Source organism: Callospermophilus lateralis, chromosome X (genome assembly GCF_048772815.1).
Source record: "Callospermophilus lateralis isolate mCalLat2 chromosome X, mCalLat2.hap1, whole genome shotgun sequence".
NCBI lineage: Eukaryota > Metazoa > Chordata > Mammalia > Rodentia > Sciuridae > Callospermophilus > Callospermophilus lateralis.
In genome coordinates, this window is record NC_135325.1 from 97,280,439 (window position 1) to 97,352,527 (window position 72,089).

Genomic DNA, 72,089 nt, shown 5'->3' on the forward strand with positions numbered 1-72,089 from the left:
TAAGGAAGCCAAGGGCCACACCCACTGCAACAGGAATAAGAAAGTTGAGGTCAGAATCAGCAGAACATTCTTCAGCTGTTAGAAAAGAACAGACAGCAAGGAGAGGAAATTAGTAAAGAATGTAATTAAGCAAAGCAAGCAAACAAGAAATAAGCATTCTGATAATAGGTTAGTCTTTTATAGCATTATCCTTATTTCTTAAGATCAATCCAAATATTTCATAGCAACTGATCACCCTATATCTCTTATTATAATCATCTAAAATCACACCAAATTCTTCAATACAAAAAAACAGAAGTTAAAGGAAAAATGGGAAAAGGTCCAAAATACAGAATTATGCTTGCCCTATATAAGAAGATTTTAGGTTTAATTGTCTAATGGCACTAGGGAAAAGAGTAATCATCTACACTTAAAAAAAGAGACCACCAGGAAGGCAGTGGGTGAAATTTGAATTTCAAGCTCTGAATTTAGGCAGAACTGAATTTGAATCCTGACTCCTTCAAGTACTTGCTGAAGGACTTTGCCAAGTTATTTAAACTAGGCCTCATTTTCCTCACCTATAAAAGGAAAATAGTAATTGCGGTATTATAAGATATCAAGGATTCATTCTAATTGTATTTTAAAGTATCTGATATACTTCATGCAGTCAACAAGTGTTCATTCCTTTCTCTTTTCTTCTCATGTTTGTGATCCCATCCAAAGATGTTTAGGGTTTGACATAATAACAAGCAGAGATCATAATAGGAGTGTCTTAGTACAGGACTATTGAAAAGGCCAATATTCAATGCTTTAAAAATACTTAAGCAAAATGATACAGCAGCAGCTCAAATCGCCCAACTGTGATCTCATTATTTCAAGTTTAAACCAGCATTTGTTTCACTATTAAATAATTAGGTTTCATTGGGGCAGTTTTTATCAAAATGCAATGGTTTTGTTGCCTGCTAGATATGTAACCTCAGTGAAGTCACTCCCCTTTCAGAAAATTATGTTGTTAGAGTAAATAATCTTTAAGATACTTTCCAGCATAATTCTAATTCTAATGTGATATTTGGTGTGATTTATTATTGTGCAATACCTTGCATTTTTCCTCTAATTTTAACTTTACCTCCTCTTACAGTTTTGCCATTCATAAAAAAAAGTTTGGAAAGGTTTGGAAAACATAAGGTGAATTTCAGTAATCACATTAGCCTTTGTTGAAAAGATTTACTGTATTTTACTTCAAGCCCTCAGTTGGGGATTGAAAGCTGGGTACCAAGATACACTATATATATATAAACTTTTATATATATATATATATATATATAAACTTTTATATATATATAAACTTTCAATGTGAAAACTTCTCATCTATTAAGCTTCCTTCTTAGTTATATATACATTCAATATCTGTGCCCCACTTATACCATAAAATGTTTCAATAAGGGCTGATTATTTAGCTCATTTTAATGCCAACAGCCTCTCTATACCCTCATCTATGTTCTGCCCCATGGGGGCTGTCTTGAAGAAGCAAGAGCCTAGTTGCTATGCTTCACTGCCTCCCTTCTGAGATTGCTGTTAGCTTACATTTCATAAGTACCAGTCTGATGACAACACTAAATAGATTTTAATGCTCTAGAGATCAACAAGATGAGGTAGAAAAACACAACACAATCTGTCCTAATTAGTTCATAGAATATTTCTATCTTTCAATGCTAATCAGGTATCCCAAAGAGAAGCAAAATACAAGGAATAAAAGGCAAGTAGTTAAATATACTTGAATATTTTCAGTCTATATTGCTGAAAAATAAGTATTAAAAAAACTCTAATTCTGGAGCCAGGTTAAGTTCTGTGGTAGCCTCTTGGATCTGTTTTTTACCTAGGGGAAAAAAATCACAAACCTGAGATACTGATTTCATTTTTTTTTAATTTTGAGACAGGGTCTCTTTAATTTGCTGAGGCTGACCTTGCAATCCCCTTGCCTCAGTCTCCCAAGCTGCTGGAATTACAGGTGTATACTACCGCCCAGCACTGATTTAATTCTTTACTGGAACTCAAAAAAAAAATCAGTAAAAGTTGCATAACCTTAAAAATGTGGATGGCCCTAAGAACAGTGTTTGCTTCATTCCACTGAAAATCGAGTTCAAGCATACGTGATGGGCATTTACGCCACATCAACATTTACTTAATGAACTATATGCAAAGGCACAGTGATGAGTTTAAATCAGGATCATTCTCATACATTGAAACAGAACACCAGTAGTGAAACAATATTTATTAATTCCACTAAAACACACTACATATTTTGTTTTTATAATGGCCATGTTAATAAGTTTCAGGCATCTTAGGTTAGGATCAAAATTTAGGCAAAGCTTCTTAAAACATTGCACACCAATGTTCTTTTTAACAAATTTGTCCTCAGAACCAGTAAATAAAACATTTTTTTAAATTTTAAGCTAATCAGAGAGAGAGAGCAGTTTTATTAATAAAGGCTGATCTTAAAATACCGGGAATGATTTAGGAATTAAGGTTTCAATATATCATTTTTTAAGAAGAAAAGTGTTTCATATACCAAGAGGCAACAAATCCTTATTATTTGCATGTATTTTTATATAATCAATCAGTTTGCAGGTTCTAAAATTGCTCATATCCAGCATGATGACGCTTGAGACCAATAAAATAAGCCAGCAACACTAGAATAAGTACTCCTGCCAAGGCTGCTCCCACCGCTATGGGCACAAGGAAGTTGTCGTCATCTGCACTGCAGTCTTGAGCTAGATGTGGAGAAAGGACAATTGAGAACAGAAACAATGACAAAATTTCAAATCTGTCCATTTTAAGTTAAAATGACAGTACTTCCCAACACACACATTTTGTTTTTCACATTAAGATAACAAGTCACTGGAATTATATTATTAGCAAATGAGATGTTCCACAGAAGTGACTTCCCAAATAACCAAATCATACACTTTTACATAACAAAAAATGTAGTCATTTTGGGTAAAATGTATACAGAATGATCACATTTTTCTCAGATTTCTTAAACAGAAGATAGTGAATAAATATAATTAATCTTTCCTTGATGATCAGGCTGTGAGCTTCAGATACAAAATGTTATGATGTTAAAGAAGCACAGTGCTTGAAATACTGTATATTATTAAGTATTAACTAATGACAACTATACAAAAGAGACACAGAACTCAATGCATGGAAATCTGAAGTCATTAAATAAGGAGGAAAGATAAAAACTGGCCCTAATGGCATACTTGTTGGCTTCAAGAAGCTCAGTCTAGTATGAGACTCAGGCAAGGAAGTAAGTGGTTATAATTTCAAAATATGCTGTGGTTGGGGAAAGCAATACACAAAGTTTCAATGGAAGTGTTTCAGAGGCACACTCAATTCAGCCTTGTTACACAAGATACACTTTTTAAAAGGTGACAATTGAGCTGAGTTTTTAAGAATGAATATGAATTACCCATATAGGTAATGAGATAAAGATATAAAGATATTCCAGGCATAAGAATCAGCACAGACAAAAATATGGAGGACAAGAACACTTGGCACTTCAGGGGCAACAAGCAAGCTGACAGCTAGAACAATGGATCAACTGGACAGGAGGCAGAAAAATGTATCAGATTCAACTTATAAGATCACTGTATACTCCTAGATAGTTTGGCCTTATCCTGATAGAAAAAAAATATATATCAGCATCAAGATTTTAAGCAGGATATTTTTGTTTCAGAAGATATGGCAGAAGGAAGCCTAGAGGTAGTTAAGTTAGGCAGCACCTCTATTACTAGAGTCTAAGTGACCAATATTATGTCCCTGAACTAGGTTAATGAAGTGAAGATGCAGAAAGGACAGACTGGAGATTCAATTAGAAGGCAGAATTGACCAAATGGATGTAGAGGGTGTAGTAGGAGGTGCTAATAGGATAGTTTCCAATTCCACACTTAAGTGATTATGTTCATGCTGGTGCCATTCATCATGGTAATAATTCAAGAACATATGCCTTTCAGTATTGTTTATTTGTAGTTACTTGATGGGGGAGGGTTGGGAGAGGATAAGCTAGAGAGTCACTCCATTTTGGATTTATGCCTGTGTTCAAACCAAGTAGTTATATGACAAGTGGTAGTTAAAACCATGTACAACAAAATTTCTCAGTGAGAGCAAGTCAAATAAAAAGAGGTCCAGAGACAAAACCCTTGGGAACACTCATATTTGAGAGATAGACCAGAGTAGGAAAAAGAAGTAGAAAATACAGGTAGAAAATAGTGCCACTGAAGTGAAGGAAAGGGAGAGTTTCAATTAGCATAGGAGAATAGCAAAGTCTTAAGAGAAGTCTGAAAAATGTCTATTGAATCTAGGAATATAGACTGTCGAAGGGTATGAGTCAAATTGCCAAAGATTTACAAGTAAACGTGAAGTGATTGGTTAGGAAATCGAGAACATGGGATAAGGAGCATATGCTCATTTCAAGGAGTTTAAAATGATTTAAGAAAAGAGAAGCAATATAGAGGTAGTTAGAAGGGGGACACAAAGACAAGAAAAGATGGCAGGTGAGGGGAAGAGACTTACATGTTTATAGGATGTTTAAAGAGCTATTAGCAAATGATAGGTTGAAGATGCTGACTGGTATAAGGTCTCCTAGGAGGCAGGAGGAATGGTATTTCAGAAGTATTAATCAAGAAAACCTACAGTGACACTAGAGAGAGAGGAAGGAATAGTACAAATGGACATACACTTGGAAAGGGAAGAAGAGAGCTCACATGTTAAACTGCCACTTCTATTTCCCATTTCCTTGCCTCTTACTGCCCTAGTTCTCTTCCTAGCTTGCAATCTACCAGGGATTGATAAATCAGGCAATTAAGTTTATTTGAATTGGGTCAAAAATAAGAATGAATAGGCTGAAGGCAATTCTGAGTTTGCCTGCATTCAAGAAATGTGCCAGGCTTTTTTTTTCTTTTTCTTTTCCTGTAACCCTCTGGGACAGTAACTGGGAACAAGATGCAACCTCGGAGTTTATGGACTTTTTGACATTGACTTTGGCTGCCAGCTCAATGATGTTTTTTAACTTGGTTCTGTTAAGAATCCAGATAGCGGAGGTTGCCAGATGTGAGTTGTGAATAGATGATGTTAAGAGTCCTCAGTGAGTGCCACCCCTTCAATTTCCCAAATTACCATTCAGCCTATAAACTATTAGGTGACACGTATCATAAAATATTATGCTTTGAATTTAATATCTCTTGGATTTTAAAAAATTCATTAGTAGATTAATTTCTTATTCTGGCAACAGACTCACAGTCCTCTCTTTCCCAAATTGGGTATTTGACCTAGTACTGAAACGACTTTCATAAATACTGCCAATAAGGCTTTCATGTAAGACAAATATTCCCAGAGTAGATCAAAAAGGCAATTCCGCTAATACAAAGATCTTTCCAGATGCTGTCACTTACTTAAAATGCTCTCAATTAGTGTGTGAAATATTAATTTATAATAACTATTGATTTTATGAATTCAATCTTTAAAAATTCTTTAGGTAATGGAATAAAATTTTGGGAAAACAGTAATTTAATAGGATTGTATCCTGAAAAAAGAAAACTCTCATTCCAAAAGTTATTTCAACCTGACCTATTTGCCTAATGTACACTTAATACCATATTGAAAATATTTCTGGGGAAAGGAAAAGTACATCTGTGGAGGAGTTTAATAGCCAGAAGCAATGAATATTTTTTAAGACTAAAAAAGTTTCATGACCAATGAAATTTCAATGAAAACTTTCATTGAAACAGTAGATTATAAACAGTTAATCTTCAATGTTCTGTTCAGAAAATTTTCAAATAAAATTTTCAGCATAAGAATTGGAAAGCTGAGATATACATTTATGACAAAATGTAAAACTCCCTTAAAAAGCAGTTGAGGGGCTGGGGATATAGCTCAGTTAGTAGAGTGTTTGCCTTGCATGCACCAAGGCCAAGGGTTCAATCCCTAGCACCACACACTAAGAATCTACTCTAAGACTCACATTCTTATGCGACATATATTTGTTATATACCTTTTAGATCAATAGTCAAACCAAAGTAAATCACATAAAGCTGAAAGGATACTTAAAGCTTCTACCACTTATGCATGTCTATACTTTTCAAAGACAACATATAACAGTTATTGATGCAGAAAATTAGCTACCAAGGTAAGACATGGTAGCTAAAAGGAGATGAGTAAGACAGACGAATGCAAGAAAATTTGACATTATTTAACCTTAAAAATCAGGTGAAATGATATTAATCTTAAAAACCTAACTCTTGTGTGGCTAAGTTAAAATGATCACAAGTTTGAGGCCAACCTTAGTAACTTGGCAAGTCTCTAAGCATCTTAGACGTTGTCTCAAAATAAAAAATAAAAAGGGCTGGGGGATGTATATCAGTGGTAAAGTGCCCCTGAGTTCAATTCCCAGTACCAAAAGAAAGAAAAACAAATCTAAATCTTATAAGAATTCCTCCTGGAAAAAAATTCAGGAAATAAGATAGGTGCACTATACACTGAGGGGTTAATACTTTATTGAATGTAGAGTATGATCTTGATACATAACAAGTCACTTCTTATCAGATTCCTTCTAAAAATACTCAAATGTATATTTATCTTCTTTGAAATGGAAATTATCACTCAAAGAAATAAGAGTAGCAGGATTTTAAAGCCCCAATCCCTAAATGAAGAAAACTGAGATCCCAGGAGCAAAGCAACCTGGCCAAAATCACATGGTAGCTAAATAGCAGTATTGGGAGCCATGACTAACAGCATTCATATGGCTTAACTGGGTAACCCAGAGAAAAATTACCAGCTTAGTTTTCTTGTGTGATTACTACAGTGCCCAGGAAACTATCTGGAAATTGGAAGATTGAAGTATTTTAAGATGAGTTAAGAGATGGATTGCACACAATCCTACTTTGGTTCAGATCAATAGCTCACTTTGGATAGCTGCTATGAAAAGCTGCTATGTACAGATATGAAATATTGGTCTCACTTTAGGAATTGAGAAGTGTAGGAAGAGATACTCTGAAGCTTTTACTATGAAATAAATATTCTAGATTTCTGGGTCCCTCTCTGACTATGCATCAGATTCAGCAGGAAAATGTGCACGCGCGCGCGCGCGCGCACACACACACACACACACACACACACACACAAACACACACACCCCTCATCCCAGATCTGCTAAGTGACATACTCTAGGGTTGGAGCCTGAGAAAACCTGGGAAGTGTATTTGTAATAAAGTATGTGTTTTTACTAAAAACACAATTCCCAGGTAATTCTTATTCTGTAGCCAGTTTAGCATCTGTCAAGGCCTGTGTATGCCCCTTCTTCCAGAGAATACTACACAGAATATTTCTACTTTTCATTTACAAATATTTTTCTTTTGAAAGAAATTGCGATTGTGTAGTATACAAAATCTTGACTTTAACCAACGGGAAAAAATGTGAGCAAATTTCCTTAAGAAATAAAAGAATCTTTATTGTTTTAGAAGCAATGTTGAGCAAACAGGCAAATATCTAAAGAGAGATACCATACAATAACTAGTGGTTTAAACATTGAGGAAAAAAACATGGAAAGTATTTACATGGACCAGTTTCTTTATACAAATGCTTTAACATGAAAAACACCCCAAACCAAATAGAATTTTAGCATCAAGGTGCAAACCCAGTTAAACAAAACAACAACACTACAAAAAATACAGAGAACATGTGGCTATAGGAAATCATAGTGTAAATAGCAGAATATAAACTGGCCCATGTAGAATACAAAAATATTCACTTAAGTCAGATTTTCTATAAAACAGTGCTTATTAGAGGTATTTTAATATGATTCAGATATATAATCTAAAGGTAGAAACTTTTAGAAACATTAACAGCATTAAGCCAATGCCACCCACTTGTGCTTCTAAGTTTTTGTTTATGCTTTTGTTTTTAAAACTGCTGTTTTGACTCATGAAAAATCTCTTAAGGCCCACATTCTTAAAAGTATTATCCACTCTTATAAGATTAACAATTTTATACTAAAACATATCTCAAATAAAAAAATAACTTTTAAAAATCAGATTTAGTCTTTAGGAAGCAATTTAAGCTGGCAATTCAGCTCAAAGTAGCTCTAGGAGAGGGGTTAAGTCAATCAGGAATCTGATTCTGAGCCAGTAAGATTTTCAGGCTAAACAGATAGCAAATTTAAGTGGGAGAAATTATTTATCATTCTAATGACAGTTACAGACATAAACATGCTAACATGCAATTATCTATATATGCGTACATGTATGTACTGATGTATTCAACATCAAAATTTTGGAACCCAGATAGTTCCTCATTTTTTTGTTTGTTTTTGTCTTTGCAGTACTGTGTGTAGAACCCAGGGCCCTGTGCATGCAGGCAGGCACTCCAACATTGAATAGTATCCCCAGTACTAGTTCTTCATTTCCTACTGATGGGGAGGCATATAATCTGCCCTCCCCAAATAACCACAGGAACCTTGCACATGTGGCTGCACATTGATATTTTTAAAAATAATTTGCTCAGCCATACCAATGTGTGTGTGTGTGTGAGCGTGCTCACGCACGTGCGTGCAGAATCTGCAAGGAATACTTGATGTGTTAACTATATATGCTGAAAAAGTTTGCTTTCTTACATAAGCATTAGGTGGTGCACAGTAAATAGACAATTGGTACATCTCTCCCATCACAAAACTGAATACAAAGTATATGAATTAATAATGATTCTACCATAATGAACAATAACAATGTAAGTTTTGATTAGCACAGAACCATTTAAATGTAAAAGCCAAATTACTAAATGTTGTAGCAATCAATGCAAACTGGAAATGAATAATTTTTTAATAGACTGAGGGAAGACCAAGACTTTTGGGTTGAGTACAAGTTATTTTCTAAGTGTAAGTGCACTTGATCTAGGTTCTAGGACATACTGGCATTTCTTCTTTGAGAAAAAGAAAAGAATAAAATACATTACCACCAACAAGGAAGACTGGAAGGTTAGAGAGAAATCTACATTAATTTTAATACTACATGTAGAGGCCAATTTACCGGTACAAAAGACTAATGCCCTCAATTGGCACTGCCTAGCAATTATCTTTAAAGCACCTAAAAAATAGATTGAAATGCCCAGTTGGAATAGTCTTGCATATCGCAATTTAGAAGATTGAAACGTCCAGTTTTTTGAAAAAAAAAAAAGCATTAAACAATAAGATTAACACCTATTCTAAAATTGAAAAGGCTTTTGTGTCTTTTGTCATTACAGCCACATTAAGTACAAATGTATTCAAAAAGCATGAGAAAAGCATACATTTGTAAGAACATAATATACTAGGCCCTGTTCAAAACTACTAGCATCTCTTTCATGGATAAAATATGCAGCAATGCCAAAGTAGCTAAGTTAACCTGCAAACAAAATCACAAAAAAAGAAAAAGGAGCAAGTACAAATCCACTATAGAATATGTTGTCCCAACTCAACCTCATGCAAGGAAAAGATATCGTTTCAAAAATTGTTTTTCCTAAGCTTATATTTCTAGTCAGATATACATAAGTGAAAACACTGAAATCTAATTCAAGACAGTAAAATAGAACCTATAATACAGGTGATTTTGCATGTGTCTTTTACTATAGAAATAACTATTCCTTGGTTGGGAAACCAATATCACACGGCTAATTTATAGTTTATAGGATTTTTTTGTTTAAGTTCAAAAATCTCTCATACCACCCATTCTAAGAGCAGGACTACAACTAAATATACCTTAAATTGAACAGTATTGCAGGTTGGAACTTGTACTTGCTTTATTGTTTGACAACAGAGATCACATGTGGATTAGTGTTACAGAGTCTGATATCCAGCATAACTTTTTCTTCTGCCAATTAGGTAAGCAATCACTATAACGATAATCAAGCCTGAAAGACCAGCACCAACTATAATTGGTATTAGAATGGTGTCATCATCCAGCGAACATTCCTGGGCTGTAGGTGAGAAAAAGTGTGTAACAAATAATGAGTATAATCAAAAAAAGAATGTTCAAAAGTAAAAGATGTTGATTCAAAAGTCAGAAATGCTTACAAAATCAATTTTAATTATGACAGGTATATTGTTATGATAAAGCTACAGAAAATTATGGGCTATTCTAAAACTAAAATCCTAAAACTTGTATTTTTATATTTATGCTTATGTGTATATATGAATTCATACACATGAATATGTATAAATTCATTTATGTCTATAAACACACACTGGATTATACGCTAAACATATGTGTGTATATGGTTGTGTATTTGTTTACATTCCAAGTTCTTTCCAAAACAGGAGTATCACTTTATCAGAAATTAAGAGAGCTAATTTAACCTATTTCTACATAGCCAGATTAGACTCCCAGTGGTACTGTGATTGTCTCTAGGGGAAACAGGATAGCAGGGTATTACAAGATTAGGAGAACCAGGCTGGCTTTAGAGTTCCTCTATACTTGGGTCAGTCAACTACAGTTCATGGCCAAATCTGGCCCAAGAGCTAAAAATCATATTTATAATTCTAAATGGTTGTGGGAGAGACATATATTCTGTGACACATGAAAGTTGCATGAAATTCAAATTTCAGTGTCCATTAAAAAAAGCATCATTGGAGCACAGCCACACTCATCTGTTTATGTATTACCTATGGCTGTTTTCATGTTATAACAACAGATTGAATAGTTGAGACAAAGACAATGTGGCCCCAAAGCCTAAAAAATACTGTCTGGATCTTTTAAGAAAAAGTTTTCAGATCTCTGATTGAGAATATATGATTTTAGTGGCTGCATGAGTCAAGAAACTGGAACCTCTTACTAACCTGAGTGTGGTTACTACCTTTCTTATCAATTTGGTCCAGGCTAGCAGCCTACAGGGACTATTTTTCTATTTCTGGAGAATAGTCTGATCCAATAAAATCCAATCAACACTCTTCTACCTTATTGCAATTCTATTTCCTCCCCATATACACTCAAGTATTACCTATGTGCTGTATTTATAGGTACCCACAGCCAAGAACCTAGTTCCACAAATAGATTATGCATTTAATAGTATTAAATGCTATATACCTCTTTCGGTGACGTTTTAAATTCTATGCACATAAAAACCAGAAATTTAAAGAAAAAGAACAGCTCATCTATATTATAACTGACTAATAAATAGACCTTAACTGATAATAACACTGAAAAAGATTTTAAATTCTAAAAACAAATCTAGATCTAAAATTATAGTGAAGATATAGGGGAGCTAGATTGACTCCAAAAATAAAGCTACTAAAGGATCAAAAAATGAAGTACATAAGTAAAACCAACAAAAGAAAAAATTAATTATTAAAAATAACTCTTAAAGTTGTGATTAACATCCCTACTCACAAGAATGGTAGGGTGAAGAACCCATTTATTGACGAGGCATTCATCACCTTTGAAGAAGTAGTTGAATGGCTCACAGCATATTCACTTTTTGTTTGTTTGTTTCAGGGATTGAACCCAGGGGTGCTTAACCATTGAACCACATCCCTAGCCAGCATATTCACTTTTAAACATTGCTTCTACATTTCCTTCTAAACCATAGAATTAATTGTTTAAAAGGATATGGATGACTGGAATAGCTCTGCTCAGCAAATCTGTGATGCACAAACCTCCAATTTTAAGTAATTGGTTTAAAAGGACAAGTTACTTAAGGAATTTTGTGTACTTTGTTTTCTTTATGCAAATTTTCAACTTGTGAATGCCAAATACATGTTTCACATTCACATGAACATGTTATAATGAAAGTCCTTCAAAGAACTTTCATCAAAAATCTTATAAATGCCATCATTAGCCCTGAGTTGATTTTCAAAAAGCCTCATTTGCACTGGTACATGCTTTGAGGACTCGTCAGATAATTCTGGCTGCTAATAACATAGTTCGCAATATTTGAGGCTTTTCTATCCCTCTTTATTTTTGTTTCTTGAGATCAGACCAAACTGCTTTCATTCAGGTAGGAAAATGTTTCCAATGAGAAGATGGCCCCAAGAAGGCAGATAAGATATTCAAAGCTGCTGCTCCAAGGTACCATCCCCTCCAAACTGAAACCAAGACGCAAGTATATTTTAAGTAAGCTCACTTAAAGCTCCAAATAGTTTTCAGATCATAAAAACATTTGGCTTGAGCAAAATGATGGGCCAAATATAGTTACACAATGTCCATTGCCATAAGAACTCTACATCGTAGAGTCAAGAGGAGAGTTCATATTTCTCTATTTAAATATATAAATTTCCATGACTCAAAGAAAAAGCCACCTATCAGTCAATGTAAGAACATAATTACTAATAAAACTTGCTTGATTCTTACCTGTAGAATACTTTCCTTCCATCACATTGAAAGGCTGAACTCTTAATTCAAAGGTATTTATCTGAAATGTTCTAGATACTGAAACAGTCTGCTCTTTGTGGCACATATAAGAACTTCCCAGAGGAGCATCCCAGTAGCTAAGGTTGTTATTTGCAATGCTGAAAACTTTCCAGGAAAAAAAATACAGGTTAGTAATTTCTTATCCTATCAACATCAAAAATGGACAGTTCTCAGTGTTTTTTAGTAAAGTATGGGAGCTTAGGAAACATGGTCTATCAATGAAAAGCAAGTCTTACCACCACTACTTTTTTTTCTTTTGGCAGTACTGAGGTTTTAACCTAGGGCCTCAGATATGCCAGGCAAGTGCTCTACCACTGAGCTACCTCCCCAACCCTTAGCCCTTTCTCTTTTATTTTGAAAGAGGTCTTATTAAGTTGCCCAAGTTGGCATTTAACTTGCAATATTACTGACTCAGCCACATGAATAGCTGGGATTACAGTCATAAACTACTGTTGAGAGCCACAGCCAAAGGGGCCCCAGCAAACTTCCAGCTGCCAGCTGATGATTGGCTCACAGCCGCCTCAGCAAACTTCTAGCTGCCAACTGATTGGCTCCTCTGCGGTGATGCTCATTGGGCTGTTTCCCTGCCCTTTCAGACCACAGAGCTGCTCATTGGGGGACTTTTTTTTTTTTGGCTCTGCCCACCCGACCCAGCCAATCAGCCTCAAGAGCAGGAGGAGTGGGGGAGGTTGAGAGGCTTGTGGGAAGCCGGTGGTGGCAGTTGGGCTCTGAGGGTTTTCCTGAAGAGCTGTGTGGTGTGGTGTGTGTGTTCTAAAAATAAAGTTCATTTCTTTTGACAAGTGGCTCCTGAATTGTGCCCAGCCAGACTGTGGCAAACTACCTCCCTCATCTTTCTATAGATGTTTCTACAGCTTAAAAATCATTTGCATCCTTAACTATTAACTACCATGTTTGAAAAGATGAGATATAACAACATATAGAATATCACAACTCAAATATTCAAAGTTACATATTTTAAGTCGTGGTCAACATATACTTTTTACAAGGTTCCACTGAATAAGGCACTCTTTGATAATAAGACGTGTATAGTTTCTAGTCCTTCAGTATAACTCACACTCTTCTCCCTTAGACCAATGCTTTGCTTACCAGAGCCATTAGCCAAATTCAAGCTGACATTCACCTCCTTCAGATAGAATCGGTTTTCATTTTTCTGTTTGAAAGAGAACATCCAATTAATCAACATATCACAACTGTCTACAGGTAAAGTTAATATCTACAGAAGAAAAGTGATCTAGTAGTAATACAGAGAAGAGGATACCATGGATTAGCCCTGGGCTAGTATAACAAACTGCAACTAAGCAAAGAGAACTCAAAGTGGCAAAACTCTTTTTCTCTTCATTTAATTTCCAACTACCAGAGTAGTCATGTGGTTCTTGGATACACAATGTGATTCATCTTGATTTCAGAGTCCACACCACTTCTATCCCAGATCATGAGAGTCTCTTACTGGACTCTCTGCCTTTCAATCACTCCAGCTCTATTCTTTCCTTCCTACTGCTTTTCTCTCTCTCTCTCTCTCTCTCTCTCTCTCTCTCTCTCTCTCTCTCTCTCGTGCTGGGGATTGAACCCTTAGCCTTGATACATGCAAAGCAAGCACTCTACCAACTGAGCTATATCCCCAGGCCTGCTATTCTCTTTTGTTTGTTTGATAATTTTATTTATTTTTCTTCTTGCTATTACATTTTTTTCTTTTGGTGTTGGTGCTGGGAATTGAACTCATGGCCCATGCATGCTAGGCAAGCTCTATCAGTGAGCTATAGCCTCAGACCTTTTTTAAAATTTTATTTTCAGGTAGGGTCTTGCTAAGTTGCCCAGGTGGGCCTTGAACTTGTGATCTCTTACTTCAGTTACCCAGATAGCTGGAATTGTTACTACATTTTAAGATTTTAATTTAATTTTATTAGTTTTTTTTTTTTTTTGCAGTACTAGAAATGGAACCAAGGCCTTGTGCATACTAAGCATATGCTCTACCACTAAACTACACTCCTAGACTTTTTTTGTGTGTGTGTATGGTATTGGGGATTGAACCCAGGGCCTTGTGCATGCGAGGCAAGCACTCTACCAACTGAGCTATGTCCCCAGCCCTGTTTTTGTTTTATTTGTTCTAATTATCCCTGTGTGTGTGTGTGAAATTAGAGATTGAACACAGAATGCTCTACCACTGTGCTACATTCCTAGCCATTTTTATTTTTTCATTTGGAGAAAGGGTCTTGCTGAATTGTGCAGGCTGGCCTCAAACTTTTGTGATCCTCCTGCTTCAGCCTCTAGGATAGCTGGGATTATAGGTATTCACTACCTTGCCTGGCTGGATTCTATTTTAAAATAGTCTACAGGGCAAAACAAATATTATAATTATTAATATTAAACATTTCCATGTAAGATCGGAAGAAGCCATTTTCCGTTAAAGAGCCTACCACAGTGGTCAGATGTATCACTCAAAAGGGAATGACCCCAAATATTACTTTCCTCATTTTTATTAACCATAACTTCTATGAGATAACAGAATATATCTAGGGAGGTCTGCTCTTACCATACTGAAGAGGATAAGTTTTTTTTTTTTTTGGTGTGTGTGTGTATGTGTGTGTGTATGTATGTATGTTGCTAAGGATGGAACCCAGGGCCTCACACATTAGGCAAGTACTTTACCACTGAGCTACACGCCCAGCCTGAAGAAAACAAGTTTAGACATTTGTACACTTTCTTCTTTTTAATTTTACAGTGCTGGAAATGGAACCCAGGGCCTCATGCATGCTAGGCAATGCTCTACCACTGAGCAACACCCTAGCCTACCTGACATTTTTAACAGTGACTCACTAGTCATATAACAGAGGAATTATTAGAATGTAAGAAAAAGAAAAATTTTGTAATACTTTCTAAAATATAATTGTCTAATATAATCAATTACTCAGCACATATTTTATAGAGAAAAATACTTTAGACTCAAGATACCAAGTTCAGATATGAAATTACAACATACCTCTCATCTACATATCAGATGTTATATATCAGTAATCTGATTACAAAGCAGAACTTGTTTTTATCCAATTATATAATAGCTCTTATTTTGAGAACTATTGGTGGTTCATTTTCCCTTATCTGTAGCTATCCCCTATTGCTCATTTCCATTTGCTACAATATGTATACAGATATATCCCCTCACAGAAATATTATGAGGATAACAATTGCTTCTGAGAAGGTAGAAATAAAGGTCCCCAATGACTAATTAATTCTAGCAAGAAGTAGGACAGATATACGTAACCTGAAACCTTCTGTTCAGGGTTCAGCTTTTCATACAAATGTGAACAACAACACAAACTTGAATGCTGGCATTTTAAGCTATCCTGATTTAATGAGTTAATATGTGCCCTTACACAATGTCTTATATATAGAAAGTACAGTCATCCCTTAGTATTGATATTCTCATAGGATTGGTTCCAGGACCAGCAACAGATACCAAAATTTGAGTTTGTTTAAGTCCTTTTTATAAAATGGTGTAGTATTTGCATATAACCTACACACATCCTCCTATATACTTTAAATCACTTCTAAATTACTAATAATACCTAATGTAATGTAAATGCTATGTAAGTAATTGTTACACTATCTTGCTTAGGGATTAGTGACAAGAACATAAGTCTGTACATGTTCAGTACATATATGACTCTTTTTTTCTATTTTTGGTAGTACTGGGTGAAATCCAGGGCCTCACACATGCTAGGCAAGCACTCTACCACTGAGCTATACCCCAGCCCTTCTTTCTTAATATTGGTGACCCAAGGTTGGTGAATTCATGAAAGCTGTACCCACAGATACAGAGGCCTTATCATACTCAACAAATGTATTATGATTATTATTATAATTATGATTATTGACACTATTATAAATGGCATTACTTCCAAAAGGCTGAAAATATTATAATACACAAACATGAGGGTTGTCTAACCAATAAGAGAAAAAAATATTATCCTGAAAATTATTTATATGTGGAGAGATTAGTTTTTTTAATGTGAGTTAATTCTTGCTCCTACCCTAGAGACATGTAATAGAAAGGCCATTCTTGGTGAATATTAATAAAAGAGTCCAGCCACAGAACACCAAGCAGACTTTGAGGAATGAAGAGGGATCAATGGACTACACTGTATAATTAATAGTGTTGAAATGGAAAATAAAACAAGACATGAACACCCCCATACACAAATGTTTAAACTTTCAGATGTGTTTCTCAGAGAATGAACCCAACTTTAGAAAAAATGTGTTACTTACGACAGCAAAGACGAAGTCAAGATACTTAATGTTGCTGCTATTTAGCCTAAGGTGAGCAGTCTGAGGATGGCAGCTGCCAGTGACACCAGTTGAATTGGGGTTAATGTTAATGACTGAAGAAACCTTCAGGGAAAGAAGAAAGGGGAGGTACAGATTAACTATAAAATCTGACAGCAAAGCCTTACACTCTAATAAGACCAACTTCAATGCAGAACAAAACCTCCTTTGTTTGGATACTTAAATTCATGGTGTCTTACTTTCAAACAAACTTGGCACAAACCCTTAAGCTATGACTCAGATGACTTAAAAAACAACAACAACAACAAGAGGGAAGCTTCCTCAGTAATGAGCCAAATGAAAACACACATTTTTATGGAGCACAAGAGCCATCTGTCTAGTTTCTTTCAATCACAGTATCCTGGAAACAAGATTTGTTCACTGGCACTCCCTCTGGAGCCCAAGTGGAACACTGCAACTAGAAAAGCTATCATGTACTTGAATGTGTCTTTACGATCTGAGTCATCAAATAGCTGGAAAAACAGAAAGCTGCACTACTCCTGAACAACAAGCTTCAGTACATTTAAGATACAAGTATGAAGGAGTTATAGTTTATTTTTTGGTGGTGCTGGGGATGGAACACAGGGCCTCAAGCATTCTAGGCAAATGTTCTACCACTGAGCTATTTTAAAGCTACTGAAATACAACTCAGCTATGTGTACTTTGACCTACTAAGGGAAAACAATCTAAACTCCAAAGAATCCTATAAACTGATAGGTTTTCTGCTGACCAAGTCAATGCCTTACAAGAAATATTAACTCTTTATGTTCACAGTAACCAATCAAAACTCAAAGTCAACATCGAATCTCAATTTAAAACTGAATTATTCTAGTAACGCTACTCTTAGGCTGACAGTAGGATACACAGTATTTGGAAGGAAACACAAAAAGGCTGTAATGATAAAAATAGACAATCATACCTTATCTTGAGTGATGTTCAGCTGCAGCCCCATGGTAGCCAGTAGACAAGTGCTATTACCATCATGAACTGAATAGTTTCCCACATAGGGATTTTCCTTTGGAGTGGGTGTTGGAGTAGGAGATGGCACAGTGGTGTGAATGATGGGTGCCACTGTTGTGGCATGTTTGTCTTCATCACACAGATATTCTAAAACCAACCAACAAACAAAAGACAATAAACAAAAGTGTTTTTAGTCAAGGTTAGAAAATAAAAATCTAATTTTCAAGCTTTTGTCTTGGAACTTGCTAAAGAGTGGATGATTAAGCTATTTGAGGATATGATCAAACAAAAATCAGGTTTTATCAGCTGAAAACATTATAGGTAGAGCCTTTTGAAAGACCATTCCAGAGCTGGTGATGTATAGAGCTCAATGGTAGAGCACATGCCTAGCATGAGATTCTGGTTTTGACCCACAACACCACATTTAAAAAAAAAGACTTGCTGAAAGATCATTCCACGTGTATATCATAAACTTTAAATTTTAAATTCCTTAAGAGGGGCTCGGGTTGTAACTCAGCAGTAGAGCACTCGCCTAGCACATGCGAGGCCCTGGGTTCAATCCTCGGCACCACATAAAAATAAATAAAGGTATTGTGTCCACCTACAACTAAAAAAAAAAAAAAATTTAAAAGTTTAAAAAAATTCCACAAAAACTGCTATTATTTACAAAAAAAAATATGGTCTGTGTAAGCCACAAGTCTTAAAATATAAATGCTTTGAGATAATGACCTTAATGAATACCATCCGATATACTACTTTTTTTATTTTATTGGTTCTTCTTAGTTATACATGTCAGTAGAATTCATTTTGATGTAATTATACAAGCATGGAATATATTTAATACCACTCTTAAATTAGGATCCTAGTATAGAAAAACATACTTTAAGTACTCACCTTTTGTGCTCACTGTGCCATTTTGGACAAAAGCTTGTACAAGAACATTCCAAATGTGCTGAGTGACATTATTCTTTTCTATAGTTATCAAACTATTGCATCTAAAGATGTCATTCAATGGAACATTTAATGCCACATGGTTGTCAATGGTAATAATTCCTACAAAACAAGATTAACAATGACTGTTTCCAAGAAGGCAAGAAAAGAGTGATAATATAAATATATTTGTAATAACTTTCTTCTCACTTCATGCATGAAGTAAACAAAGGGATGTTGAAGGGAATAACAAGCATGTTGAAGGCAATGACAAGTTCACTGTAGCTGAAACATAGGGAATAAGGAAGAAGTAATGGGGGCTAAGAAGAAAAGACAAGTTGCATGTGGTCTCATTTTGAGGAATCTTCTACCAACTAAGGTCAGTATAGACTTTCTCTATTGGCAATGGAGGGCTAATTTCAGTGTTACAAGCAGTAACTAGGACACATATAATTTATTTTAAGGGAGAGAGCAAATTTGTAGGGGACAGGCTGAGCAGAAAACTTTTAAGGGAAGCCACCTAAGAGGGGAAACCAGTTAGAAGGCCAATGGTATGGGAGGTGAAAGGTAAGGTGGGGAGTAGGAAGAAAACAAGGGGATCTAATTGAATCTACCTTAGGGTAGAATTAAAAGGACTTATTGACTATAGATATAGAAGAAAGAGAGATGAATTAATACAGATTTTATAGTAAAATCCTTACTTTTGTGCTACTATCCCAAAGTAATATCAACTTTAATGGGCTTACAGAGCTTCTTTCTAGATGGAATCTAAAGACTGTTCCATTTCAGTAAATCTTCAGAAGGTGAAAGTGACATTGCAACCATTCTATTCAGGTTTTATTAGAATAGCTGGAGTAGAATTTCAAAAGACAACAATTAGGCACAGTGGGGCCCGTCTGTATTCCCAATGACTCGGGAAGCTGAGGCAAGAGGATCACATGTTCAAGGCTAGTCTCAGCAACTTAGCAAGGCCCTGAGAAACTTAGTGAGAACCTGTCTCAAAACAACACAAAGCAAAAAAAGGAATGGGGATATAACTCAGTGGTAAAGCACCCCTGAGTTCAATCTCAGTCCCCCCACCAAAAAAAAAAAAAAAAAAAAAGAACTACAATCATATAAATCTATATGGCTTCATTTATTTTGGAGAAGCAGCAAGAAAGGAAGGTATTTCCATTCAAGGCCCTTAATATAGGCTGCCTTCTGTACCTCTCCATCGTGTAGCTGCCTTGGCACTAGCTAATAGTCAAAGTAATTGTTAAACCAATGAACTAGAAGATTTTTCCCAAAACTGTTTCTCACTGTTAACAAAAATGAATAGATATGTGAACTGGTTGCATATAAAACAGACCTCAAAAACAAATGAGTAAAAAAAAAGTTGTAGATATATTGAGGTTACACTATGAAACTATAAGTTTTTAAAACTATGTATTATTTATGAATAGGTACAGATGCAGTAAAATATAAGCACAAAGACAAGAAGTTTACATTTCAAAGTTGTGAGAATGCTGCCTCCTAGCAGGCAAGGAGAAAAATGGAGTTGGGGAGTGAGGACAAAGGAAACCTCAAATGCAACTGTAAAATTTTATCTCTTTAAATAATAAAATGAAGCAAACACTGAAACACAGCATTTATTAATTATGGGTAATGAGTACCTGTGGGTCTGTTAAATTATTCTTTGTATTTTTAAAATTTTAATCATGAAGAAATGTTTTTAAAAAGAAAATAACAGCTTCAAAGTCACTTCAATTATCAGATGCCTAAAAATAAGTTAGAATTTCAAAACGCTCAATTATTTTAAAAACAATTACCAACAGTGCATTTAAGGAAGCCATTTAAAATTCCAACAAGTTTCAGATATCATAATCAAAAATCCCTCCCTTCTTAAAATGAAAGGGGGAGATAGATGTTAGCATGTCAGTTTTTCTGTCCAAATATATCAGACTAAACCTCTCCTTTAACCACTGCCTGCATGGCACAGGCATTTATTACATCATCCCTTGATAACTGTATCAGCCTCTGAAGCTGGCACCACTGCCTGCAGTCTCCTCATTTCTGAATTAATCCTGTAGAATATTCTTTATAAACTACTCTCTTTGCTTTTGTTATATCTTTCTCTGGCTTTAAAAACCTACAAGGGTTCCCCAGTGCCTAGCCCATCAAGCTAAATGTCTTTCCCTGGCTTCCACGGCCCCCTGTAATTTAGACCCACTGCACTGGCCAACTTTGTTTTCCTTCTGCTACACACACAGCCTCTATTTTAATCAGGCAGCTCTCCAATTACTGTTGCACATACTATGCTTCCCCCTGCTGGAAACATCCTGCTCAAAATCCTCTGCTTACTCAAATTTGACTGTTAGCCCAGTTTCAGCTCAGGTCCTACTTGGCCACCCAGCCTTCTCACTCCTCTATTGCTTAATGACCTCTTCTTTCTCTCTGCTCCTAATCAGGACCACTGATAAGAACATTTTTGAAGCTGGCACTCTTGGCCACATGGATGGGTTCAGAGACTATATGCCATATGCAGAATTTACTGTGCACTTTTTCTTTTCTGAGAGAGTATCTAAAACTTGCCTCACATTGTCAGAAAAGATTCATGAACACTCTCTCCCCTCAAACAAAAACATGAACAGATTAAAAAAAAAAAATCAGACTGAGCTCAATGCTTTCCAAATTCATATAACCTGGGAACACAATTCAGCTCCACTGGTTTCTAAGTTCCTTGAAATGAGGGACAAATTTTATCTGACTTCTCAAAAACAATGCAGAATACTAAGATAAATAAATAACATAGCCAATAATCTGCCTTAGTTATTCTCTCAAACTAAGATATCAGTAAAAAGAAAACCAGGATTTAATTTTTTAAAGTCTTAGTCTGAGCTATCTCCCATGTTTTCTGTGAACTCACACACTTCTAGATCTTTAAAATATAGTTTTTTGACATTTGTAAGTCCATATGAGTTATTAATCCCGATTGGGCTGGGGTTGTAGCTCAGTGTTAAAGTGCTTGCCTTGCATGCGTGAGGCCCTGGGTTCGATCCTCAGCACCACATTAATAAATAAAAATAAAGATTAAAAAAAATCCCATGTCTGAGCGACTAATGCCTATCTGCTTCTGTTTGTGAAGTCAGAATGAAACACTATCTGTGGGAAGAGCTATGCCACTACAAACACCATGATAACCTCAATAGAGGGGAAGAAAGGAAAGAATTATATTCCCAATAAAATTAATATCTCTACTATACATATTTTCAAAATGTTTTAATATGTATTTAAGTTATGGGAATTACAAGAATAAACCTAATTGCCAATACTTTCCCAAGTTCATTTTGACCTGAAATTGTCTCAAAATGGCAGCAAATGTTGACTTTTGTCATTTTAACTTTAATCCCATTTAATTTTTAGTCATTTTAAATGGTGAAAACATCTACAGATGAGGCATTTCCTCTTGCTTCAGGTTATTGAATTTGAACATATTTAAAATAGTTATCAGCAAAGGATTTTCTCATTTATTCAACATTTGTTCAGGACCTACTACTTAATAAAATAAATAATAAGTGTACAAATTCTGCAGCTGAACAGACTTTGGTTTGATCACCAGCTGCTGGCCCACCTACTAGATTTATAAACTTTGGGAAAGTCAATGTCATCAAACCTTGATCCCTTTGATAATATCTACTTTGATAATATCTGATAACTTTGATAATATCTACTTCCCAAGGTTCTTGTTAAGGATTAAGTGAGAAGTCACAAGTAATACAGGGTAATAAACTGTACAGAGTAAAGCTCTCAAGCCATGCAGTCAACATCATTACTATGTCTAACACTGTGCTATGCATGAGCTTACAGGAGGAGATAAAGAACACTACGTTTCCATTCTAGTTAGGAAGAAAGACATGCATAATGATGGTTTTTAAGTTGCTTACATTATTAATTAAAAGCAAGACAACATAACACAAATCCAATTCTTAAAGTTACCTTTATGTTCAGCATCAGGAAATGTTGTGTGATTATGAATATTGTAGGAAAACGAGATGGTATCGATCAAATAATCAGGAGCATGTTTGGTGAAGTTTACAATCCAGGAAAAACCAGATCCAAATTGCACTGCTATTCTGGGATCATTCTGGTCATCTCCACAAGTGCTTCCCTCATATGTCACGTTGCTAAGGTCTGAAATGTTTACCGTTTTCTAGTAGAAAGAGAAATTTAGGGGTGAGGAACAGGTTACAGTGATCACCAAACATGGGGAGACTAGCTGGGTGTGCCACTTCAGTCTATGTCACACATTCTTCATGGCCAGGTTGCCCTTTGCCTGGTGTTCCCCATAAATTAGTCTCAGATTTTCAGCTACACTCCAGTCCCCTATATGTCTAAAGAGAAAAGGAAAACTGTCCTGATCTATTGTTCTCTAGCTGATTTATTTTGTTTGTTTGGCAGTGCTGGGGATGGAACCCTCAGCCACACACATGCTCACCACTGAGCTTTACCTGCAGCTCCTCAGCTGATTTTTTTCAATTAGGCTTTAAAGTAGGTAGAACCTTAACAAAAGAAAATAAGACAAAAGGGTTAAGAATAAATTCCCCAAAAGGAAGATTTTAATATCAAGCTATTTTTTAAAAAGGGCAAGCTTTAGGGGCTGGGGCTATAACTCAGTGGTAAAGCACGCATGAGGCATGGGTTTGATCCTCAGCACCAAATAAAAATAAATAAAGATATTTTTTAAAAAGATTTTAAAAAGGGCAAGCTTTAATTCTAGCATATTTTAAATATATTACAGAGGTAATTAGACCTGAATATCATGCAGCTTCAGATCATTTGCACTTAACCATCTCTAAGAAAAACTCTCTAAAGAACTAATTGATTAAACTGAGCATAGTGATGCACGCCTGTAATCCCAGACACTCAGGAGGCTGAGACAAGAGGATCCCAGGTTCAAAGCCAGCTTCAGCAACAGCGAGGTGCTAAGCAACTCAGTGAGAACCTGTCTCTAAATAAAATACAAAATAGGGCTGCAGATGTGACTCAGTGGTTGAGTGCCCCTGAGTTCAATCCCTGGTACCAAAAAAAAAAAAAAAAAAGAACTAATTGATAGGAAGAAATATGAATTCCAACACTAAACAGAATACCTTCAAGAGTCTACAAGAGTATAATGTTAAAAAATACTCCAGAGAGTTTAAGTGTTAGATCAGTTAACATGAAACCTTATTTGTATAAATGTACTTAAGGAATAAAGAAGGAGTCAGAATTAAATTTCTACTATAAAATATTTACTTACATAAGTTTTGTTTGTAGTTTCATACGTTACTGTGAAATTCATCTGCCACTTTGCATAAAGGCAAGTAGCATTTGATGAATCTGTCAAATTACGTTCCAAGGCATGAGACTGGTCAGCTCCTGTATTTATTGAAAAAAAATTAATTATACTACTATATATACATATATATATCTATACACACACACATATATATAAAATAAAACAAGTTCTAGGTACCAATTAAGTTCAACCAGCTCTAAAATGAAACAAAGTATTTTTAAATATATATAATATCCTGGTGATTTCTTTGCTTTATTAATTTTTAATAGAAGTAGCATTTCCAGGCTGGGGATATAGCTCTGTTGGTAGAGTGCTTGCCTCGCATGCACAAAGTCCTGGATTCAATCCCCAATACCACAAACACACACAAAAAAAGTAGCATTTCCCTTCCCAGAGAATGGTTGCTAGACTTGGGATGCTTGGGTACAGACTGGTGATATTCACCTTCTGCCTCCTAATAATCATTTCCATATTCATCTGTGCACCTTGCTAGTTCTGTCTTAGGCAAATATAGTTTGCCTTTTGGGGGATTTTGAAGTAAATGAAGTAAGGGGAAGCCTCTGAAGGGGATGATGAATTCCTGCTTCTCTCAAATCAGCTGGTGAAATTTTCTCTGCAATAATGATAGACCCGATGCTCCATAGTCTGTTGCAAGCTACATGCCCTAGGGCACACAGATCTCTTCCCAAATGATTTGATTCTGATGTGATTTAGATATGGGATAGCTCTTCTAAGCTATTGTATGACCAAAAGAAGGAGTAATGCAAAGGCCTGTTAGATTCATAAAAAGGTTAATCTTTATAAATGTGGAGTTCATCACTTTCACTTTAAAATGGAAAGGCCTCATAAATCTTTTGACATGTACTCAAAATTACTTCCTAAATTCTCAACCTGCTATTTGCTACTTTTTTTTCCTTTTTCTGCAGTGCTGGGGATGGGACCCAGGGTCTCACGCATGACAGGCAAGTGCTCTACCACCATATGCGTCCTCTTTAGGCAGAAAAAACTTACAGAGCCACTGAGAAAGAAAGGCTTTGGGAATTTTCAGCCAACAGCTAACTTTCTCTAATCTTCATCGGAACATTCCCTACTAAACTGAAGAGCCCAAGGCCTCAAATTACTAATGCAGAAAGGGGAAATATTCCAGCAAACACACCTGTAGCCTAACCATTTGAAGATTTTTTCTTCACTGTCTCACACATTACCCAAGGGGTAACCTGTTTCTTATTAAGATGGCTACACACCCTTTAGTGACAGCTGAGCAAGCCAGTGTCATCTACAGGTAGGGACATGTTCTAAACCAGAGAGAATAAAATCCTCAGAGGAATACCAAGAAGGCATGCCTCAGCAACAGCTTTCAAGCTGTACACAAAAGCCTACCATCATGCTCAGGAAATCTGGCTGCCTTAGCAAGCCCAAATAGTATGCCAAAGCTTGTGGTTACTGACTGTGACTAAATGTATTGGCTTAGGCTCAAAAAGACTTGTGAGACCCAAATAGGTTTTCTATCCACTCTCTTTTTTTATGTTATCCCTTTGTTTTTTTGTTTTCCCTTCATTCTTTTCTAAGTACAATATGGAAATGGAGCTGACATACACACCTTAGGCATAACCTGCAGCCCAAAGTGCTGGTAATTACAATCTTTTCTAATCATCTGTAGGTTTGTTTTTCATATATTCTCTCTCTCTGTCTGCATTGAAGTCCCTCACCTTTGAGCCATCCTGCATCCCTAGGATAAATCCCACTTGAGCATGATGAATGACCTTTTTGATATGTTGTTGGATTTGCTTTGCAGGTATTTTATTGAGAATTTCTGCATCTATGCTCATTAGCAATATTGGTTTCCTTTTTTGTTGTGTTCTAGGAGTAGAATGGTGGTTATCAGAGGCTGTGTTAAACAGCCTCTGGTGTGTTAAACAATGGGTACTAAGTTACAGTTAGATAGAAGTAAGAAGCTCTGGTCTGCTGCTGCATAGTAGGGGAACTATAGACAACAATAACATACTGCATGTTAAAAGAAGCTAGAAGAAATTATTTTGAGCTTTCATCATAAAGAAACAATAAGTGTTTGAGGAGATAGATATGTTTAACCTGAGGCTGGGCATGGTGGTGCATGCTAGCGGAGGCAGGAGGATCAAAGCCAGCCTCAACAAGTTAGTAAGGCCCTAAGCAACTAAATAAAATACAAAAAAGGGATGGGGATGTGGCTCAGTGGTTAAGTGCACTTGGGTCCAATCCCTAGTACCAAAAAAAGAAAAATGTTTAACCTGATTTAAACATTACACAATCTATACATGTATCAAAACATTACATGGTAGTCCATTATGTTTTATGTTTGCTAAATAAAATAAAAAATAAATAATTTAGCACATTCTTCTCATATTCACAGCATTCAAAGCTATTAAAAAATAACCCATGGGCCGGGATTGTGGCTCAGAGGTGGTGCGCTCACCTAGTATGTGTGAGGCACTGGGTTCGATCTTCAGCACCACATAAATATAAAATAAAGACATTGTGTCCACCAAAAAAAATAATAACCAAGAATGGCTGGGGCTGTAGCTCAGGGGTAAAGTGCTTGCCTTGCATGTGTGAGGCACTGGGTTCAATGCTCATCACTGCATAAAAAATAAATAAAAAAATACTGTGTGTTCATCTACAACTAAATAAATATTTTAAAAAACAAGCAAGAAAAACAGCTCATGTATTAATCATCTTCTGTAAAAAGATATTAGAGTAACAGAAAATTATGTAAAATAGTAATAGGATCAAGCTGTCCTGAGGTGGGAAAATCGAAGCTTTCTGAAGCAGAAGACACAGGTTGTGGTTCACATTTATCACCTGAAATAAAATTCAAGTTAGTCTATCTAACCTGGTGGCCCATGACAAAGAAAAGAGAAATGCGCCCAAGAGACCCAACACACAGTTTCAATCCTTTCACACCTTTCTCTGAAAGAGTGATTTTTTTTCACTCTTGTTCTCCATCTCTAACTGCACAGGAATCATTTTTTGCACAAATATCCATCATCTCAAACTCAACAATTCCAAAACTAAAACTCATTCTTCTTACTTCTTCCTCCAAACGGGCTTCCTCTAAGTGAAAGGCAGGGCCAGGCACTTGGGCTCAGGACTCAGGCATTTGAGGAAACAACTTCTAGCTTCAAATTGTCTCTTAAATCCAATATTTGCCTTTTATTTCTACTCCCTATCTACCACTCCACTCCTAAATTACTATAGATGCCTCCTAGCTGCCCCTGAAAGAGCTGCCAAATTAGTAGTCCTTAAATACAATTTCCTCTCAGGACATTCTCCTGTTCAAAACTTTTTACTGCTTCCAAAATTCCCATATTAAATTTAAATTCCTCTGCCTGACTTTCAAAGCAATCCTTAATCCTGTCACACCCTATTTCTTCAATGTCTCTCACACCATTTTCCCAGAACACACCCTTTAATCCAGTTAAACCTGTTTCCCCTGGACCCAAATACCTAACTCCATTCAACTTCTACCCTTAGGCTTCTATTGTTCCTAACACTTGAAATCTACTTTATTCTGCTGACTTAAATGTTCACCTCAAAGATGTTCCTCTTTTTGGCTGGCCAAAATCTGAAACAGCTTCTTCCCCCACAACCTGGTTATAATTTTTGATCAATATCACTGTCAACTATAGAATCTGAAAACACTGGATACTTGCTTTCCCAGCTTCCCTTACAGCAAGAAGAACTTATGTTAGGCTCTACCTAACCAAAGGTATATATACACACACACAAAGAAGCCTAAGAATGGAGCCAGAAGTGGAAGAAGCACCCCGGGGGGGCAGGGAGTAGCTACAGCTGGATCAAGTGCCCCAGCAACAACAAGGTAGCAGTGGCCAGTGGTGCAATGTGAAGTTTCAGCTTGGTGGTGGTGGTAGTGCAATTCAGTGGTATGACTTAAGGTCATCCATCAGGTTTTGGGATGTACAGTCAGGAACTCCAGTATTCTGAGTTACATAACATCTTACTGATATGTAACATATATACAGAAAAGTATACAACATAACATATGTAAGGAAAAAGCATATAGCTCAATGAATTTTCACAAATTGAACCCTCAGGTGTCAAGGAATAGAATACTACAAATACAGTCATCCCTCAGTACCTAAGGGAACTGACTGGTTCCAGGACTCTAAGGATACCAAAATCCTTGGATGCTCAAGGCTCAAATAAAATGGTATATAATTTGCATATAACCTAGACATCCTCCGTATCCTCTAAATCATTCCTAGATACTTAAAATATCTTAACAACATGGAAATATTATATAAATGGCTGTTATACTGTATTGTTTAGAAAACAAGAACAAAAGTCTATACATGTTCACTATGGATATAATTTTCCCCTAATATTTCAGATCTACAGTTGGTTGAATCTCTAGATATGGATCCCACATGTAAGGAGGACCAACTGTACTCTCAAAGTTATTATTCCCCTCTTGAGGATAACTACCACACTGACTTCTAACAGTAAAGACCTGCTTTTCAACTTGATATAAATGGAATCATTCACTATGCTCTCTTCTGTGTCTGGCTTCTTTTACTCAATATTATGTTTTGTGAGATTCACCCATGTTGTACATAATTGTAGTTTATTCAAAGTTACTGTTGCATAGCTTTTCCTTCCTTCTTTCTTCCTTACCTCCCCTCTTTCCCACCCTCCCTCCCTTCTTTCCTTCCTTCCTTCTTTCCTTCCTTTCAGTACCAGGAATTGAATCCAGGGGTGCTTAACCACTGGCCACATCCCTATACCTTTTTTAATTTTTATTTTGAGATAGAGTCTCACTAGATGGCTTAGGACCTTGCTAAACTGCTAAGGCAGACCTTGAACTTGCAATCCTCCTGCCTCAGGGATTACAGATATGTGCTACCACACCCTGCTCTGCACAGCATTTGATGTGTTACTCATCTATGTTATTGCTGATGGACATTTGGATAGCTTCCAGTTTAGTTCTATTATAAATGCTGCTGTAAACATTCTTGAATGTACCAGTAAACACGTGCATGTGTGTGTGTGTGTGTGTGTGTGTGTGTGTTGGGTATATATCTATGAATAAAAATATAGGGTCAAAGGGCATGCAATTTCCCAGTATCTTTGTAATAAATTAATTTCCTTTCTGCCTAGAATCAATCAGATTTTATTTCTCTTGCTTGAAATCAAGAACCTAGACTGATATGCCATCCATTATTTCAGCAGCCACTGTTTCCACAAAGCTTTCTTGACTATAAAAGCCCTGGAGGAGCAGTCATAATGCTTATCCCCACTTTTCAGTATATTTTACACTATCCTAAATTACTCAGTTATTTTACACTGGTTAATCCTGACTTTCTTACTGTCAAAAGCTCCAAAACAGCAGTTTTCAACCGTCACTTTATAGCAAGCTAGGAAAATTACACTATATAGCAAATATTTCATAACTAATAAAAAGTACCAAAGTATATGAATGATATATATGGATAGATTCAAGACTCCCTTTTGATAGTGTTTCTCTTGCTCATTTGAATTCTAATATGCTCCCTTAATCAGATAATCTTATCTATGCCACTGCCCCTAGGAGTGTGCCTTTTAAATGAATGTCATCTATCATGTGTGTCATGATGGAAGAGATGAGGTGTATTACTTTTCTTCTATCTCCTACCATTCCTACTAGTGCTGAATACATATTAGATTTTCAATAAATACTGATTTATTACATCAAGGTGAAAATACCCAGCAATAAAGACCTGAAATACAACTTAATCTGATTATAGGAAAGCTAGTCCTTTAGCACTTCCAAATTATGAACCTATTAGTCTTCTGGAAACTCCCTCAAACCTCATGTCAGTTTTTTCCTCAATAAATTCTGACATGGATTTCAAGCTAGGAAAAATGTTTTTCACACAAGGTAAGTTTACAGGTGAAACACTTTGGCAAAAAGTCCCCACGTTGTCATTTCTATCCTTATTGCTATGCTTGATATAGGAATAGCCAAATCATTTTTGCTTAAAAGGCTTTATGACATTAAAAAGGCATAGCTGAGACTGGGCATAGTGGCGCATGCCTATAATTCCAGTGTGACTAGGGAAGCTGAGACAGAAGGATGAGGATTGGTAGTTCAAAGCCACCCTCAGCAAAAGCAAGGTACTAAGCAACTCAGTGAGACCCTGCCTCTAAATAAAATACAAAATAGGGCTGAGGATGTGGCTTAGTGGTCAAGCACCTCTAGGTTAAGTACCTCTGATGATCCAACTTACCAGCTGTGAGAATAGTAGTTCATATTTCTCTAGCAGGTTATCGTTTCAGAGCTAAGAGAACTTTGCCAAATAAGAAGTTAGACATTCCAGGTTACAAGTCTCACTTCTAGTAAACAATACCTAAAGGGACCCTTCCCAGTTTTTAGGCCTGTGTTTATTTTCATCATTTTAAGTTACAGACTCTTGTACTCAACTTTATCCATTCAGAATGAATATTGGCAAAAAGGTCTTTTAAAAAAAAAAAAAAGGACTTAGAGGCATACCAAACCTACTGACTCTTTCTTTTAGTTTCCCCATAGGTTTAAGTCAATTAATTGTTCCTCATTTACAATTTCTAATATAGGTTTACTTGCTACATTCAGCTACTTATAGTCTTGCTTTCTGGAAAGTCTCTTAAAATTGAAAAGTAATAATATGCTTTTAAGCTACAAATGTTGGACATGTGAAAAGGAACATTAAAAATTAATAAAAATATGGTTTTAACCTACAAAATGTCTTAATTTTTTAAGGTCAGACAGTGGGTAAGGAAACGAAATTCAACTCTATTCAACTAATGGAAACTGCTTATTGCTGAGCAGTGTTTGGCAGACCTCCAGCATTCTTTTGCAATGCACAGCAGGACACCAACAAGTACTTATAAAATAATTTTGGGATCTGAGGGGATCTCTGATCACTTTAATATGAAATTATGATCAGAGAACTTTTGTCACTATACAAGGAAGAGCAGCCTTCCCACACCAAGGGACACTTAAGTTAGCTCCAGTGCTGTGAAAGATAATACTTGGTTATAGACAAAGTCCACCAAGGATATAGGGGAAGAAAGCTGTACACTTGGGAATAGCTAACTATTTTTAATCCTAGTAAATGTGGTAATCACTGACTAATGAACTAATGACAAGTATGTCCTTTCAATTATCTCTATTACAGCTAGAATAATTTTGACAAAACCTCGAAGTCAAAGTTATAAGTTAAACAAAATGTGGTAAGGCTGCAGAAAAATTTCAGCACTTGCATTCTCTTTTATAGATGCTTCCAAAAGGGGAAATATTATTTCTTTGTGAAAACCTAACTCTCACCGGGCACAGTGGCACATGCCTGTAATCACAGCAGCTCAGGAGGCTGAGGGAGGAGAATCACAAGTTCAAAGCCAGCCTCAGCAACTTAGCGAAACCCTGTCTCAAAATAAAATATAAAAAAGGACTGAGGATGTGGCTCAGTGGTTAAGTGCCCCTGGGTTCAATACCCCCCCAAAAAACAAACCAAACCAAAAAAATACGTTTCAGTTGGTACACAGTAGAGCATGCCTGTAATCCCAGTGGCTCAGGAGGCTGAGGCAGGAGAAATGCAAGTTCAAAGCCAGCCTCAGCAAAAGCAAGGCAAAAAGCAACTCAGTGAGACCCTATCTCTAAATAAAGTACAAAAAATAGGGCTGGGGATATGGCTCAGTGGTTGAGTGTCCTTGTACCCCTCTCCCTGCAAAAAAAAAAAAAAAATCACCAAGAACTTTCTAGTTCTCCATATCAACCTTCATGACTATACAGGTAGATCTAAAGGAGCACACGAAAGAGACTAGCATTATTGGATAGGATTATACTTTAGTAACTTGGTCTATAATTACTTGTATGCTTAAAAACTTATTTTGAAGTTCTCAATCCAAAGACACAAAAGAACTTTTTGCAAAGATCATCTAAAGTTCACAGAAAGAAAGAAAAATCAAAGTTGGTCTAGTTCACCATCATATTTACCAGTGCCCACCAATGAATACCCTCAACAAGAATTTACTGAGGGTTAACCATGTACCAGACCTGGTGCTAGCTAGGCCTTGGGAAATAGCCATACGTAATACAGTCTCTGCTCTCCAAAACTAATACCCATAAGAGACTTGACTAGAACTAGGAGGAGAAAAGGAACAGAAAATAGGCCAGTGTTAATAACCTAAGAGTTTTAGAAAGACAAGATTTATTCTTTTTCCCCCAAATGGTTACTTGTCTGGCCTCCTTATAACATCCAGGCCTCTGCCCAAATGTCACTCAACAACAGATGGCCCTCTGACAACACAATATTAATACAAATCATTCCCCATCACCCACCCCTCTCATCTGCTCATTCTCCTTCCTCATTATCTGCTTTATTTTCTTCACAGTGTTGATCACTATCTGGAATCATATTATTTACACATTGAACTCTGTTCCTCTACTAAAATATAAGTCCCACAAGAGCAGGACCTCATTTGTCTTGTCTACTGCTCCCTCCCTTTCACCTAGTACAGTGGCTGGTACACAACAGGCATTCAAAAAACATTTGTGGAGGGCTGGGATTGTGACTTAGAGGTAGAGCGCTTGCCTAGCATGTGTGAGGCACTGGGTTTGATTCTCAGCACCACAAATAAATAAAATAAAAAATTTCATCAACAACTAATAAAAAATATTAAAAAAAAAACATTTGTGAAATGGAGGTGCTCCCACCAGTGAAGTACACACTAAGGATATTTATAGATTTTTCTCACCCAGAAGAGCATCAATTCTCAAAGAAAGCCTCACTCAACCCTGAAAAAAACAGAAGTCAAGCTAGTTATGAGAATCAATAACCAGTGAAAAATTCTGAAATCTCTGATTTGGAAACAAAGGAAACAATTAAGCAATGGTGCTAGGAAAGTATTTTCATGCACTGCCCTTTTTATAATGACTCTAAGTTACATAGTTTGTTTCCAGAATGTTCTCTGATCAGTTATCATTCATTCAAATAAATATCAACATAACTGAATTTCTATGAAAAAGATCAATACATAGACTAAGAATTATTTTTTAGTCTCATTGTAAAACAACTTTTTTTTTTGCTTTTTTCCCACAGTGCTAGGGATGGAACCCAAGGCCTCATGCATATTAAGCAAGTGCTCTACCACTGAGATACATTTCAAGTCCTAAAGTAGCTATTTTTAAAAGGCTTCTAATAGAGCTGGGATAGTTATAAAGTTACAAAGTAAAATTGGCAGCTAGTACACCAATGCTAATGAGACTATAAATTCAGGATAGACTCTCCTACAATGGTACCCTCTATAGTACCCTGGCATAACACTAGATACATAGTAAGTACTTTACTAATATTTATTTATTGAGTTATCAAGAACTTATTCTTGGTATCCATTTTGGTATAGAAAAATAATGTACAAAACCCATCAAATAACTAAAGACTTGCCAAATTCTTAACAGAAAAAGGTACATGGAAGGGCTTTGAGCTCCACACTAAACCAAAAGCTCTAAGAAAAAAAGCAGCTGTACAGAAAGATATTTACCATTGTATCCTGGAACCCTTAAAAATGGGATCTAGCTACATTATAACTTTTACTGTTCCAAATAGTGTTCTAAACTTGGGAGGTGGAGGGAATCAATCTTGGAAATGTTCCAAGAGGATGAATCCAGTTAGTCCTAATCAATAAATGGCAAACTAGCAGATGAGCTGATGGGTTCTTTTATGTGCTTCTTTTTGCCTGTTTATTTTCTGCAGTGAGCAGCACCGCTTTCGTAAAAACAGAACAAAAAAGCTTTCATTAAAAAAAAAATATTTAATGACTTGAAAGCCAACAAGTAGGACAACTATTACTTTTTTTCTCCCTTTCTCTAAACAATAACCATGTTGTTTTTGTGCACAGATTCAACTGGCAGGGAACCTCTGATTACCAGATGTCATGGTCAGATGTGTTCTAGTCACTGATAAGGTGCTTTCTATTGTAAACAAGGCACTCTTAGGGTCAGTTAGCCCTCAGTAAGGGCTTTGCAGTACAGCTAAGGCTTCAAATTAAGTGTCCAAGCAAAGCCTCATGGTCCCATTTCAAAAGTGCTAGGAGTCTCCTGCACCCTATGGCCAGCTGGACTAGATCAAGGATTTGCAAATATTTTGGTTTCGGGAGCATTTTACTTTCCTATCCATGGAGGACCTCACAAAGATTTGGATTATGTGAATTATAACTATAGGTATTCACTGTAATAGAAATTAAAATTGAGAAATAAATAACACACAAGAACATTAGAGCCATCAGGATGGTGATATCATCACACATTATGTAGCCTCTGGAAAACTCCACTGTACCCTGGTGAAAAGGCAAGAGTGAAAAGGACAAACACCTTCTTAGTATTATTCTGAAATGTTTTGATTTCAGAGACCCCCAGGAAAGGTCCTTGAGAATGACTGGATTAGATAATCAAGATTCCTTCTGAAGCTATGATTCTGAAGCAGGGTTTCTCAACCTGGACACTATAAACACTTTGAAGCAGACAATTCTTTGTTGAGACGGGCTGCCCCGTGCCTATAGGAAATTTAGCAGCATATCTGGCCTCTATCCACCAGATTCCAAAAGCAATCCCCCAGTTTTGACAACCAAAAATATCTCCAGATATTGCCAAATATTGCCAACACTCTTTCAGGATGTTGATTTTATTCTACTAAAATTTGAATTACACAATGTTTACCTCTCATTGTCTTCTCAGACCTCCAAATAAGTCTATTTCTTTCCCACTCCTATCTGGGTCTGTTCCTTCTTTTCTTTCAAGTCACAAACAGCAAGAGTCAGTGGGTAACAAGCTCAGTACAAATCAGGTCAGGAAGAGCCATTCTGGTCAAAGTGCACGTTTAGGCATTAAAGCTGTTAAGGGCCCAAGGTCTATTGGGGCACAGCACTATCGGCTAACATTCATTCACCCAGACATTCTTAGGACCTGATAACAACCCAAATTAATTACCCTTTCCTCCAAAAAAGAGGTAGCAGAATAATTGAGTGATGGGGAGGAAGAAAACAAGAGATTCTGAGAGCAAAGAGGTAGTATACAAAACTTAGATACACAACCACCAAAACCTCTCATCTGGGAAGCTTTCCCAACTGAAGCATCTGGGGATTTTTTGATCAGGGTCTGGCTGGGAGGAAGTGGCAAAACTGATAGAAAATCCACATTTGCAACACCTCCAAGTCGGATATTCACTCCCCACCAAAGTCCTCACCCATCCTTTGAGTCTTGGTCCAAGTTTTCTCTCCTGAAAATTGCCCCCAACATACCTACGTCCCTTTACCCTTAAAACTCTGAGAAGCAAACGCCAAATCCAGTATCATTCCTCATGTCTTCACTCACCCTTTACTCCACAACCTCAAATTCCTACCTACAAAACCCCTAGCTCCCTGCCCTCCAGCTCTACTTTCCTCTCTTCTCCCCACCCAAACTTCCCCTGCCGCCCCACAGCCTGGCCGCCAGCTATTTCACGCAGGTACAGTGTCTTCCCTCCCAATCTCCTTTCTCACCGTATAGTTTTTCCACCATCTTCAAAACTCTTCTCTGATCCTTGGAAACCAAGAATCCCCTAATTTTCTCTGCCGCCCCAGAATTTGCAAGTACCGCCCTCCAGCGCTCACTCCTCAGTGTCTTCCCTAAGTTACACTTTCTACCCCGAACTCCTCCACTCTTCACTCTTTCCTGCCTGCTCCCTTGACGTCCACCCCCCACCCCTACTTGCCCCTTGTTACTCTCATGGGCCCTTATTCCCCGCCATTCTCGATCAGGCCTTCTCTAGGTCACTGCTCGACTCCCAGGGGCAACTGCCACCGCCCAGTGTCAGCTGCTGAGCTTCTCAGCTCCCTCCCCCTCAGTCCAGTCTTTCAGGTTGTGGCCTTTGAACCTGCGCCCCGGGCCCAAGCTGAGAAACTAATCTGAAGGGCCCGGACAACTCACCCAGGACGAGACAGAGCAGCAGGAGCCCGGAGCCTGAAAGCCGGGAGGGACGGAAGTACACCATGATCCTACAGGGCTGGAGGCGACGGTGACAAGGGCAGCAACACCAGCGAAATGGCTCACTGGACCTGGGGACAGCGCACGGGTGACCACCGACCACAGCGCTGTGAGAGCCAAGAATCGCCGCTTCAGCCCGAGTCATAAGACCAGGGGCGTGGCTCTTTCTTACGTTCAGCCAATCCCCACGCTTGAAAGCGGCGAGAAGAGTGGTGATGTAGGGGCTGGTGGGCGGGGCGACCACGCCCTGGCTTTTTGGTTCACAACCGTTCTTCAGTTCCTAGGAGATTTGCGCGGACGGTATTTTCCAAAGCTAAGGAGAGAGGATGAACTTTTGAGGACTGTAGATAAGAGATTATTTCTGTTCTGGCTCTTTAAGGAAGAAAAAGAGATTTGCTTACAAAAAGCAGTGTTAGGCATACAAAATAATATATAATTATTCTTTAAACGCTGCTGTTAACTATGTAGTTTATACTAGTAGATGGGCCAGGAAGCTAGGGGTTAGTGTGGAGTCACTGACCACCAGAGGAGGACGTGGTCTTAAAGTTCACCAAGTTACAACACCCTGTTTTTCGGATGGGGAAATTGAACTCAGAAAGAGGAACCTCTTTTTTTTCTCTCTCTCTCTCTGTCCTTTATTTCTTTCTTCTTTTTTTGTACCAGGAATTGAACCCAGGGACACTCAATGACTGAGCCACATCATCAGCCCTATTTGTATTTTATTTAGAGACAGGGTCTTCACTGAGTTACTCAGCCTCTTGCTTCTGCTGAGACTGGCTTTGAAGTTGTGATTCTCCTGCCTCAGCCTCCAGAGCTTCTAGGATTGCAGGCAAGCACCACCACACCCAGCTTGGGAACTGCCTTTTTTTTAAATACAGGAAGAAAAAAAAAATGAGATACATAGAAGGATTAAGAGTTAGGGTTAATTAAAGATCACTCACGTAGGGTTGGGGTTGTGGCTCAGCCGTAGAGTGCTCACCTAAGTACGTGCTAGGCCCTGGTTTCAATCCTCAGCACCACATAAAAATAAATAAAGGTACTCTGTCCAACTACAACTAAAAAATTTTAAAAAGATCATTCATATTATTACCTAGATAGACCTGTTAACATTCTATAGATGTATTCTGTAATGCTATATTTGCCAAGTGAAAAGACAAAACCTAAGGCAACAGATCAAAACATTCGAACACCCTAAAAATCTCAAGTTGGAATAAAATGCTGATTCTCAAATGTTAGTTTTCAAAAGAATCATCTCAGTGTTTTTAAAAACAACTGATACCAGTACTTCATTTCCCAGGAATTCTGAAATAGAAAATCTATGGTAGGCCTACATATCTGTTATTCACTTTTTCTTTTCTTTTTTTTTTTTTTGGACTGGGGAATTGAACCCAATAGCACTTTTCCACTGACCTACATCTCCAGTCCTTTTTTAATTAAAACTGATTACACAAATTGTTTTTTTATATCTTCATTTTATTTATTTATTTTTATGTGGTGCTGAGGATCTAACTCAGTGCCTCACACATGGAAGGCAAGTACTCTACCACTGAGCCACAACTCCAACCCCTCCAGTCCTTTTTGCTTTTCATTTTGAGACAAGGTCTAAGTTGCTAAATTATAGAATAACTTGCTAAATTGCTGAGGCTGACCTCTAACTTGCAATCCCCTTGTCTCAGCCTCCAGACTAGCTGGGAAGGCATCCTTCACCACACAAGAAAAAATCTGATATTATCTTTAAACAAACACTCTCTTGATGTTGTTGTCCTTGGGCCACACTTTGCAAAACACTAAAATACAACTTCAAAATCCTCTAGTTCAGGAGATCTTCACCTGGGGTCTATAAATGTGCTTGGGCATAGGTTTGGAGTGTGGGAAGGCTCTTCAGTGAATTCAGTGAATTCCTAGAACTTACATGTGACATTTATGCATGTGTATTTTTCTGGGGAACTTTATAGCTTTAACTAGTTCCCAAATGGAACCTGTGACTCCCCACCCTAGTCCTCACTCCAACCCAAATGTTAAGAACCACTGATGGGGGCTGGGGGTATAGTTCAGTTGGTAGAGTGCTTGTCTGGCAAGCATAAGGCCCTGGGTTCAATCCCCAGCACAAAAAAAAAAAAAAAAAAAAAAAAAACCACTGATCTGCCCATACTATCATTTACTTTAACTTGGTTAACTCCTGAAAGTGAGAATACTGTGATGGGGAAACTAACTCATGAGCAAGTGACTTGCCCAACACAGGCTAATATACACTCAGTATTAGTCATTGCTTTAAGCAAGATGTCATTTGACTGCCTCGCCATCAACAAGATTCAGCTAGAGCTGTGCTGAATCAAAGAACACATGACTGAGGTGAGCCCTCAGAAGTTGCCCCACCAATCCTTACTGATGGACTCTGGCCCTTCTCTCTCAAAGCAAGTTGCATAACTTTAATATTCAGCAAAACTCTATGTTCTAGAGGAAAAGACAAAAGAGCCTAGTGGAAAGAGTATTAGATTCGCTGAGAGCTGGGTATGAGACACCACTTACTAGAAGCGTAACCTTGGGAAAATTGCTCCATCTCTTTAAGCTTCTGTATCCTTATCTATAAAATGAAATAGTAAGACTAGAACTGTGGTTGTCGATCCTGGCTACACATTGGAATCACTTGTGGAGCTTTAAAATAGAGATGCCTCTTGGTCCCATCCTTTGAGATCCTGATTTGATTGCTCTGGAATCAGACCTCTACATGGTAATCTCAAGACCCTCAAAGGCAGCTGGGAACAGTGGTGCATCCCTATAATCCCAGTGACTCAAGAGACTGACACAGGAGGATCACCAGTGAGGCCTGCCTCAGCCACTTAGACCCTGTCTCAAAATGAAAAGTAAAAAGGACTGGGGATGTAGTTCAATGGTAAAGATTTACCATTCCAGGGTTCTATATAAGTAAACACTCATTTATTTATTTAAAATATAAGGAATCAGGTGTCTCAAGCAGTCAGATACCTGGTTTAATATATTGCTGCCCTTTATCTCTTGCAAATGTCATCAAATTTACAAAAGAGGGGGCTCAGGATGCAGCTTAGTGGTAGAGTACTTGCCTAGCACAATTTTTGAAAAGGAACACAGTAAAATATGAGCAGTCTCATTAGGTAAGCATTCAACTCAAACAAAAACAAAATTCTGTTTCTTTGCAATAAGGCTGGGCACAGTGGCACATGGCTGTAATCCCAGTAAATTGGGAGGTTAAGACTGAAGATCACAAGTTCAAAGCCAGCCTCAGCAAACTCAACGAGGCCCTAAGCAACTTAGCAAGACCCTGTCTCTAAATAAAAAATAAAAAAGGCCTGGGGTTGTAGCTAGTGGTTAAGTACCCCTGGATTCAGTCTCTATGCCACCCCACCCCCCACCCCCCGGAAAAAAAAAATTGACTGGGATATGTGCCCTCATGAGATAGACTGATGTTTTTGGACATGGTAGACATTTTGTCAGAATAAATAGGCTAAAAATTCTCAAATCTTTGTTGGGTCTGAGTTTCATATTCACAATTGTTTAATGCTTTGCCCCTGAAACACTCAGATCTTTCACTTTCTGCATGTCAGTATCCTGTCCCAGATTGAAGGAATTTTTCCTGGGCTTTCTGTGGTAGAGGAAGATCTACACATGGGACCAAGGTCCATGTTTGAGTAATTTGGATAGATTCTCTCTTATGCAAGCTTCACATCTGTTCACTTGCTTGCTGATACTGCTGTATCCAAAGCACTTCCATGTGCTTCTTGGCCATACCTCATACCTTTCCAGTGCACAAAACTCCTCAGCAGGCCTGCCTCAACCACTATATGACTCTTTTAAGTAACTTTGAGCGTTCATGACCAAAGAATTTTGGACCAAAGAGTAGGGGATCACTGACAAACTCTTCCTTAAATGTCAAGGCACTGCATAGTGTAAGAAATGTTGAGCCTATTGGATTTTGGAAATGATAGACAATAAGATGTAGGGATGAGAAAAACAAATGAACTTAAAGGTGCAGAGATTAAAACTGGAAAAATGATGAACACATTAAAAAACAAGTGGCTGTGAGGGAATAGTGTCATCTACTTGCTACCATGTGATCTTTATTTTTTAAATTTTCATTCTCTCTTTTTTTAATGTTCTCATCCTCCTTTTAATTTATCTTACACTCTCTCTTCCCTTTCTTTTCTAGCATTTTCTCCTTTTCTGGATAATGCCTTCAGGCTGTGACAGTGTGGTGACCACTCAAATCCTACAGAGATGGGGTGGAGGGGTTGCCAACTCTTGAGCTGGAGCTCTCTGGGGAAATGGAAGTATGCCATTTTGCTTTTGCATTTGTTTTCCCCAGAAGGATTCTCTTTAACCTCCCCTGGGAAAACATCCAAGCTAATCAGCTAAAATGACATGTTTCTCACCTTTGAACCTGCATTACAATCACCTGAAGGACCCCACTGCAAATCTGAGCAGGAGAGGAGAGCATTAGAATCTGCTTTTTTAGCAACTTCCCAGGTGACCCGGACACTGCTGGACTGGTGACCATACTCTGAACCCTGGGATCCTGAACTCATCAGGGATTCCCTGTCCTTGGAGGATGTGATTAAGAAATGGGGAAGGGAAGGAAAAGGGGATTGGGGGAAGGAGGAAGGAAAAGGAGATAGGGAAAAGTGGGGATCATGAACTGAAATTGAATTCCATGCACATATAAATTTGTCATAAAAACCCAAAACTATGTATAACCATAAAGCTCTAATAAAAATGTGGGGGACTTATATTAATTTCTGCAGTATTTATATTTGTATAACAAATGGATTGTTTTTATAAGAATAATTTTTAAATTAGTTAAGGCAAATCATTTTAAAAATCAAATAATTTTGGAAAGTATGTGTGCTGGAAACGTGGTTCAGTGATTGATCACTTGCTTATCATGTATGAGGCTCTGGGCTCAATCCACAGCACCAAAAATAAAAATATAGAAACAAGTATAAAATTCATGTATAACCAGAGGAATGAAAAGCTGTGCTCCATTTATGTAAAAAATAAAATTAAATAAATTTTAAAAAGAAATAAGTATAAAATCAAAAGAAAACACAATTTCCCATTCCTTGCATCCCATTCCCTCTCCTCAAAGCAACAACTGTTAACAGCTTCTTTTTATGTACTCTTTGAAAAAAACGTATGCACACACCAGCATTTTATCCTTTTTAAAATTAGACAAATACAAGCATGGTAATATTGCTTAGTTATTTGTTTTTCTCACTTAGTGGCCTATCTTTAAGATGTTTTTTATAAGTCATATAGCTTTACCTCATTTTTTTTTTCAATCACAGTGCTTGTGATTGAACCCATGGGCCTTAGCACTTACTAGAAAGGGCTCTACCACTGAGCCACATCCCCAGCCCTTTCTACCTCATTCTTTTAAATGGCTGCATAATCTTTATTTGTATAGCTCCACTATAATTTATTTTAAAAATATTCTACCCCCCCAACAAATCCCTATATCTAAGCCTATCTGCAGCATCATCATGTGGTTAGTATAAAAATTGTATTACAGAACTGCACCATTTTATTAATTCTGTTTGTTTGTTTATTTTTGGTTTTGTTTATTTGAGATAGAATCTTGCCATGTTGTCCAGGCTGGCCTTGAACTCCTAGACTCAAGTGATTCTCCTGCCTCAGCCCTCTGAGTACCTGGAACCTCAGCACCCAACTCACCACCATTTTATTTTATAGGATTTTTTTTTTTGTACCAGAAATTGAACCCAGAGGTGCTTAGCCACTGAGCCACATCCCCAGACCTTTTTTTTGTATTTTATTTAGAGACAGGGTCTCACTGAGTTGGTTAGGGCCTTGCTGTTCCTGAGGCTGGCTTTTAGTTCTTGATCCTCCGGCCTCAGCCTGCCCAGCTGCTGGGATTATAGGCAAGTGCCACCATGCCTGGTGGAAAACAGAGGGCTGGGATTGTGGCTCAGTGGTAAAATGCTTGCCTAGCACAAGTCAGAGGCACTGGGTTCGATTCCCCTGTACCACATTAAAAAAAATAAAGCTACATAAACAAAATAAAGGTATCATGTCCATCTACAACTAAAAATGCTCTCTGTGTAAATGGAGGTATGCCATTTTGCATTTGTTTTCCAGAAGGATTTTCTTTAACCTCCCCTGATAAACATCTGAGCTGATCTGCTAGAATGACATGTTTCTCACCTTTGAGCCTGCATTACAGTCACCTGAAGGGCCCCACTGCGAATCTGAGCAGGAGAGGAGAGCATTAGAATCTGTTTTTTTTTAGCAACTTCCCAGGTGGGGGAAAAAAAAAAAACAACAGAAGTTAAAGTGTATAAAGTCTCTGGAATTATAGGTGTGGGTCACTGTGCCCAGGTATTTTATAGGGAATTTTAAGTAACCATTGAGATTTATGTCAGAGTTTTAGAAATTGGAGATTTCTAAAACAAGATAAATATTGTTGGTATCAGCAGAGCAAAGCAGGATATAGCAGTTCTGATGCTGAACTAGATTTCTGGAACCCATTCAGCCATCCAATTATCATGCAACCTTAGGAAAACCATTTCATGTCTTTTGTGTATCTGATGGACCTTCCACACACAAATTAAGACACCCATGTTGACCTGAAAGTCATTCTTACCCTTCATATTTTATAATTCTTTTTATATAAATGTAATTCATGTTGGATGAAGAACATTTTAAAAACACTGTTAGATATAAAAAATAAAAATTAAATTAAAATAACCTGTAGTCCTACTTCTGCTGAGCACATTCCTTCTCCTCCCACCTTCTCCCCACCAAGCTGAATCCTGTTCCTCCTTCAGGCAACATGACTTTGGCAGAGGAAGCCTCGTTAACCAGCCAAGATCAAGTCCAAGTCCAGAGATTTAGACTATGTGTTCTCCAATGTGTTGGATGTTGCTCAGGTAATTTTCCTTCACTGGTGCAGACCCTGTAGCAGTTGTGAGCTTCTTTTTTTTTTAACTTTCTTAAATTTTATTTTATTAGTTTACTTTTTTTAATGTGGTGCTGAGGATTGAACCCAGTGCCTCACATGTGCTAGGCAAGTGTTCTACCACTGAGCCACAACCCCAGCCCAATTGTGAGCTTCTGTAGGGAAGAGAGTGTTGTCATTTTTTTCACTAATCTATTCTCATAGTAAGTGATCAGTAAATGTTTTTTGAATTAATGAATACATAGAAAACATGAGAATAGGTTCTGACTTTTGGAGACCATATGATCTCAGTGCTGAGCAAGTGAAAGGATCTTCCCAGCTTATTTCCCAGGCTTTTTTTTTTCCATTTGTGTCACATTAGGGAAAGTGGCAGGATATGTGCTTTTTTTCCACTATCCTAGTCAGCTGCTGTTGGCGAAGTTCTGACTTCCACTTTGACCACTTCCACTTTCTCCTTAGCTATGTGTTTGTCTCTTTCTGAGCTTTTCTTTTTTTTTTCCTCTTCCTTTCTTTCTTTCTTTCTCTCCCTCCCTCCCTCCTTTCTCTCTCTCTCTCTCTCTCTCTCTCTCTCTCTCTCTCTCTCTCTCTCTTTCTTTCTTTCTTTCTCCAGAGATTGAACCCAGGGGTGCTTAACCACTGAGCCACATCCCATCCCCTTTTTATATTTTATTTAGAGCCAGGGCCTCACTAAGTTGCTGAGGCTGGCTTTGAATTTCAGATCCTCCTGCCTCAGCCGCCCAGACCACTGGGATTACATGTGTGCGTCCCTGTGCCCAGCTGTTTCTTTCTCTATGTCATTCATGCTATTTCTCTTTCTTTCAAACACACACACACCACCCCTACTCAGCTCTCCACTGTGATTTTCATATGCTCTTTCCGATTATAAAAAAGAATAATTCCAAGACATTATGAGCTGTCAAACTCCAAAATGATGCATTGCTTAAGAAATAATGGAAATAATATCATATTCTTCTCTTCCTTTGCAGTAGGGGTTTGGAAGAGAGATGTCAGATTCAGAATTTCTTACCTCTCCCTTAATGACACTATTTTTTAAAATATTTTTACTTGTAGAGGAACATAATAATTTTATTTCATTTATTTATTTTGATGTGGTGCTGAGGATTGAACCCAGTGCCTCACATGTGATAGACAAGTGCTCTAAGCTACAATCCCAGCCCCCTTAATGATACTGTTAATGATGACAATGACCTTTCTCTGCAAATGTGACTGAAAAGGTTGCAGACAGCCCTTTGGTATAAGATGGCAGCCACTTGTTGCAGACTCTTTTTTTTTTTTTTTGTATCAGGGATTGAACTCAGGGCACTTGACCACTGAGTCACATCCCCAGCCCTATTTTGTATTTTATTTAGAGACAGGGGTTCACTGAGTTGCTTAGGGACTTGCTAAGTTGCTGAGTCTAGCTTTGAACTGGTGATCCTCCTGTCTCAGCCTCCTGAGCAGCTGGGATTACAGGCATGTGCCATGTGTCCAGCCTTATTTATTTCCTTTTCCAGATGACTGATCATGTAAATATTTGGTGGTTTTGCAAGAAGACAGTGCATCCAGGGCTGGAGATTTGGCTCAAGCGGTAGCGCGCTTGCCTGGCATGCGTGCAGCCCGGGTTCGATCCTCAGCACCACATACAAACAAAGATGTTGTGTCCGCCAAGAACTAAAAAATAAAAAAATATATATATAAAAAAAGAAGAAGACAGTGCATCCAGCCAATCCCTTTATTAAGGATTTAATAGAATGTAATAAAAATAACTCACCAGAATATCATGTGGAACACCTTAAATGAATACAATTTTTGTCAATTATACCTCAGAAAAAGCTGAAAGAATTTCTTTCTTCTTTTGAAATATATACTAATATATTTTGATACATTGTGTTATAAATTACATGCCATCAATTAATTTTTCTATAACAAATAAAGAAGCATATTGCACACACAAACAAAAATAAATAAATACAGCTCAGTTGATTGATTTTAAATATTGCTCAGGTATTTATTTTACCCTCTAATTAAGTGTTTCTTAATCTGGGGAACAGAGATAAAATTTAGGGTTCTATGAACATTTTCATGTCCACAATCTCTAACTGAAATTTAGCACTTCCTTCAACTATTACAGTGGACGATGAACCAAAATGAAATTTTCAGTATGTGTGATTTGTTAGCAACAGAAATTGCAGATTTTAAAATTTTTATTTTTTTAAATTTATTATTAATTTATGGTACTGGGGATTGAACCCTGGGATGCTTTGCTTTGCCACTGAGCTACATCCCCAGTCCTTTTTATTTTTATTTTTATTTTTTATTTTTATTTTTTTTTTGAGACAGGGTCTTGCTAAATTGCTTAGGGCATCAATAAGTTGCTGAGGTTGGGTCTTGAACTTGCAATCCTCCTGCCTTAGCTTCCCCAGTTGCTGGGATTATAGGCATGTGCCACTGCACCCAGCCATATATTTTTACAAAATAGATCTGCTGCAGATATCTTGAAATATTATTCACATTCATTGCTATGATGGAGTTTTGAATTATTAGACATGCTACTGAATATGGTTATTTAATGTATTAATAAAGAACAAATTGCACACAGAGACAAAAGAAAAATAAATATAGCTCAGTTGATTCTATCCCTTCCCATACCATATTTTCCAGTCTTTTCTTTCCAGATATGATGGTTTTTGAGATGAAGATTAGACTACAGGAACAGACAATAAAACCAAAGAGCTAAATCTTGCAGGCCCTGCTGATACTTCAACCTTCAACATACTGTCACATCCAGCACAGTGCTTGTACCTAAGACTCACTCACTCTTTTTATTTATTAATATTTATTGATACATTATAATTACACATAATAGTGAGATTCATGTGACACATTTATATATGAACATAACACAATCTAGTCAATTTTCACTCACTTGTCTCAACAAAAAGTCAGAACAGCTGCTTTCTTATTAATTTTTGTCTTCTTAATTGACACATAATTGCACATATTTATGGGGTACAATGTGATAATTTGATACATATATACAATGTACTCATCAAATCAGGGTAATTAGCATTTTCATCTCCTTACACTTTCTAAAATTTTATCATTATCAAAATTTAAGCTGGGCACAGTGGCAGACACCTGTAATCCCTGTAGTTCAGGAGGCTGAGACAGAAGGATTAAGAGTTCAAAGCCAGCCTCAGCAACAGCAAGGTGCTGAGCAACTCTACCAACGGAGCTATATTCCCAGCCCTTTAATTTTTATTTTGAGACAGGGTCTCACTAAGTTGCTGAGGCTGGCTTCAAAATTAAAATCCTCCTGCCTCAGCTCCCCAAATCAGTGGGATTGCAAGTGTGTGCCACTGTGTCAGCATCAAATTGAATATGTCTTAAGCCAAATTCATTATTTCTCTTTTCCTGCAACCCAAAGGTCCCTCCTAATTTTCTTTGTACCCATCATTCTCCCAGTCAAACAGACTAGAAGTCTTGGATTGTCTTTAATCCATCTCCTTCATACCCCAAACTAGCCACTCATGAGAATAAAAGAAAAATCAACACTTATTCTTGTCTGAGACCATCTATCTAGTCTCCTTGATTCCAATCCATCCTACATACCACTGTCACATTGATCTTCTTCAGATATTGCTCTTACCATATCTGCCTCCTGATCAAAACCCTTCAATAGTTCCCTCTTTCCTACTGTATATAAGATTCTTCTGATTGGGTTTTAAGGGTTTCCCAATTTGGTTCCTCTCTCCCAAGCTAATTTTATTTTCACATTACATAGTCATGGCTCTAACCTGGCTGGTCTCCTTACTGCTACATAAGTATTCATTCACATTACATCTGTCACAGACACAGCTTAGTAACAGAAAATTATGTCACAGATGACAGTGTGTTCAGCTGAGAGAAATGAATCACAATTGTATTGAGCCAGTCACACACACTTTGTTAGGGATGAATGTTAGGATGACCAGGTGACTTACTTCTAGCTAATGGGATACAAGGACTCTAAGGAAGTGTTGTGTAAAGATTTTCCCTGTCTGAAAAAGAGATAGATGTGGAAAAGTCCTCCATCAATCTCTTACTTGAAATAATAGAGTTAGGATGTGATGCTTGGTATCATAGAGCCATCTCAGAATCATGAGGGAAGACAGCTATTGTACTGAGAATGTCAGAGAACAAAGATAAAAACACTGATGAGGTTTTTTAAGTTGCTACACAAACCCAGGACATCTACCTCTCAATTTCTTGTTAAGTGGCGCTGTGGACTAAATATGTCCTCCCAAAATTCATATGTTGAAGCCCTCATTCCCACTATGATATTTGGAGGAGGGTCCTTTGGGAGGTAATTCAGTGTAGATAAGGTCCTGAGAGGAAAGCCCCTGTGATAGGATTACTGTACTTCTAAGATGAGGAAGAGGTCATAGCCCTCTTTCTCTCCATGATATGAGAATACAGCAAGGAGTTAGTCACCCAGCCAGACACAGTGGCCCACACCTATAATCTCAACAACTGGGGAGGCTGAGGCAGGCAGGAGAATTGCAAGTTCAAGACCAGATTCAGAAGCTTAGCAAAGCCCTAAGCAACTTAGCAAGACCCTGTCTCAAAATACAAAATAAAAAGCGCCAGGATCCAGGTGCAGTGTGGCACACTCCTAAGATCCCAGTGGCTGGGGAAGCTGAAGCAGAAGGATCACGATTTCAAAGCCAGCCTCAGCAATTTATGGAGGCCCTAAGCAACTCTGAAAGACTCTGTCTCTAAATATAAAATAAAAAGGGCTGGGGTCTGGGGATATAGCTCAGTTGGTAGAGCTTGCTCACATGCACAAAGCCCCAGATTCAATCTTCAGCACTACAAAAAAATAAAAATAAGGGCTGAGGATGTGGCTCTGTGGTTAAACACCCCTGGGTTCAGTCCACTGTACAAAAAAAGAAAAAAAAAAATTAAAAAGCTAGCTGCCTGTAAACAAGGAAGAAAACCCTCACCAGATGTGTCTGCATCTTGATCTTGGACTTCCATTCCACTCTCCAGAACAATGAGAAATATATGTTTGTTGTTTAAACTATGGCCTTTTCTTATAGCAGTCTTAGCAAATCAAAACAAGTGGGATAACAAACATCTGTTAAGCTTAACCCCCAACTACCTAGGGAATTCTGTTATTTGCATTTGAAAATATGAATGCACTTCACCCAGGAAGCTTCCTGTTTGTTTGCAATATCAGTTCAAATCCTTCAGTTTCCAAGATGCAGCTCAAAACCTACTTGCTGGAAAATCTTTCCCTGCCCAAGGCAGAACTCACTAACCTCCTTATCAGCTGAACTTCTGAAGTAGCATTAACTTGTGTTTCAGTTTTGTACTTCATTACAAAATGCTTTTTTATAACTTTTCACTCTGTAGTGAGCACACAGTAGTTTCTCAACCTTCCCTATCTGAAGAATAACATGACAGTTGCTATGGGAACATTTAGATACCTCAAGTTTCCCCTCATAATGGCACTTTTTACTCTAGGACAAGTAATTCCAGCCCAAAGTAAACAGGTGACATTTTATGAGCTGAAAGGGTTTTATGAAATTTAAGTTGTTAAATATTATTTAATGCTCAAATCTATATTGTAGAGCATATAAATCAGTGTTTGTCAATAATGGCTGCACATTACGGCTGGGGCTGTAGCTCAGTGGCAGAGTGCTTGCCTAGCACGTGTAAGGCAGTAGGTTCGATCCTCAGCACCATATAATAATAAACACATAAAATGAAGGTATTGTGTCCATCTACAACCACAAAAAAATTTAAAAAAAAAAGAAAGAAAGAATGGCTTCACATTACAATCATCTGGGAAATTCATTTTAAACATGATCCAGACATGGTGGCACAGGCCTATAATCCCTTTGACTCAGGAGGCTGAGGCAGGAGCATTACAAGTTCAAGGCCAACCATGGCAACTTAGCAAGACCCTGTCATAAAAATAAATAAACATGGGGCTGGGGATATAGCTCAGTTGGCAGAGTGCTTGCCTCACATAAACAAGGCCCTGAGTTCAATCCCCAGCAAAACACACACACACACACACACACACACACACACACACACACACACACCCCGATGTCAGGTTCCTACTCCTGTGCTAAGGCAGAGTCCTTAAACTCCTGTGTACATAAGAACCACATGTGGTTTATTTAAAATGGTTTCTGAGCTGTACTACCAGAAAATCTAAAAGTCTGTGTGGGGCACAGGAGTCTTCATTTTAAGAACACTCAAGTGAGAAAGATACATGTGGTCTGTGGGTGACACTTTGAGAAATTTTTCTACAAGAACTTATATCTAAAAAATTATGTGGTCTATATTTTTACTTGCTTAAAAGTACACTTTACAGAAAATTAATCTGTAGCTGTTGTTGTAAGACATGGGAAAAATAATTATAGCTCTCTGCTCCAAAGAAAGGAAAACAGCAAGATTTTTTTTAGGTTAAACTGAGGTTCAAACTGAAGGATAATGTTGATTTCCAGTCTTCTAAATGTCAGAATAGTTATGGAGGGGAAAAAGGAAATTACATTTTAAATGAGAGGAACATTTTCCTGAAAATTAAGTGAGCATAAACTTTGCAAATGATCCAAATTTAGCAGGGCAAGCTAGTCTGATGATTCAGAATGAAATGAATCAAGATTTGTAATTATCTGAAACAAAATTAAATACTGGGTTAAACTCAGTGAGATCAAACTGAACAGACATAAACATAAAGTTTGACTTTAGATTTTTTCAAATCTTATCTGACAAATACAAGATGGAAGAGAGTACACTTAGCAAAAATTCATGTGAAAAAGATCTTCAGGATTTTATTACTGACAAACTCAATGTGAGTCAACAGTGTGACTCTTTAAAAAAAGGGGGTACAAAGTGCAAGCTGGGGCCACTTAGGTGGAAAGTTCTAGTCAAGGGAGGTGAAGTGATATCCCAGTGGACTCTACCATAGAGTTATATATTCTTATTCTAGGTTCCACAGTTACAGAGGAACATTAACAAAGTAGAGAACCTTTAGAAAAGAGGTCAGAATGGGGGAACTGTGGACAATCTTCCTGTGGGCCCATGACCAGGCTTGCGAACATAAGTCTTAGTAGGGAAGCCATCTTCAAATACCTATTGGGCAAACACAGGGAAAAGGGAAGGTGTTTTAGAAAGCTCCAGAGAGAAAAGTAGGAAGAATAATTTGAAATTAAAAGGACTGAGTTCAGTCAGTAGGAAGGGAGAATTTTTAAAGACACCTTAAAAAAATACTCCTAGTGACTTGACCAGAATCTCTGAAAATGTTTGAAGGGAAGCCAAACAAGCACTTATCCAGAAAACATGAGTTTAAGCATCAGAAGAGAAGCTAGATAAGTGCTTTATCAACTGTGATCCTACAGCTTTTTGAAATTTCTTGTGCCTCGGTATTTGTTAGAGGAGGAAGTTTATAGTGGATGAATCCAAAAGGCTCTGGACATGCTGGCACAGGCCTGTGATCTGGGAGAAGAAGGAGGATCACAAGTTCAAAGCCAACCTCAGCAATTTAGCAAGGTCCTAGGTAATTTAGTGAGACCCTGTCTCTAAATAATAAATGAAAAGGACTGGGGATGTGGCTTAGTGGTTACATGCCACTGGGTTAATTCCCCATGTACAAAAAAAAATTAAAAAAAAAAAAAAGAAAAGAAAGAAAACACAAAAAACATTCAACATTGATATTAAAAGCTGCCATCAAATTTCTTTTGACACTGGCTGGGGGTATAGCTCAGAGGTAGAGCACTTGCCTAGCATGCAGGAGACCCTGGGTTCAATCCCTAATATCACAAAAGAGAAAAGAAAATATTTGGCAACTATTTTAGAAAGGTTCGACCTTTTGTTAATTAGAAAACCACAAGAGAGGGACTGGGGTGTGGTAGAGGCTTGCCTAGCATGTGTGAGGCCCTGTGTTCCATCCCCAGCACTGCAAAAACAAAACAAAACCAAATAAGAGTAGAAACACATTCTCTACCTCTATTCAAGAGTTTCCTGCTTTGGTAGGCAGAACAATGCTCCCATCAAATGTGCCCATTTCCCCAGGAAAAAGGGAGGATGAAGATCTTAGATGGAAATGAGCATTCTTTCTCAGGTATTTACAAGGGTGCTAGTGAAAGAAGGAGGTGACAGTCAGTTGAAGATAGTGTCAATGGAAGGAGAGATCAGCATAATTCAGCATGAGATAGACTCCAGCAGTCATTGCTCCCTTTGAAAATGGAGGAAGGAGCCAGGAGCCTGGAGATGAAACTACAAAAGGCCAGGAAATGACTCTCCCCTAGAACCTCCAGAAGGAAAACTGCCCCAGGAACCCCTTGATTTTAGGATTTTGGGCTTCCAAAATGTAAGATGATAAATTTGTGTTGTTTTAAGCCACCAAGTTTGTAATGCTTTGATAAGCAGCAACAGTAGGAAGGATAGTTAGAATGAATCAGACAATATTACCCTATGGGCATATAGAATTACAGGACCTGTGGAATTATACATCATGTACAATCAGACCAATGACAAGTTATACTCCATGCATGTATGATGTAGCACAAGTTGAAAAAAGAAGAGGCAGAGAGGCTAAAAGTGATACATATGAAAAGTTATACTCCATCTATGTTTGTTATGTCAAAATGCATTCTACTGTCATGTATAACTGATTAGAACAAAAAAATGAAGAATAAAAAAATAAAGCAGCAACAAAAAATATATACAATCGCTATATGTAAAAGAAGCGGACTTTAAGGAAAAAAGATGTGGGCCTTTGGTCATTTTCCTTCCTGAAATTAGCATTTAGAAGATGTCAATAGGAAATTTGGGGGGGGGGGAGTTTATTTTTGGTTGTTTTTATTTTTGGTTATTTTCTTTCCCCTAAACAAAAATCTCAGGATAAGAGTACATAACAGTTTTCAATAGTCTTCAACACTTTGGCTTTTCATCCTTCAGAAATTTGCACATCTGGTGTACAATGGACTCCACTGACATTCATTGTTTATTGTTAGGATTTTAATGAGGAAAATAATCGAACCAATGAATGACAGAACTATCAAAATGGCAAACACATTAGGTATTGGGAGGACCATTGCAGTTTCCTCATCTCGAAATGGCCAGTTTAAAATAATAATGATAGTAATATAGGAATGAAGATCTATGAATGCACCTCATCAGGAAGGGTCAACTCACCTGGGCTTGGTGGCACATACCTGTAATCCTAGCAGTTAGGGAGGCCAAAACAGAAGGATCTTAAATTGAAAGATAGCCTCAGCAACTTAGTGAGGCTCTAAGCAACTTAATGAGACCCTGTCTCTAAATAAAAATATAAAAATGGGCTGGGGAGGGCTGGGGATGTGGCTCAAGCAGTAGTACGCTCACCTGGCATGTGTGCAGCCGGGGTTCGATCCTCAGCACCACATACAAACAAAGATGTTGTGTCTGCTGAAAACTAAAAAATAAATATTAAAAAAAAATTTAAAAAGGGCTGGGGATGTGCTTTAGTGGTTAAACACCCTGGTACAAAAAAAGGGAAGGGTCAACTCATTAAGTGTTGGAGGGTTTATTCTAAAATGTCTATTATTTCATTTAATCTGGAAAAATAGTTTCCTTTAGAAATAACTTTAAAGGAAATCATTTTGTAGATTTTCCAAGGTTTATAAAAAGATTGGGGAAAATACTCAACTTTAAATGGTAACAGAATACAAAGGGTTTTTTTAGTGTGTAAATAAATACAATCATGGTTTCAATAAGAAACATATTTTAAGACCTATAGAATGACTAAAATATATTCCTATATGTGTTACTTCATGTGAATTTTGTATTGTTGGGCATTTTACTTAGGAATGCTAGTGGGAAACATAAATTACATAGTAGATACAGTATCATATACCAGAGTTCCTACTCTCCGGGACCAAAATTGTTTCTTTGTTTCTGAGTAAATACAACTTATCAAGAGAAGTATGGCTCATTAAAAATGAATTTCAAGCTGGGTCTGATGTGCATGCCTGTAATCCTAGTGGCTTGGGAGACTGAGGCAGGTGGATCGGGAGTTCAAAGCCAGCCTCAGCAAAAAGTGAGGTGCTAAGCAACTGAGACCCTGTCTCTAAATAAAATACAAAATAGGGCTCAGTGGTTGAGTGCTCCTAAGTTCAATCCCCAGTACCAAAAAAAAAAAAAAAAAAAAAAGAATTCCAACACTAAAAAAATAAAGAAATAAATAACAGAAAGAAAAATATTTGCACAACTGGGCCATGATCACCCAGCAGTTTGAGGCCCTGACTCCATTTTATAGCTGTTCTGCCCCTCCGCTCCCTTACATAACTCAAGTTTCCAGAAGCCAGCCTAGAACCATCTTCCAATGTTAACTTCTTTCCAACTCAGCAGCTGCTCAAGTACTCCAGCCTTCGTTTTTTTTTATGCAGCTTTTTTCATACTTGCTAACATCTTGCTTTCGAATCATCTATCTAGCCATTTATTCATTGAAGCAATCAGCTTGGTTCGGTTCTGTCACATGAACATTCCTGTTATTCTTCAGGTACACCCCCAAGTTCAGGGCTTTGACACTGGCTGTTTTGTCTGCCTGGGACATTCTTCCCTTGAATATCCAGATGGCTAACTCACTTCCTCCAAGTTTTTGCTTAATTGTCACTTTCTTAAAGAAGAGCCTATTTAATACTGACCCCTCCCTGCCATACATACACACACACACACACACACACACACCACCACCACCACCACCACCACCACACATTTTCAAGCTCTTTTCCTGGCTGCCCATTTCCTTTCTTCTTCTTCTCTCTCTCTCTCTCTCTCTCTCTCTCTCTCAGGATTGAACCCAAGGTTCTTTACCACTAACTGCATCCTCACACTTTTGATTTTTAAATTTTAAGGCAGGACCTCATTAAGTTGCTGAGGCTGGCCTCAAATTTACAAACCTTCTGCTTAGTCTCACAAGATGCTGGGATGACAAGTCTGCACTACTGTACCCACTATGCTTTTTAATTTTTTTTTTTTTTAGTTATAGGTGGACACAATATCTTTATTTTATTTTTATGTGGTGCTGAGGATTGAATCCAGTGCCTCACACACGCCAGATAAGCGCTCTACGACTGCGTCACATCCCCAGCCCCACCCAGCATGCTCATTTTTAAAATAGCATTTATTTCCCTCTTTTAAAAAAAATTTTGAAAATATTTTTAAAAGTTGTAGATGGACACAATACTTTTATTTTATTTATTTCTTTTTATGTGGTGCTGAGGATTGAATGTGCTAGGCAAATGCTCTACCTCTGAACTACAGCCCCAGCATGCACTTATCTTTTTCTAACATGAAATATTGCTTATTATGTTTTTGTGTTTAGTATCTACTTTCCCTCATTAAAATGTTAATGCCACAAAATAGGGATTTCCATCTTTTATGTTCACTGATAAAAGAACAAGGACCAAGGTAAAGACCAAGAACATTGCCTGTCACATGGCTGATAATAAATGTTGAGTGAATGAATTTGTCTTCTCTGTGACTCTATTAGACCAGACTCTGGGGTAGGACTGTAAAAGAATATGACAAAGTGTGATTTAGAATCTGCCTGTCCAGGAGGGTCGTAGTTGTGCACACCTGTAATCCCCTGAGGCAGGAGGATCACAAGTACAGAGACAGTCTCAGCAATTTAGCAAGGCTCTAAACAACTTAGTGAGACCCTGTCTCAAAAGAAAAAAGGGCTGGGGATAGTTGGGCACTATGTAACCCCAGTGGCTCTGGAGGCTGACCCAGGAGTTCAAAGCCAGCCTCAGTAAAAGCAAGGTGCTAAGCAACTCCTTGAGACCCTGTCTCTAAATAAATACAGAATAGGGGTGGGGATGTGGCTCAGTGGTTGAATGCCCTTGAGTTCAATCCCCAGCAGCCCCCCCAAAAGGGGGAGGGCTGGAGATATAGCTCAGTGTTCAATAACTCAGTGTCCCCGGATTCAATATCCAGTATCCCCCCAAACAAAACAACAAACAAAAACCACCAAACAACAATAAAAGTAGTTGGAATGAAATTTATGGGTTTAAATAATATTTATTATTATTATTATTATTATTATTGGTTCATGTTACCAAAAACAAAAAAGAAAAAAAAAGAAAGAAATCTGCCTGTCTAAATACTATACACATTTGACTTCCTTTTATCTAGTTAGGCTATAAACACTTGGGAGCCAGTACATGAACTTTAATTTGCAACTTGTCTGATGCTCACTCCCTTTCTCTTCCTGTTGTCATTCTAGTGGACAACCATTCTTTTCAAGTTTTTCTTCTCTACTCAGTGGAAACAGAGTTTAATCACTCCTTTCACTGATTCTAGGTACTTATGAATATATATGGTATTGAAATAAATGCTTTGGGAAAAAAATGCTTAAAACAAAAATTTTGTTTTGCTCCCCCGCCATATTTGTTTGAAAATTTCAAACAATTTTGAATCTTCAAAAGAAAAGGTTGGGGGTGTTTTTACCTTAAGCAAACTTCAACTCCAATAAATGAGAACTCAAACTTATAAAAATAGTTTTGGTCTGGGAGTGGCTATTTGCATTTCAAAGGATGCCTCACTTCAGAGAATTTACTACAGGGTTATTTTGAATAGTTTACTTAGTTGAAAATAAATAATAAACCCAATTGTCCCAAATTGAAGGAACTGGGATTAACTGATCCATGTTCAATTCAGACAATGGACTATTAAACACTCATTAAATGATATTTCTTGGGGCTCAAAATGTCTCTCAGCCGTGGAGTGGTTACCTAGCATTCACGAAGCCCTGGTTTTGATTCCCAGCACTTCGGAAAAAAAAGGTATGTTCTTAATAAAACTGGAAAATGTAAGCATAAGGGAAAAAGTTTCAAATGAAATTGCATAATTACAATTGTTTTTATAAATCCAAAACTAAAGAACTATAAGACACCAAATTATTACCACATTATTTTTTAAGGGTTCTTAAAAATGTATTTATTTATTCTAATTTGTTATACATGACAGCAGAATGCATTTCAATTCATAGTACACATACAAAACACAATTTTTCATTTCTCTGGTTGTACACAAAGTAGAGTCACACCATTCGTGTCTTCATACATGTACTTAGGTCAATGATGTTCATCTCATTCCTTACCACAATATTCTGAGTGTAAATATTGTAAATAATTTCTTGTCTTTTGAATTTTCTGAGTATACATATTTACTTTCTTTTATCCTCTCTCCCTCTCTCTCTTTTGTATTGGGGATTGAACCCAGGGGCACTTTACCTCTGAGCCACATCCCATCCCCAGCCCTTAGTTTTGAGACAGGGCCTTGCTGAATTGGTAAGGCTAACCTGAAACTTCTGATCTTCCAAATCACTGTGCTTACAGGCACATGCCACCATGTAGGAACCAATTTTACATATTTTCTACAAGGGGTGTGTTTATTCGTTTTATTATAAAGGTTAAAATAAATAAACTTTTTTTTTTTTTTTTTTTGGTGCCTGGGGTTGAACCCAGGGCCTCATGCTTTCCAGGCAAGCACTCTGTCCCTGAGCCACATCCCCAGCCCTAAAATAAACTTTTAAAAACAAAATTCAAGATTTGATTTGTAAAAAGTTAATTTGTAAAATATTTTTCCAAATTGCCAGTACTGGGTGTATCTGTGGGGAAGGGAGAAAAAATTTCAGGACTATTTATCAAGACTTTATCTAATTCTTCATTTGCATATGAATGAGCATATAAGATTTATTATACACCCTGGTGTCTACCTACAGTTAATAACAACATACTGCATACTTGAAAATTGCTAAGAAAACAGATTTTGTGTTCTTATCCCACAAAGAGTATGGGAGGTGATATTTATGTTGTTTAGCTTGAATTGGCCATTCCATAATGTATACATATATCAAAACATCATGTACATCCCCACAAGTATAAACTTTATGCATCAACATATATCAATAAATATATATGGTTTTATTCATCAAAGGAAAGGAAAAAGAAACAGGAAGAGAGTGATTCTTTTTATTTATACACGATAGCAGAATCCATTTTAATATAATTATAAAAGCATGGAATATATCTTATTCAAGTTAGAGACCCTTTCCTATGTATGCACATGGGGGTGGGATTCACTGTTGTTTCATATATGTACTTGGAAAATTATGTCAGATTTTTTCCACTGTCTTTTCTTTTCCTATCCTCCCTCCCTTCTCTCCACTCCCCATTGTTTTGATTTTTGTTTTTAAAAGTTAAAAGTAATTTTGTTCTTTGTGTGGAATTAAGGGATTCGTTTCAAATGCTTCATAGTGGCACACAGGACAGTACAAGAAAAGGTGAAGGCGGTGATGACAAACCAATAAATTAAAGGAGGTTGTTTGGAGAAATCGCTGAGTCAAGAGTCGGGCAATCACGTGAAGACTTTAATAAAAACGAAACTTAACCAGACGTGGTTAGCCTCCCCTCCCCTCTCCGCCCCCTCCTGCAGTTGTTAAAGGGCTGGGGAGCGTCGGTTTAGTCTCTCCTTGGTTTCTCCACTGGGCGGAGCCCTGAAAGGGAGCTGGTGGAACACGGGGATGGGGCGGGGCTGGCGCCCGTTCGGGCACTTGGGTGAGTGTTGTGGGAACACTAACTCGTGGATCTGGGGAAAACATCGGCCTTTTGAGTCTGTTGCGCTTGGTACTTTTGCTGGGCCTGCTGCAGCTGTGGGAGGCCGAGGTCGCTGCCAGTGATCAAGGCGACCTTCTCTGCGAAGTGACTATTGTACTTGGAGCTAGTGACTCCGAAGGCTTTACAGCTTTCTAGGCATCCCTCCAGGCTCTTTCTCCCCCTGGAGGTCTCGGCTTTAACTGCAGCTTGTTTTTACAGTGTGATGCTGCTTTATTCTTGGCTTTGGCGCCAAGAGTAGTATTCAGTTCTTACCGGTTAATTATGGCCTTCTCGAGAAAAGAGCAATAAAGTGCTGTCCTTTATGTGTGAAGTTGATGCCCCTGACTCCACTGGCGGGAGATGCTTTGAAGTCTTTCTCCAGCCTGCCTACTCACCTGGTGTGCTTTATGCAAGCAGGAACCTGCTCCAAAGCCTAGTGCGTTTCTGGGGATGACACCAGGGGGCTACAAATGCTAAAGTACATAGAGATGACTTCCATCACTCAATGTAAACACAAGGCACACTCATTTCCCCCATATACACATGTCAAAACTCACCAGATTGTACATTTGAAATATGTGTAGTTTATTATGTTAAGCATGCCTCAAAAAAGTTGTTTAATTTAAAAAAAAATTGTAGATGTACAGAATGTTTTTATTTTATTTGTTATGTTCTGCTAAGGGTTGAACCCAGTGCCTCTCATGTGTTAGGCAAGATTTCTGCCAGTGAGCCATGCCCCAGCCCCATTTATTTTAATTTTTAATTTTTTTGTGATATTGGGGATTTAAGCCAGGGAGTTATACCACTGAGCTAGTCTCCAGCCCTTTTAAATTTTGTTTTTTAAAAAATTTGAGACAAGGCTTGGCTACATTGATAAGGCTGGCCTCAAACTTGAGATCCTTCTTTGAATAAGTAGTAAAACTTTTTTAAAAAGCACATTCCCGGGATTAAATAATAAATGTTAGCCAGGCATACTGGAACACACCTGTAATCCCAGTGACTCAGGAGGCTGAGACAGGAGGATATCAATTTCCAGGCCAGCCTCAGCAACTTACAAAACCCTATCTCAAAATTTTAAAAAAAGGACTATGGATGTAGTTAGCAGTAAAGCATCCCTGGGATCAATACCCAGTACTGGAAAACAAACAAACAAACAAAAAATCACAAATGATAATCCAGTCAGAAGTAGTAAAACCAACTTTGCCTGGACACTCTCAGTTTATACCCATTCTCCTGCATCTCATCCAATTTAGCATTTGTCTCACTTTTTTTTCATTTTTTTTAAATTATTTTTTAGTTGTAGTTGGACACAATACCTTTATTTTTATTTATTTTTATGTGATGCTGAGGATTGAACCTGTAAGGGACCGGCAAACAACGGAGGAAGAGACCACCAAGAGACCCACTCATGCAACCGCAAAGGGGGTTTATTGAAGTTCCAGCTAGCTGGGGCTCCATGCTCACTCAAGAAGGGAGAGCGGCCAAGAGCCTGGAGCAGGGGTTAAGCAGTGCTTAAGTACACTTTTTGGGGAGGGCGGGGGCTTTGCATACATCAGAGCAAATCATCATGAGGCACGGGTGTTGAGAGCCACAGCCAAAGGGGCCCCAGCAAACTTTCAGACTGCCAGCTGATGAGCTGAAGGGGCCCCAGCAAACTTTCAGACTGCCAGCTGATGAGCTGAAGGGGCCCCAGCAAACTTTCAGACTGCCAGCTGATGATTGGCTCACAGCGCCAGCAACATCTAGCTGATTGGCTCCTCTGCGGTGATGCTCATTGGGCTGTTTCCCTGCCCTTTCAGACCACGGAGCTGCTCATTGGGGGACTTTTTTGGCTCCGCCCATGCGACCCAGCCAATCGGCCTCAAGAGCAGGAGGATTGTGGGAGGAAGAAGTTGTTGGGGTGTGTGGCTTGTGGGAAGCCGGTGCTGGCAGTTGGGCTCTGAGGGTTTTTTCCTGAGGAGCTGTTTTGTTTATCTTGTGTGGTTCTAAAAATAAAGTTAGTTTCTTTTGACAAGTGGCTCCTGAATTGTGCCCAGCCAGACTGCGGCATTTGGTGGCTCGCACGGGGAGCGACTGAGGGTAAGTAAACTGCTCGCCCCTGAGGGCAGGGTGAGAGGATGGGTAGCCATTTTAAGATTCCTCTTTTGTTTTGCTTCATTTTTGTTTTAAGTTGCCTGTCCCTGGAGATGAGTGAGACGGAAGAAAAACCGCTCACTTCTGAGGAAAAACTACTTACGTCTGAGGAACAGATAGGGAGAAAGGACGGATGCACATGTCAGGAGGATAGAAAGGCTATAATGAATTTTTGTTGTTCCATTTTTATTTCATTCTGTCTCGGTTTTGTTTGGCGTCATCTTGTTGAGTTGTATTATAGTAGAAATACGGGATCAGAAACTAGTAAAAAACAAACTGAAAGAGTGTTAAGTAAATTGTTAGAGGAAGAAGGCATCCCAGTAAAATCAAGAGCAGTCAGGGCATACGTTGATACAATGCAAAAATGTAGCCCATGGCTTTTTAAGGAGGAGTTATTAAATATATCACAATGGAACCATCATGGTGAAGATTTAAAAAGAATAGAAAAGAACAGCCCAGGAACTCTGCCAGCTGGCACATTGGCATTGTGGGCGTCGGTATCTGGTTTTCTTAGTCCAAAACCTTCAATTCAGACAAAGGTAGAGGAAGGAGAAGACATATTGATTCAAGTAAATGAGGAGGTCTCTCAAGTTAGTCAGAAAGAGGAAAAGATTCAAGTAAAAGAGAAGGTCTTTCGAGCTAATCAGACAGAGAAAGAAAGTTTAGAGCAGAAAAAGTCATTAGGGGGAAAGTTACAAAAGGAGACTGCTACTAAAACCTTTCTATCACCAGAGGGCTTAAGTGTCCAACCAACAGCACCACCTCTACAGGAGACTGCTACTAACACCTTTCTATCACCAGAGGACGTAAGTGTCCAACTGACAAGGCCACCTTCATATGCTGAGAGGCCCCCAACCCCCGCAGTGGATAGTTCAGATCCTGAGACAGGATCTCAAGTATTAACATGCCCTGTATTTGAGGTAGGAGGGCAGCGAATTTACCATACTTTAAATTTCAAAACAGTGAAGCAGCTAAAAGAGGCTGTAACAACCTATGGTCCTCAAGCACCCTTCACTGTAAGCTTGGTCGAATCCATTACCAACTTGAACATGACGCCAGCAGATTGGGCTAATATGTGTAAAGCTGTGCTAAATGGAGGACAATACCTGTTATGGAAGGTTGCCAATGAGGAATTTTGCAAGGAGACGGCTAGGCGAAATGCAGCAGCTGCTTATCCTCAGAGAAATCTAGATATGTTGTTAGGAAAGGGACCTTATGAGGATCAGCAGCAACAAATTGCATATGATCTTGGTGTATATTTACAAATTGCTGTAGATGCAGTTAAGGCATGGAAGACTTTACAAGGACATGGAGGTTTACAAGGTCAATTATCTAAGATAATACAAGGAACTAATGAATCTTATGCTGAATTTGTAGATAGGCTTATTCAAACAGCTACCAGAGTTTGGGGGAATACAGAACAAGCAATGCCATTAATAAAACAACTGGCTTATGACCAAGCGAATCGTTGGTGCAGAGATATCATTAGACCATGGAAACATGAAGATTTAAACACATATATTAAATTATGTAGAGACATTAATGAACAAGAACAAGTCATGGCAGTTGCAGTAAAACAGGCTTTAGATGCCAGAGACATTAATGAACAAGGGAAAATTGTGGCAGCTGCAGTAAAACAGGCTTTAGATGCCAGAGACATTAATGAACAAGGGCAAATTGTGGCAGCTGCAGTAAAACAGGCTTTAGATTCCAGGCCAAGAACATGCTACAATTGTGAACAAACAGGACATTTTAAAAGGAATTGCCCCATAGGAGGAGGGTTTAACAAAACTAGGTATCAAAGGAGTAGAATACCGGGTATTTGCCCACGATGCCGTAGAGGGAGACATTGGGCTAATGAATGCCGTTCTCAAACCACCATAGAGGGTACTCCATTATCAAAAAACGAACAAGGACCAAGTGTTTATCCACGATATCGTGGAGAAAAGCATTGGGCTCCATTGCCAAAAAATGGACAGGGGGGCCCAATGCTCCGGGGCCCAAAACCACAAATATACGGAGCGTTTTAAAATAACTAAGGAACAAGCTAGACAAATAATAAAACAATGTCAAAATTGTGTGACCTTTTTACCACAAGTTAATCTTGGAGTCAATCCTAAAGGATTGATACCTAACCATATTTGGCAGATGGACGTCACACACTTGCCAGAATTTGGAAAATTAAAATATTTGCATGTTACAGTTGATACTTCTTCTGGATTTTTGATGGGCTCCCTTCATGCTGGAGAAAAAACTAAAGATGTTATAGCTCATTGCTTACAAAATTTTGCCACTGTGGGCGTTCCAAAACAGTTAAAAACAGATAATGCCCCTGGTTATACTTCTACCTCTTTGAGCCACAGCCGAAGGGGCCCCAGCAAACTTTCAGACTGCCAGCTGATGAGCTGAAGGGGCCCCAGCAAACTTTCAGACTGCCAGCTGATGAGCTGAAGGGGCCCCAGCAAACTTTCAGACTGCCAGCTGATGATTGGCTCACAGCGGCCCCAGCAACATCTAGCTGATTGGCTCCTCTGTGGAGATGCTCATTGGGCTGTTTCCCTGCCCTTTCAGACCACGGAGCTGCTCATTGGGGGACTTTTTTGGCTCCGCCCATGCGACCCAGCCAATCGGCCTCAAGAGCAGGAGGATTGTGGGAGGAAGAGGTTGTTGAGGTGTGTGGCTTGTGGGAAGCAGGTGGTGGAAGTTGGGCTCTGAGGGTTTTTTCCTGAGGAGCTGTTTTGTTTATCTTGTGTGGTTCTAAAAATAAAGTTAGTTTCTTTTGACAAGTGGCTCCTGAATTGTGCCCAGCCAGACTGCGGCACACGGGAAAATCAAACAACAACTCTCAAACATGATTAGCACATTCAGTGGCGGGAACAGATCGGGCGGGGGTGATAGGTCAGTCCTAAAGCGGGGTATACATTCAAACTTATTGGTTTAGGCCCCGGAGTGCGTACGTGCTGAGCTGCTCGGGGTCCGGGTTGTTAAGCAACTAGGTAGTCAAGGGGGATTTTGACCCATATCTAATGGGCAGTTCCGGGAATTATCTTAACTGCCACAGGAATTTCAGGTTCTGAGTGCAGTTCAGAAAGTTTACAATACCTGGTCCTTTACGTTTTAACTTCAGTTTCTTTTATCCTTTCAAACCCAGGGCCTAGCACATACTAGATGAGCACTCTACCACTGAGCCACAACACCAGTCCCACATTTTTTCATTTTTGAACTAAATATAAGTATTAATAGTTGCATTAGGGCAGGGAATATAACTCAGTTACATTTGCCTAGCATGTGCAAGACTCTGGCTTCCCTCCCCCGTGCTACAAACAAAAGAAAACAAAACAAAAAACAAACAGTTGCATTAAAATAATTTGGTTTAGGTTTGGTAGAATGCCACTTTGAATATTCCATTTCTGGAGTTCTTCCTTTAATTCTCACATAATTAAATCTGAAAGTCAACCAGTGGATTATCCATCCCTTTTTCTAACCCTGTCTGGATAGAACATAATTAACCTCTCCATCAAGAAATTCAGGCAAGGAGCTCCCTGATGACAGGAAATGAGCCCCAATACACATAGGGACAGCTGGCAAATCCTAGGTAGTGGTGGAAGAAGTTTTTGACATCATCCAACTGCCTGCTACTTGACATATACTAGTCAGTGTTTCCCTGGCCTGTGAATTCCATATATTAATTTCAGAAGCTATCAAGCCAGCAATTAAAGAAGACATTTGGTATTTGTTTTTTAGGGATTGGCTAGCTTCACTAAGCATAATATGCTCTAGTGCCATCCATTTCCCTGCAAATTCCATGATTTTGTCATTTTTAGTGCTGCGTAATACTCCATGGTGTATAAATGCCACATTTTTTATCCATTCATCTATTGAAGGGCATCTAGGTTGGTTACACAGTCTAGCTATTGTGAATTGTGCTACTATGAACATCGATGTGGCAGTATCCCTGTAGTGCACTCTTTTAAGGTCTTCAGGGAATAGTCCAAGAAGGGCAATAGCTGGGTCAAATGGTGGTTCCATTCCCAGCTTTCCCAGGAATCTCCATACTGCTTTCCAAGTTGGCCGCATCAATTTGCAGTCCCACCAGCAATGTACAAGAGTACCCTTTTCCCCACATCCTCGCCAGCACTTGTTGTTGTTTGACTTCATAATGGCTGCCAATCTTACTGGAGTGAGATGATATCTTAGGGTGGTTTTGATTTGCATTTCTCTGACTGCTAGAGATGGTGAGCATTTTTTCATGTACTTGTTGATTGATTGTATGTCCTCCTCTGAGAAGTGTCTGTTCAGGTCCTTGGCCCATTTGTTGATTGGGTTATTTGTTATCTTATTGTCTAATTTTTTGAGTTCTTTGTATACTCTAAGAACAGAGCAGGGAGGAAGAGCAGGAAGAAAAGATTAACATTAAACAGAGACATGAGGTGGGAGGGAAAGGGAGAGAAAAGGGAAATTGCATGGAAATGGAGGGAGACCCTAATTGTTATACAAAATTACATATAAGAGGCTGTGAGGGGAATGGGAAAATAAACAAGGAGAGAAATGAATTATAGTAGATGGGGTAGAGGGAGAAGATGGGAGGGGAGGGGAGGAGGGATAGTAGGGGATAGGAAAGGTAGCAGAATAAAACAGTTACTAATAGGACATTATGTAAAAATGTGGATGTGTAACCGATGTGATTCTGCAATCTGTATTTGGGGTAAAAATGGGAGTTCATAACCCACTTGAATCTAATGTATGAAATATGATATGTCAAGAGCTTTGTAATGTTTTGAACAACCAATAAAAAAAAGCCAGCAATTAACAGCGTCAGTAGGTCAGGTGTACATGAAATATGTGGGAGAAACAGGCTGAGGAGCTTTGCCACAGAGTAGATAGAACAGTCTTAGCATTCTTGCAACAGTGGTTGTGTAATTTATACATGGCATAAATGCAAAACTGTTTTATTTATTTTTATTTTTTTTAGTTGTAGATGCACACAATACCTTTATTTTATTGTTTATTTATATGTGGTGCTGAGAATCAAACCCAGTGTCTCACACATGCTAGGCAAGCGCTCTACCACTGAGCCACATCCCAGGCCCATTGTTTTATTGATTGTTAATGTTTTCTAAAAAAATTGCAATGAGCCATTTTAGTTAGAGGTCTCCCTCTGAAATTGAGAGCAACTTCCTCCTCCCTAGAATGGAAGCTGAGCTGAAGGCTGCCCCAACCATGGCCTCAAAGGCACCAAGGAAGCTAAAAATGGAGATTGCTCCCTTTGCAGGCCTGTTAGCACAGGCTAATGAAATCAGCATATGTGTATTTTATGCCTTTTTCTTTTTGCCACCTTTTCTCTTTTAAAAACTTTGCTCACCTTCAGAGATTTTGAATATGGAATTTTTGAAACAATAGTGTGTCTTCTCTCTTTCTGCAAAGCTGGCTTTGAATAAGCCTATTTTTCTAACTTATTTGACTCCAGATATTTCTGGAGCAACATGGTGTATCCTAGACTCTTCCAATCTGGGCAGGTATTGGTGCCGCCCAGTAGCATTAGTAGTAATGAACACAAATAAATGAAAGTACTCGTTTGCTGGAATGTAGATATCAAATTTCATGATGTGCATATAACTCATACAAATGTTGTTTGATATTTACTACCTGTGGTGGCCATAGTGCTATAATTGACCACATAAAAACCAAAAGACACAATCTGTTGGAAAAGCATAAGGATTTACATCAGAAGGCACTGGATATTTTAAGAATATGCTCAAGGCCAGGAGTGGTGGCACACACCTATAAACCCAGTGGCTAAGTAGGCTAAGGTAGGAGGATTGCAAGTCCAAAGCCAGCTTCAGCAATTTATGGAGGCCCTAAGCAACTTAGTAAGACTCTGTCTCAAAAAAATAAAGAGGCTAGAGATGGGGCCAGTGGTTAAGCACCCCTGGGTTCAATCCCTGGTACCAAAATTGTAAAATAAAATAAAAAATAAATAGGGCTCGATATGTGGCTCAGTGGTCAAGTATCCCTGAGTTTAATCCCCAGTACCCCCTACCCCCTACCCCCAGAAAAAGAAAGAAGCCAGGTGCAGAAAGACAAGTACCACATAATCTCACTCATATGTGGAACCTAAAATAGTTGATCTCATAGAAGTTGAGAGTAGAATGGTGGTTACCAGCATCTAGGGACAGTAGCAGGGAGGGAGGAATGGGAAAAGGTTAATCAATAGGTACTAAATTACAGTTAGAAGCAAGAAGTTTTAATTTAGAATAAAACACTATACAAATCAAAGCAAGTAGAGGAAAAGGAACAGGGAAGGGAGATGGGAAGGGAAGGAAGAAGAGAGGGAAAGGGGAAATATTGGAGAATAAATTGGAACCAAATTATATTTCATGCATATATAGTGATATCAAAATTAACCCTGCCATTATGTATAACTATAATACACTTACAATAAAAAGATGGCCAGCACAGTGGCACACACCTGTAATCCCAGCTACTCAGGAGGGTTGAAGTTCAAGGCCATTCTGTGCAATTTAGGGAGACACTGTTTCAAAATAAGATTTTAAAAAGATATTCTGGTATGGTATTGCACAGTAGGGTGAGTATATATAACAATAATATTCTATACATTTCAAAAAGCTGGAAGAAATGAGTTTCAATGTTTTCACCATAAAGAAATGATATTTTAGAACATAAACATTCATACAGTTATCTGATGTACGCACAAGTTGTTTCCATTGTTTGGCTACAATGAACATGAAGAGTGCTACAATGAACATGGAAAGTGCAGATGTCTGTTCCACCTAACTGATTTTTTCCCCCTTTTGTACCACGGATTGAACTCAGGAGCACTTAACCACTGAGCCCCATTCCCAACCCTATTTTGTATTTTATTTAGAGACAAGGTCTCACTGAGTTGCTTAGCATCCCACTTTTTTGGTGAGGCTGGCTTTGAATTCGAAATCCTCCTGCCTCGGCCTCCCAAGCCGCTGGGATTACAGGTGTGCACCACCACACCTGGCTAATCACCCTACTACTTTTTCTATGTTTAAATATTCAGATAATCAATATAAATATAATTTTGCTTTAATAAAACAAGCAGACGTTATTTTCATTTTTTAAAGAAAGGGTTGTACTTTTGATGGTGGATTTTTTATACCAACATCATAAAATCAATATTTAGTCCAAAATAAAAATTTTAGAAGTTATGCAGTTATTTTTAGAGCTGTCTTCACTCAGAAGTATATTAGTGTATTAGTTTGGACAAGAATTTATACTAAGTATAGTATAAATACTTAGTATAAATATAAGTAACTTAAGCTTTGTCAGCAGACAGCCTGGGCTTCAATCCCAGTTCTGCCACTTGGGTAGCTTTGTGACCTTAGTTAAACTAATTCAATCTTATATTCAGTTTCCTCATCTTTAAAATGGGGATGAGGCCCCGCCCGCGCCGCTTGCCGCACTTACGCGTCCTGAGCGGCCTCCGCGACGTCTCGGACAGGTGTCACCGAGGGCGCTGACCCGCGCTGGGCCGGCGGGGGCTCGCGGGTGAGCTCCCTCGTGCCAGGCTTCTCCCTCCGGAGGGAGGCGAGGCCGCGAGGGGCGGGCGGGCGCCCGGGTCGGCCCCAGGCGCCTGGGCGCACCTTAGATGCAGGGGCTAGAGAAACCCGCGGACGCCAGGGCCACTTCCGTGTCACGCCGCGGGTGATGCGCCATCTCAGGAGCGCTATGGGCACTCCGGTGGTCAGCGCGAGGGAACTCTGACCTCCGCAAGCCTGCGGAGGACTACGTGGGGCCCCAGGCCCGGCCGGGTTCTGTTTGCCTCTGGCGGGAGCGCGGCATGGCGCGGGGAGGTTCCTGCCAGGAAGCCTCACGGACCGGGACACCACCGGGCACCTCCTATGCCCATGTGTGAGGTTCTGGACAACCTGTTGGGGACCCAGCCGGCGCAGGCTGATTACACTGACTTTATTTTATTTCCTATGTTCTTTTTAATTTTTTTCTTAACAGTACTTTTATTGCAACATCATATAACTTACTGAACTGTTTACAAATGCAATGCTCGGCCTTTGAGACGATTAGAAAAAATGAACTTCTAAGAACTAGGATTTTACATCGTGATTTGTTTGACTTGTTACTATAGTGAAAATTCAGAGAAGAAATTTTGAAGCAGAAATATAATGATTTTCACACAAAGAGAGATGCATATTCCTCCCTTACATCATAAAAAGGGAAGTAAAGGGGCTGGGGTTGTGGCTCAGTGGTAGAGCGCTTACTTAGCACATGTGAAGCACTGGGTTTGATCCTCTGCACCACATAAAAATAAATATAATAAAGGTACTGTGTCCATCTACAACTAAAAATATTTTTAAATAAAAGGGGAGGGAAGAAGAAAGAAAGGAAAAGGAAAAAGAGGAGAAAACGACAAAGGATAATAAAAATGTGGCATATATACACAATGGAACATTACTCATCAATAAAAGAGAATAAAATCATGGCATTTGCAGGTAAATGGATGGAGTTAGAGAAGATAATGCTAAGTAAAGTTAGCCAATCCCCAAAAAACAAGTGCAAATGTTTTCTTTGATATAAGGAGGCTGATTCATAATGGGATAGGAACGGGAAACATGGGAGGAATAGACAACTCTAGATAGGGCAGAGGGGTGGGAGGGAAAGGGAATAAGCGGGGGATTACTAATGACGGTGGAATGTGATGATCATTACTATCCAAAATACATGTATGAAGACATTAATTGCTGTGAATATACTTTGCATACAACCAGAGATATGAAAAATTGTGCTTTGTATGTGTAATAAGAATTGTAATACATTAAAAAAATGGGGATAATAGGCCCGGGACAACTCCGCAGGCTGTAATCCAGCAGGCTGAGACAGGTCGGATTGCAAGTCTAAACCCAACCTCAACAACAGTGAAGTACTAAGCAACTCAGTGAGATCCTGTCTCTAAATAAAATACAAAATAGGGCTGGGAATGTGGCTCAGTAGTCAATGTGCCCCTGAGATCAATCCCTGGCACCTTCCCCCCCCCCAAAAAAAAAAAAAAACCCATATTTTGTGAAACACAGCTCTAGTCTAGAAAGAGAAGGCTACACCAAGAGAAGGACTTTCCCAAGACCACACGGTAACAGTGGATATGTAGACCTAGATTCCTGGGTCCCACATCCTTGTGCTATTTCTTTAGGAGACTCTTTTTGAACACTAACCTTTGTGCTAATATACATGAACATCGTATGTTTAGAGATAAGTACCTGTGTGGTACCTTTGAAAATTCAGGGACAAGGACTTTTTATAATAGCCATAGATTTTGTATTGTGAAGCCTACTGTTTTAACAGCCTCAGTACTCTGGGACTGAGGATTTCTGTTCACAGGCCTTAGGCAGGGACCACAGACCATAGAAATGGAATATGATCTCTTGAACTGACACAAGATGAATGCCAGAGGGCGCTATTTCCTAACCAGTATCAATTTAGAGTCTCCTGAGCAGGAAGGCACAGAATGAGCAAATTTCATGGAGGGGGGGAAGACAGAAGACAGTGTCAAGGGTAATAGCTCTGCTAGAATGAAGCTTGGGAGATTTTTGACGAAATTGAGTCATTTTTTTTTAAAGAGGAGAGAGAGAGAGAGAGAGAGAGAGAGAGAGGATTTCAACATTTATTTATTTATTTTAGTTTTCGGCAGACACAACATCTTTGTTTGTATGTGGTGCTGAGGATCGAACCCGGGCCGCACGCATGCCAGGCCAGCGCGCTACCGCTTGAGCCACATCCCCAGCCCCAAAATTGAGTCATAAACATCATGCTAAGTGAAATAAGCCAATCCCCCCAAAAAACAAAGGCCAAATGTTTTGTCTGATATGTGGATACTAACACACAATAAGGGGCAGGGAAGGAAGAATAGAAGTTCATTGGATTAGAGAAAGAGAAAGGAAGGAAAGGGGAAAAGGATGGGAATAGGAAAGACAGGAGAATGAATCTGACATAACTTTCCTATGTTCATATATGATTACGCCACAAGAATGGGAAGTTATACTCCATGTATGCATAATGTCAAAATACATTCTACTGTTGTGTATAACTAAAAATAATAAACAAATAATAAAAACGAAATTTTAAAAAAGAAATTGAGTCATAAAACTGTAATCACTGAATTGAAGAATGGAACACAGTGTCATGGAACAATTATAGGTGTAGATGTCAGCATGAATAGACATCTTCAAGCTGTGAAAATGACGCTGAGGAAGACAGAACCTGGGCTGGGGAACTGGGTCAGTGGTGGGGTGCTTCCCTATCTCTGTCCAAGGCCCTGGGTTCAATCCCCAGCACTGGAAAAAAAGACTGTGCAGCTGGAAACATTGAGTATTTGAAGATGAAACATTTGATATTTTATTCTACCTGATAACTTACCTCTGAATACACTACCTGTACATATTGGATCAAAGGTGAGATTTAAGAAAAAGGAAATTTGCACGAAGAGGCCAAGGCTAAGGTAGAGGAAAAGGCAATAGTGTCTCTCAAGGTTTTTATTTCATGATTTTTTTTTTTTGGTCCAGTGATTGAACCCAGGGGCATATCAACAATGAGCCACATCCTCAGCCTTTTTTTAAAATTTTATCTAGAGACAGGGTCTCACTGAGTTGCTTAGGGCCTTCCTAAATTGCTGAGGCTGGCTTTGAACTCACGATCCTCCTGCCTCAGCCTCCAAAGCCACTGGGATTACAGGCATTTGCCACCATGCCTGGCTCTCCAGCCCTTTTAAAAAATATTTTATTGGGGCTGGGGTTGTGGCTTATGGACAGAGTGCTCACCTAGCATTTTCGAGGCCCTGGGTTTCATCCTTGGCACCACATAAAAATAAAGAAAATAAAGGTATTGTGTTCAACTACAACTAAAAAAAAATATAAAAAATATTTTATTTAGAGACAGGGTCTCAATACGTTGCTTAGGACCTTGCTAAGTTGCTGAGGCTAGCTTTGAGCTCATGATCCTTCTGCAATCCACCTCCCAAGACACTGGGATTACAGGTGTACACCACCATAACCAGCAAGATTACTATTTCAAAGTGATAAATGATGGGATATTTTTTGTACAGATTTTGTCAATTTTTAATAAACATAAATGTGGAAGCAGGGCGGTCGGCCTAGGACGGCTGTCGGGAAGCTGGGAGCATGTCGGCTCTGGCGCCTTTAGCTCGGCTTGCGGAGGAGGCCGCCTCTTCAGAGTTTGCTGCGCAGGGACCGGTGGAGGCAGCGGGAGTGCGAAGTGCTGGTGGTGGTGTGCATATTGAGCCTCGGTATAGGCAGTTTCCCCAGTTGACCAGATACCAGGTGATCCTGGGTGAGTTCTTCAGTGCGACCATGAGGTTCTGGATTCTCTGGCGCTTTTGGCATGACTCAGATGCTGTGCTGGGTCATTTTACATATCCAGATCCTTCCCAGTGGACAGATGAGGAATTAGGTATCCCTCCTGATGATGAAGACTGAAAGTGTACACTCAACTCTTCCCAAGAGCAAGGTGAGAATTTCAAGAAATTATGGACTTCATAGAGTACATTAAAAGTTGTATATTAAAGTAATTTGGAAAAACAATAAATAAAAAAATAAAGTGATTTAGCCAAGAATGAAAAAAAATAAATAAATAAACATAAATGTGGGGGAGAAAAAAAACATAATGTGAAAAAATGTATTTCTAATACATAGGAATAAAAAGTCAATAAACATAATTATAGGAGAATATAATAAAATTATAGCAGCAAGATAGATCTGAGGCTCTTCCTGAGAAAGTGGTAAAATTATACATATATATCAATATCACATATGTAACTAATTATGTATTCTAGTTATACACATACCCATATATAGCCTATACAAATGTATAAGACCACCAAGGCTTCAGTAATCACAATGTCATGTTTATATTAGAGGAAATAATATAGAAATGATTGCTAATGTTTATTGAGCATATTCTATGTATTAGGTATTTTTTTAAGTAATGAGGCTTGAACCCACAGGCACTTTACCACTGAGCCACATCCCCACTACTTTTTTTTTTTTTTTTGGTGCTAGGGATTGAACCCAGGGCCTTATGCATGTGAGGCAAGCACTCTACCAACTGAGCTATATCTCCAGCCTCCCAGTCCTTTTTGTTTCTTTATTTAGAGACAGGGTCTTCCTAAGTTGCTTAGGGCCTCACTAAGTTTCTGAGACTGGCCTGAACTTGCTCTCCTGCCTCAGCTTTCCAAGTCACAGGGATTACAGGATTGTACCACCTCTCCCAGCTATATTAGGTATCATATGTCCACTATTTAACACTTTAGCCCATGAGGTGGGTATTATTATTGTCCTCATTTCACTATTGAGGAAACTAAGGC

General features: G+C 38.4%; 1 protein-coding gene and 1 pseudogene across 2 annotated transcripts; one reads left to right on the top strand and one right to left on the bottom strand.

Moving 5' to 3' along the window:
* Positions 1-2,236: 2,236 nt before the first annotated feature.
* Lamp2 (lysosomal associated membrane protein 2) lies at positions 2,237-36,136 on the bottom strand. Of its 2 annotated transcripts, none has more exons than XM_077107656.1 (9): positions 35,936-36,136; positions 23,920-24,038; positions 22,620-22,833; positions 18,609-18,767; positions 17,674-17,861; positions 16,698-16,820; positions 13,521-13,584; positions 12,354-12,518; positions 2,237-2,750 (listed from the first exon to the last, which is right to left on the bottom strand). In XM_077107656.1, exons 1-9 carry the CDS (start codon positions 35,997-35,999, stop codon positions 2,611-2,613), a joined length of 1,236 nt encoding a protein of 411 aa, XP_076963771.1. In that variant the 5' UTR covers positions 36,000-36,136; the 3' UTR covers positions 2,237-2,610. The 2 variants fall into 2 exon arrangements, with proteins under 2 accessions (XP_076963771.1, XP_076963772.1); XM_077107657.1 differs by lacking the exon at positions 2,237-2,750 and adding an exon at positions 7,461-9,984.
* A 34,751-nt stretch (positions 36,137-70,887) lies between these two features.
* LOC143639175 (NADH dehydrogenase [ubiquinone] 1 beta subcomplex subunit 2, mitochondrial pseudogene) lies at positions 70,888-71,343 on the top strand (annotated as a pseudogene).
* Positions 71,344-72,089: the final 746 nt, after the last annotated feature.

Bases quoted from the DNA above. Each gene is read 5' to 3' on its own strand.
- Lamp2 (XM_077107656.1), bottom strand. From the start codon at position 35,999: ATGGTGTACTTCCGTCCCTCCCGGCTTTCAGGCTCCGGGCTCCTGCTG. The intron at 24,039-35,935 runs GTGAGTTGTCCG...CAATAAATACAG, and splicing joins GCTGCTCTGTCTCGTCCTGG to GAGCTGACCAGTCTCATGCC. The intron at 16,821-17,673 runs GTATGATTGTCT...CTTTCCCTGAAG, and splicing joins TGAACATCACTCAAGATAAG to GTTTCTTCAGTCATTAACAT.